At 33.5% G+C, this 72,089-nt stretch overlaps 1 protein-coding gene across 1 annotated transcript; it reads left to right on the top strand.

The window, feature by feature from the left end:
• The first annotated feature begins 13,621 nt into the window (after window positions 1-13,621).
• On the top strand, window positions 13,622-69,210 carry LOC129224640 (BMP and activin membrane-bound inhibitor homolog). Its single transcript, XM_054859123.1, has 3 exons — window positions 13,622-13,861; window positions 63,997-64,311; window positions 68,480-69,210. Exons 1-3 carry the CDS (start codon window positions 13,750-13,752, stop codon window positions 68,938-68,940), a joined length of 888 nt encoding a protein of 295 aa, XP_054715098.1. The 5' UTR covers window positions 13,622-13,749; the 3' UTR covers window positions 68,941-69,210.
• The last annotated feature ends 2,879 nt before the right edge of the window (window positions 69,211-72,089 follow it).

The raw sequence follows: 72,089 nt of genomic DNA, 5'->3' as shown, positions 1-72,089 counted from the left end.
CGTATACGAAATCTGCACACATATATGGCCTTATCATTAAATATTTAACCGAAATTTTCGACTATTCTTGAATCCCTTTAATTCACCAATATGAATAACACAACACTTGAATTGACTTTACAATATTAACTAATCCAGATTCAGTCCACCGATATCTTGTTCCCGAAATCCCTTTTGTATTTGGCTACATTTTGGGTTCACTCAACCACTCTGAATCTTCTACAATGGCTCTCCTGAGTCTAATGGTACTTTATGTTGGTCCAGTTGAACAATATAATTTAAGTGAACGCCACTGGATTAAAATCAATACTTTATGTGATACAAATTGTATGGTGCTACTATAAATAAAATTAAGATAAATAATGCCAGTTCCTTAGCTTCATTATTTCACATTAAAAAAAAATTATATTTAATTGGAGGTGCTGAGAACAGTTTAGTTGATTTATGCATTACAAAATTGAATTTAATTGATAATTCAAAGAGCTGCGGTAAAATTTCGATTGGGATAAAGTTCTACAATTAGAGGTTTTCTACAATTTAAGTGCAATGAATTGAAGTTCATTGAAAATTGGAGAATTCAACCTTGTATTTTATCTTTTACATTAACCTTACAGTAATTCAGATTGACTTTGAGCTTTGGGGTAAACTTCGCGCAATTTAACAGCTGTTAGTGCTTTCGACTTTTAGGAAAAACTAGACTTTAGTTTGAAAAAAAAAGTTGGCAACACTATCCTACTAATCTTTTAAAGTAAATGACGTTATACTCATTTATCAGGCATTTTGTTTTCTATATTATTCTACTATAAGTGGACTTCTTAGTACCTATGACTATTTATTTAATAATATTTAGTGGAATATCAAAATAATGTCAAAAAATAAGACATTATTCTTTTTTTACTCTACGTTTCAGTGTAACTTATTTACTTAAATATGAGCTAACTTCAAATTTTTAAATGAAACAAAGCACACGTATTTATTATTATAAAGACTTTTCGACGAACTGCTACGAAATAAAAACATCAAATCAAGTTTAAACTTAACGAAATACAACCAATGATAAATTTTCATATATGCTAAGATAGAAAATCAACTGATGATATACGATATTGAGCAAAAAATAGCACGGAACGCTGAATCTACTATATCCCACAATTTAGAACATAATTTGTACTGAGAGAAAAATTAATGTTTTATTGATAGAAAAATTAATGTTTTATGAGCATGCTGTCAGGGAAAAGAAGTAATAGCTTAAGTGAAACCAATTATGACTTTGGCAAGATATTTGCATATAAAAATAAATTCCAGTCGCTGCATCATTTTGTTATAAAAATAATTCACATACGTATTACTTTTACATAAAAATTTTCAATAGGAACATTTTGTCCACCAGTTAGGCTTTGGATTATTACGCAGAGGGCTGATATAATCCGTAATTCATGGCTGCATTTTCAAATGACAGCTGATATATTACGTGTTCATTAAGGGGGTCTGGGACACAAAAATCGTCAAATTTTGCAATTATTTTTATGATTTAAAAAACTTCTGCGGTTTTTTTTCTGCTTCAAAGGTCGTTTGAATCTTTTTTCTATCTTAATTAGAACGAAAGATATAATTATTTTTGTTGCTTTCATTTAACTAATATTATATTTAACTTTAAAACTTTAAGAGCGTTTGTCTCCATGGTGCAATTTTTCCCGATTTTTTGGCTTTTAAACTCTTATAAGTCAAGAACTAATAAAAATAAAGTAATGGAATTTTGGAGCATTCTTTTTCAAACAGTTTACTCGAATTTTTATTCGGCAAATTTAAAAAAAAAAAGTTTACTGCAAAAAATTTGATTTTTTTTAAAAGTATTTTTGAATTTTTCGAAATGTTTCTTCAAGCATTTTCTATTTTTTATTGAATTAATATTTTTAAAATCGCCGAATAAAAATTAAAGCTTATATATTTGTGTGTAATTTTTTGAAAAAAATTTGAATTTTCTCGCCAATTAGCTTGTGCCCATGCTACGGTTCCACGTTATGATAATTTCGCAATTTACTCGTCCATCTTATGATAATTTTGTTCTTAAAATTGGAATAGAAAAAGAACCACATTGAATTTTTGAAATATCGCTTCGAGGTGCACACCCCCATGCTTAGAATCTAACTTTGTGCCAAATTTCATAAAAATCGGCCGAACGGTCTAGGCGCTATGCGCGTCGCAGAGATCCTGACAGACAGAGATCCGGACAGAGAGACTTTCAGCTTTATTATGAGTAAAGATAAAGATAAAAGCTCAGCACGTCGAAAATGAAGAAAAAAATCAATTGGAGTTTTAAAATATTAAATTGGAATGTTTTTCTTTTTTTCTTTTTTTTTCAAGTTCAAAATCAAACATTCTAAAGTTAAAAAAATCAAATTAGACCTAATTTTTCTTTCTCTATCATCTTTGATATCATTAATCCTCGGAAAATTCTTTTGTTCATGGAATTTATCACTGTTACGGTATTTACTGTTTTCCTATGTTTCATATGTCTGTAAAAATTGTCAAGGAATATTTTCACTCCTAGAAAAAAAAACTCTAGCAATATCTCTGAGTACTGTTGCTTCTATACTGAACAAGATAAGGGCACATGACCTTATCTCGTTTCCCATCGGGGGCCCCTGTCGTCACTTGAAGATATTACCTCCCACTTATTTTATAAATAATTTCGTCAATTTAGTCTCAGTCCGATTAAATTTTTAATGTACTGCACAAAAAAAAAAAAAACTTATAAAGACAGGTTTGAGTGTATTGAAGTACAACTGAGCGAACCACTTAGGGGCTGTCAACAAATGATGTCACACTTTGAGAGGAGGAAGGCATTCGTAAAATTATGAAAGTTAGTTACGAGTGTGATATCATATTTTTTTAAACAATATGCTTATCAAAAACAGCGTGACAGTGACAAAGAGAGAGGAGGGGGTAAGGTGAAGTGTGACACTTCGTAACAAAGGCAGGAGGGGTCAAATTTGTTGAAAAAAAAGTACGACGTAAATTATATAGATAGCCCCTTAGTGAAAATTTTGAATGCAAAACTATTCCTGAAATACTTTAATGGCGTTTTAAACCTTTTTTCTTTTCAAAACATTACTTGTAGATACCAAACCTATTCTTAACACGTTCTTTACCAATATTTATGGTTGAAAAAAAAAAGAAAAGATCTCTTCCTGTGATCTATTTGAACAGCTTTCGCAAATATAGATTAATATCTTCTAGAAAATTTATATCTCCGAGGATTACTTCAGATTTACCAGGGGCACCTATTTTCCAATTTTTGTCTCTTTGGACACAAGGTCGTCTGCCATAATGACGACGGCAAATACATCGCTAGCACTTAGAAACTCATTTCCGCGAAGACTATTGACGAAGTGAAGTGAAGTGGTGCAAACTGGAAGCGGGAGAAACTCAGAAAGGCGTAGTCAATTAAGGGGACACATCCTATACTTGAAAGGATCGGGCTGAATTATTCTGGGATTTTAGGTATGGTTAAGATTCTTTTTCAACTTCGATAGCTTGCTGTGGTAGGGCTTTTTTCTCTCTTCTTTTTAGATGCTTGACTTATTTGGTTTCATTACTCTTCCTAATTACATTAGTTCATTGGCTCAGTGTTCATGTTTTAGGATAAAAGAATGTAAGATCTATATTTCAGACTTGTTTTGGAATGAAACATTTACTGACCATAACATGTGTTCTGCTCATCTCATTTCAAGAATTTCGATCAGTTTTTGCCTATTTTCTTAGTTTTAAACTTATGCAAATTCGAAAAAAGTTTAGAGGAGGTATATTAATTTACACTGTAAACTCGATTTTAACTTAAAATAAACGGATAATCAACTAAAACTTTTTAATGGATCTTCGTCACAAGCGTTGGTACTAGAGAAGGGTGATCGTCTCTTCCTTGACAGACTCCTCGCGGCAATTTTTCGATATTGAAATTCAAAAAACGCAATTTTATCTATCTTCGATGATCTTGAGAGAAGGGGAAGGGGAACTTATCTCAGGAAATGTTTCGAAGATGAAAACTAAACGAGCTTATGTGTGCATCACATGACTTCCTTTTACTCCAATTTAATGTCATTTTCTCATTATTGGCAGTTTTAATATGATTCAATAATTTACTCTCTAAATATCACCAACAGTGATATTTAGAGAAACAAACTGGAACCAGATTTTAAAAAAAATAATAATAATAATAAAAATCGCCAAATCTGTCGCCAAGTTGACGACAAAACTTGGCGACCAAAAGACTTACGATGTATCGCCAAGTGTCCGCCAAATTATAACACCTCTTGAGTTTACATCAAAATTAACAATGATTTCCCCCGAAAATGGAGCAAAAGACCCCCTTTGGAGCATACTAATGCAACCAAAAAAGGAGCACAACTAGACCCCACTAGGAGTCTACGTACCAAATTTCAACTTTCTAGGACATTCCGTTCTTGAGTTATACGACATACATACACACATACGCACATACGTACATACAGACGTCAGGAGAAAACTCGTTGTAATTAACTCGAGGATCGTCAAAATGGATGTTTCGGGTGTCTGTACGTTTCTTGGCACATATCCACGTGTGGTCGGGTTGGAAAAAAAAAAACTCAACATTCATTTGAGGGTGAGTAAAATGGAAATTAAGGCCGATTTTTGGGTGAAAATTTTTTCGCGAATACAATACTTCTTTTTTTGTAAAAGGAAGTAAAAATACAAAGTAGACAATGTTTGATAAGATTAGGGGACAAAATGGGAATCGGAACTTTTTCAAAATTAAAATTTAAGTTCCAAAAACGCAATTTTAGACTATGTTTTGATATTTTAGTGTGGGAGAGGTTCGGCGGTTTTCCTACGGATATGTTTAAAAATTGAAATCTTAAAAACGCGATAGCAGATTATCTTTGGTAATGTGAAGTGAAGGGATGGACTTCATCGAGTTTCCTATTTTTTTCAAACTGAAGACCTCTTCCTCTAAACAGAATTTCAGGCAATATTTGATGATCTGCTCCGGAAATATTTAAAGATTGAAGTCCGAAACACTTGTGACCTTTATGTGTAAACCAGGATACGTAGTAAAAGGCAAAAAAAAAAAAAAAATAATAATAATAATAAATAAATAAATAAATAAAATAAAAATGTATCACCCTTGAAAACTTCCTGAATCCGCCCTTGTCTCGTCAGAAATTGGTTTTAATGTTTAGCTGAATTTTGTCTTGAGTCTCGATCGAACCCATAAAGAAAGTCTACAATGATAAAACAGACTAACAAACTGGTTTTTAGATTTATGCACCATTTTTATACTGCGACATCTTGAGGCCCAATGAAAGTATTAGACTTGTAGAGAAATACATGCACGGTATACAAAGTTGCGTAATGGGGGACTTAACCTTCTGTAAATAAGACAGAGCGAGAAACAATACGCTTAAAAAGCCGAAACAGCTGGGTGAGGAAATATCAGTATTGATTTCTATAAGAGAAATTTAAAATTTAACATGATCAGATAACATCTTTTCCCGCAAAGGTGTCTGTGAAAGCTCAAAATTTCGGAGAAAAGCGTCTTCCCGAAGTCATTATTCCCGAAAAACATGAAAGTCAATGGGCCGAAAGAGCTTGGGGCTAAAATATTGTGGTGATACAGCCTTTAAATTACATGGGGGTTGTCTATGAAGAACTATGGAGTTTTTAAGTAAACATTTTTAATACTATAATAAAATTAGGTTGATGTTAAAATATGTGCTTAGAGGTTAATTTATCAAGATCTAGTAGATTAGTGCGACCAGTTTGGGACGCGGTACACATCCAAAACTGCAATCAAGCTATCCCCATGAAAGTAATAACCTGACTAGCATACCTCGAAAGCAGGTCTGCGGAGTCGGAGTCGGGAGTCGAAGGTTTAACATTCCAAGAGGCGGAGTCAGTTGTTTTCCCTCAAAGTCCGTAACTCTGCCAGTGCTTGCGGAGACAGAGTTGTAGTCGGACTGATTTTAAGGTAAAGGAGTCGGTGTCGAAGGCTCTAAAGTTTCCGGAGAAGGAGTCCGAGCTGGAGTCGGTCATTTTCCTTCCGATTCCCCAGCCCTGCTGGAAAGTTGCTTGCCACACAAGTGATTATTCTTTGTGTGAGACGGTTTAAATCCTGAAATTTCTAATTATAAACATTATTCCAGAAGTTTACTCAGAAAAAACATTCCATAGAGCTTAATAAGAGTTTCATTGGAGATTAAGAAATCGGCCCTAACCTGCTGATATACTCGTTGCCGAATCTAATATCCAATACAGGAGATAGGGACCTAGGGAGGAGGTACCTATTGCTGAAAATTCAAATTGAAAGTGGTGTGGACAAAATTTTATGAGCCGCCTTTTTCTTCACAATTTACAGGCCTGACCTAACTCATACATCGAGTTGATATGATTTTTCCAAGCCCCATAATTCCTTTGTAGACACTCTGTAAATTTATCCCTGAGTTTTTACTTCCAGAATCATCTTTTGGCAAAGCCAGAAAGCATCATTAATAATTCACTTAACCTCAGCTGTAAGTGCACGGAGACATATTCTTGGAACAACTCCTCTGAAGCGGAAGATTCTGTTTAAAATAAAAGAAACTAATTAAGCAATTCATCATTTGGTGTGAGTGGCATGACGAATGATCGTCACGACGACATTAGTCTGCTATATTCATCAAATTCTGACCTAATGTCTTTCGTTCTTCCCGTCGTCTCGAGTTTGTTAGTACTATTTGTCTTCTTGAGTTGGCAACAGGTATCAATGAAGGATTATCTATTGAGGTTTATTCTTTCAAACATTCATACATATGCTTTATTAAACAGTTGTTTTTTTAATGTGTTTTTTGAGTGAAATGCTTGGATAGGGAGTGCATATTTACGCGCAGGCACACTTGGCAGTTGCATGCGGCGATAACTTTAGGAGAGCGAAAAATTTGAGTTGTGAAATTAGTCTCTTTTTTTCTAACCAAGTTTTAATTACTTAATCCAATTCCATTACGGCACATTATAATTAAATTACGTCCTTTGTGAAAAGAAATATGTTAAAAAGCATTGTTCCCATGAGAAAATATAACAATTGTATTGTTATCTGTTGCGGAAAAAAAAAGAAAATCTGTCTTCGAAACAAAGGAAATATCGCAATAAATTGCGCTTGGGTTATTCATTGTAAAATACAACTTTACATTTATCTAAGGAAAAACAACAGAAAATTAGCTGACTGCTTATAACGTAATAAACGCACAGGTTTACAAGAAATCGTAAACACGGATTTCTGGGAATCGGGAAACTCCTTTTTCAATGCAGAAAAGTGAGCTTGTGAATGTAAAGTCCGACAACAGCAACTAAATAGAACAATAGACAGCGGAAAAAAAAACAGCAAATTAACGAAACAAAAAGTACAAAATGAAACTTTGAGTCGAAATTTATTACATGATTTTCATTAAAAAAATTTTAAAAAAAAGATCGTTAGGCAAAAATTTTCTCAAAAAAATACCGTTAAAATAAATTTCGCATGTTATCAATGAAACCACTGAATAATTAATTAGAAAAATAATACATGACTGTGATATTGTGTTCACATTTATAGGTGGTTAGAGTTTGTAAAGTTCAAGGGAACAGAAAAAAGTAAAAAAGATTCATATCTAAGTAAGGGAAAAAAAGCGTTAAAAAGCAAAAAAGAAAAAAAGTTATGAATGAAAAAAAATCTAATACAGTCAAGTGCCTACATTTGGGACAGTTCCTTTAAGCATATTAATCATAACTTTTCATTTTGAACAAAGTTTTCTATTTTAAGGAATAGCTTTAGTACTTTATCTCAGGATAAGTTTTAGATGTAAGGATACGTTCTTTCAAAAGTAAAACAAACAAATATTCATTGTCCCAAGTTAGGGATCTTCCTCCCTAACTCGAGACACTTAATATTTGGATTTTTCTCTTACGTATGCAGCAATAGATAATAACTTGGGAAACCTATTATTATTTTGAACAAGTATTTAATCTAAATAGAAAAAAAAAATAGCGTTCGGTGGAAATAATACATTTTTGTACACTTTCACAGATTTCAGAATGTATGCTTTCTCTTGCAAATATTGATTTTCTCTCCTCCGATTTCTTTATTCTTTCAAATACTAGAAAATCGCCCGTCAAGGTATGATAGGTGAAAATTGCTTCTAAATTTGAATTAAGCAATTGCCTGTTTGGTTATATTTTCTTAGTTTAAATTGTAACCCTAACTCCAGTGGCTTAACCCTAAACTCCAGTAGATAGCGTTCATTGTTGACCCAATTTTTCGTTTCTTGCATTCTCCTAAAATGACAGTCTTACCAGTAAAACAGTTAAGTTACCGGAGGGAAGTTGCAACCTATTAAATGTTCATAATTTGGCTATTGGATATTGTTAATTGACCCTCAAAACTAAAAAATTCACCATCGCCGAATTTTAAAACATCGTGGTTGATTTTTAATGAATTTTCAAAAATCCACGCGCAAAAGTGCGCGCTTCTGAAACGTCACTAGCCTACGTCACAGGGCGCGAATGGGCAGCCTTCCGCCGAAGATCCCTTGTTTTCGCTAGGAACATTTTGAGCGTGCTGATATTTTTATTTTTTAGAAATTTAATAATCCTTTTGAACACACTAGGGAGACTGGATTCGTTAAAGCACAATCTAAATAATCTTCCTCATGTAACATCAATGAGGATATTCGAATATTTCCGAGAGGATGAGAGGTTTAATGTTCCAGAAACGCGAGGAGTTAAATGCGAGGAGATAAGCCTTTTACGTTTCGTCTTCGAAGTCGAATGCGTGACCTTCGACTTCTCCCCTACCGGAAAGCGCATGTCGTCACTTCCTATGCCATCTGACGTCACAGGCGCTTGAACTTTAAAAATTAATTTAAAAAAAACTACTTATCGTATCGCAAAAATTTTTTCACCTATGATGTTTATACATGTTACTCTATCATGTAAAAATAAAATTGAAAAATTGAAAACTTCCCTATTCAGTTCTGTCAAAACAAAGCATTTCCCTGCGTGTCAAACATTACAAAATAAAATATCAAATTATTATGCCGTGTTACAAGTTTCATTGTTGATGGTGTCAACGTTACTCTATCAGTGATTTCGCTACATTTCCGACTTAGGAAAGTTTTCAAGCATTTGGTGAGCCCGAATACTTCCTCATGCAACTGATTCTTAACTGTCTATGCTCCTCATTTTACATCTTTTCATATTCATTTTCACTGTTTCATTGTACGTGAAATTCACAAAAAAAAAAAAAAGAAGAAGAAGAAAAACGGTCTGATTTATGCTTTAAGATTTATTTTTATTTGTAGCATTAACAGAAGAAAAACTGGCAGAACGTCTTTTGTTCCTCGACAGGTTCCGGTTTTTTACCAACAATACATTTTTGGATCAGCAACTAGTTAAAATAGTTATCATTTAAAAAAAAGAAAAAAAAACCTTTTTATTTTTTTCAATACAATTATACAGTAAATTTATTTAAAACTCCTCGTTCACAGTTTTTCTGTCCTTGCACTCAAAATTGGAATAGTTTCTCAAGTTTGGAGCGTATTTGCAATTTCAAAAATTTTTGAATAAATTAGTTAAACTGAATTAGTTCAGCGGAAATTACTGAAAAAATAAAGCACAAGTACATAGCCGAGAAGAGGTATGACGAAAATTCAAACTATAATGCTTCTCAGCTAACAACCTTAACCAAAGTTAATTCGACACTTAAAAATACCATAGGGCAATTCCATGAAACTAGAGACATCACAGTAAAAAAAAAACTTTATTGTATCAGTATTTTTTTTCTTTCATATGAGGAGAAAAATACTGTATTTTTATAACACAATGCAAAAAAAGTTATAAACGCATTTTTTGTAAGTTTTATAGGCAAATTGGAACAACACTACTCGTGCCCATGTGTCGTTGTATAAGAGGCTCTAAAAGTTAATCCTTTTTTTTACTTAGGAAATTAATTGTTATGTCTACAATCTTATTTTTTATTGAAATTTAGTTTACACAGGAAGAGATTAGACAACAAAGAAACTTTAAACTGTTATAATTGTGAAATACACCGCCAGCTCAGTCACTTTCCTATGCCGGGCTGATGAGTGCTAATAAGCACGAAACTGCAGTCCTCAGCTGGAAATGACTGAGCTGGCGGTGTATTTCACGTATTTCTGCCTTAGCCCTGGCTTAGGGCGGTAACTTACTGAATGTTATAATTGTGTTTTAACATTTTTTTTTAAACTAGGCCTCATACTAATGTAACATCAGTCACAAAATTGTATAAAAGTTTGCATTGCTTAAACAAAAACAAACCCAAATTAATAAAAAGTCATATTCTCTTCCTTTATGATGATATCTTCAATATTAATTCCTTAAATACTTAGAAATACTTGAATTTAATTATTTAAAACTTATTTAAAATATGTAACATCAGTCACAGTAACATCAGTCACATTTCTCTTTTTGGTAATAAACCTCAAACAAATTGCACAAATGTCATTGATTGCTGCAGAAAGGCAAAAAATGAGGCGAGATAATTAAGAAATAAAGAAAAACATGAAAATTACAAAAAGTAAAACAAAGTAGATGCTAAAAAGAGCGGACGATAAAAACAAGTACAATAATTTTAAAAAACTTAGCATAATTACCAAAGTTAGTTCAGAATGGAACTAAAAAGAGAAATTAGATGTTGAAATAGAACAAGAGTAGAACAAATTTAAAGTATTGAAATCCCAGGTTTTAATTATCAACTGCATTACCCCTCTTCAAAGTAATGAAACCTTGGTAAAATATGTTAGTTATTAAAAGCGCTCTTTGTTATATCTTCACAAAAGAAAACCGCAGCCGTAAAAAAATTTCCGACATGAAATTTGACAAACATATACAACTAATTCTGAACGTAATACATTTGAAAAAAGTGCTATATCATAGAGACATAGATACAGAAATATTTCTAAATGTCACAGTTTCATAAAAATTTCAGAGCTATCACCATCCGACTTACAGACATGTTATAAAGAGTTATATTTGAGTAATGTTTTTTTTTTAATTTATAAGCTGCAACAGGTGCTTAGCAACAACACTTTCTTTGCAGTAAAGGAAGGAATCACTTCCAGCAGAACATGTTCCAAAATTGTTGACTGCTACTGGAGAACGGGTTCTTGGAGAATATCACTAACAATTGTATCACGAGAAGTTAGATGCATTGATATTAAAAACTAAGAGTATTTAGTGACTGTCAAGATTCAAGCAGAAAGACATTGGAAATAGCTTGTCAATGTGAATGAAATCTATTATTCACATGAGAAAGGAATGAAATATTTAGCACACTAGATGTAATAAATTCAAGAGGACTTTTTATTTTATGAAATATATCAAAAATATATCTTTTAAAACCTTATAATAGCACTTTTCTTGTTATTTAAATACAATTTTAAACAAAACATGTGCTAATTTCATTTTTAAGGAGAAATAATTTATAATTGCAGCAATTTATTGTAAATGTAACAGCAGTCACAAAATCTTTGTATCATCAGTCACGGGTGTTAAATAATTTTTTTACTCTCCGTTTTTAAGTTTTTGCAATAAAACAAAGTGTTTTTATCAAGTCTAAAATTTGTACTTTAAGGGGAAAAAATCTGTTTAGATTTTCCGTTATTAGTTTGAAGAGAATTTCAAATTGTATACAAGTCAATTTTCTGAATGTCTCTCCTGCGTAACATCAGTCACGTTTTTTTATTCCCTTCAATTTCACACAAAAAAATTTCCTCAAGTCTGAAGACACGTGTGGGGGCAGTGATGTACCGTATCATGATATTTTCGATCAATTTCAGAAGAAACAAAATTTAATTTCAAGACAGCGCTGAATTTGTAAGTTAAAAATAGAGTCAAATTGTAACGTCAATCACCGTGGACAGACCCCATATTATATTTTGAAATGTTCAAAATAATTTAACTGACCTATAAATCTGACAAGCGTTAAAGTTTAACTCACATATCCTCAAAAGATAACTACGAGTATTTCCTTATCCTGTAGCACTATTTCTTACTTGTAGAACACTGACAGGTGTACAAGCTCTAAAACAAAATTCGACAAAATGTCCCACGTTAAGTTATGTTCCAAGTATGGACACTTGACTGTGCATTTATCACTCAAGAAATTATAATACAGCAACAACAAAACTATAAAATTATGGACAGGTTAGTTTAAATACAGAAATTGTGGCGCAACGTTTCCTTCAATCACATATTTATTAACTACTATGAGATTTAAAAAGAGAAAAATTGTATCATCGAAACATAAGACAACAATAGTCATTGTCGTTTAAATTATTTTTAATTTTAAAATGTTACTTCACGACACAACTGTAATACTGTGATCACTGTCTTTAAGACTTTGGAGAACGTGGTCTCACATTTAACAGAAAGATGTTTTTAAAATTAACACACACACAAAAAAAAGTTTGCTCAACTAATCATAAGCACAAAAAGAACCTTGCATGAATAAGCGAAAAGGAAAAACTAATGCTGAACTAAACATCAGCACAAAAAGAAACTTGCATAAATAAGCAAAAATGAAAAAAAAACTTACATAAATGAGCAAAAGAGAAATGATTAACTAAACATAAGCACAAAAGAAACTTGCATAAATAAGTGAAAAATAAAAATAAATTCTTAACTAAACACGCGCACCAAAGAAACTTCCATAAATAAGCAGAAAGAAAAAGAAATGCTTAACTAAAAGAAACTTACATAAGTATGTAAAATAGAAAAATTAATGCTTAACTAAACATAAGCACAAAAGAAACTTGCGTAAATAAGCAAAAAAAAGAAAGAAAGCTTAACTAAACAGGCTCAAAAAGAAACTTTCATAATACACAAAAAAGAAAAAGAAGTTCTTAACTAAACATTAGCACAAAACGAAACTCGCATAAGTAAGCGAAAAAGAAGACGAATAAACTAAACGTTAACACAAAAAGAAACTTGCATAAAAAAGGAAAAAAAGAAATGCTTAACTAAACATAAACACAAAAAGAAACTTTTATAAATAAACAAAAAAGAAAAATAAATGCTGAACTAAACAAAAGCACAAATGAAAAAAAAAAAAAAGCTTAACTAAACATAACCACAAAAGAAACTTGCGAACATAAGCAAAAAAGAAAAAGAAAGCTTAACAAAACAGGTGTAATAAGAAACTTCCATAATAAGCAAAAAAGGAAAAGAAGTTCTTAGCTAAACATAGCACAAAAAGAAACTAGCATAAATAAGCAAGAAAAAAAACTAAATGCTTAACTAAACATAAGCAAAATAATGAAACTTGCATAAATAAGCAAAAAAGAAAATGAAATGGACATTCAAAAAAAAAAAAAAAAACTAATATTTCTTATTCTAAGGCATTTCATCATTCCATCTTCCGCCTCAAGAATCTTCTCCAGTTTCTCGCGCCAAATCTCCCATCACTTGGCGACTACGAGATTCTTCATCCGGTAACCCAACAGCCATTTCCCAAACGCGCGAACTTCATCCGGAATCTTCAGTTCGTTTACGACAGTGACGTTCCAAACATGTGACGCCGGCTCGGAGTCGAACTTCTACGACGATGTGATTTGCTAAATTTCGGAATGGAAGGCTAAAGAATCTTTTTCCTCTTCGAAGGAAATTACAGATGGTGCGAAGGTTTTTCATACTTCTTGTCGTTTTTTTCGGCGTGAGTTATCGATGATGTTTTCCAGTCCGCACGGAATTCAAACCACGAGGTTCCTGTCGGCTTGTTTACAGACTGCTTTGCTGTTGATGTCCGTATTCCATACAGGAATTTCAAGCGTAAAAGGTAAGAATTTTGGTGAGAAAATATTAATTACTGATCAGGAATTAATTTGTCACGAGGCCGGGCCTCTGGGTCCCAAAAATTATGGACCATGTTGAAAGTTATAACAAAATATGATGCTTTTTATTTTGTTTTGATGTTAAAAATCAAGAGAGAATTTTGAGAGAGAGAGCAAAGTTTTAAACCTGAACGAAATGAAACAAGTTTCTTCGAACACTACAAAAGTAAAATAACATGTCTTCAAAGTTTACTCCTTCGTAGGCTTTTTAGACGTCCCCGCTTTGACTGGACAGTCATCACCGGGATTTTGTCAGAAAATCCCGGTGTCCCGACCGGTTTACTTCAAGTTAAATTTGATTACAGGTGACCAAAAAAGTCTAAGAATAACAAAGTATAAAAATAATAATAAAACTGTGAAGGATTATTTAAAATAATAACTATCATTTCTGTACCTCCAGAGGCAGGCTAGCGTTAGTCCAAAAATTGCGAATTTGAGTTTATTGCTGCATTGTATGTAGAATCCTAGTCCACATCGAGCCATGCAAACGTATTTCTAAATAAAAAAAAAAGAGAAAATCCTCTGTAATTATTTACCCGTGTTAGAAGAGCGTGCGTCTTATCCTTTGCATGAGCCGACAAATGTTTTTCCTATGTCCTGTAAAGTAACGATTACATGTGACTCACGTTAATTTGGCTTTGAGGGACATTGTAAGTCACGAGTCAATGTGGAGGTAACATTGGCTCGTGAAATTCATGTCGGATTTGCTTATGAGGATTTTTACTACAAGATTAAAAACAAAGAAGGCTTTCTAAAAAAGTTTTAGCCAATGAAATGAGCACGTGAATATTGCTCAAATTTTTAAAAATCAATCAAAGTTTTTCTTCTTACAAAGTAACTTAAAAATATTAACAAGGAGGAAATAAAATGAATCTGCTTGCGTCATGTTTTATTTATTTCCCACTCCTACACCTGGTTTAGGCTCATAATTAGTAACCATTTATTCATAGCATTAAGAATGAACTTCCCTCTACACCCCTCTAAAACCAACCATGGCATGTATCCTTTTGAATACTAGCTATGCGGGACGGGAGGAGGGGGGAGCATTCCGGTGTCCCGGTTGAACATTTCAGAAATCTGGCAAGCTTACTCTTTAGCCACACTATCTGGTGGGGGGGGGAGGAACTAGGTATTCCGCCTCCAGTTCAGTCACTTCCTATGCCGAGCTGATGACTGCTAATAAGCACGAAACTGCAGTCCTCGGTTGGAATGACTGAGCTGGCGGTGTCTCTTTTATTTTGATAAAATGTACAACTTCTGCAACGACCGTACAAAGAATATTAATTGTATCTCACAAACATGAAGTGTTTTTAAGCAAAACGATCCAATGTAATTTTGTTACAAAGCATTACTTTTTGTTGTAATGAAGATAAATCTGCTTATTCAAAAATTTGTTTTACTTATTTACCCTTATTACTTCTCTTATCCTGATTGCCTTTGATTTCAGTTAGTCCGGATAAACAAGATTGCACTGTACAGTCGAACTTGCTTATAACGAGCGCAAACGGACTGCGATCTCGTTATAACGCAAGTAAAAAGCGAGTTTATAAAAAAAACTAGTGGCACCCGCACGGCTTTGCCCGTAGTAGAAAATTAAAAGGTCTTTTGGTTCGCCTGTATATTTACAAATAACGTATGCTGAATTTCTCGCCAATTGGCTTGTACCCATGTTACGGTTCCACGTTATAATTACTTAGTAATTTACTCGACCTTTTTATGATAATTTTGCTCGGGAAAATGTTCTTAAAATTGGAATAAAAAAAGAACAAAATCGAATTTTCGAAAAATCGCTTCGAGGTGCACACCCCCATGCTACAAACTAATTCCGTGCCAAATTTCTTGAAATTCGGCCGAACGGTCTAAGCGCTATGCGCGTCACAGAGATCCTGACAGACAGGCAGACAGAGATCCGGACAGAGAGATATCCAGACAGAGAAAGATGATAAAAATTCATCATAATTGTTTTTTTTTTTTTTTTTGAGCAATCACGATTGCTCTTTGTTCTCACTTGACTATTTTTGACGTTCCTTTGATTTTTCACACCGCCACCCTCCGCACCATCACCGTCGACGGGCTACTCACGATGCTGCACCTCTAGCGAAAGCCGTCTCCATGTCCTACACACACGAGCATACATACATAATTACACCTACACACACACGCACACACACACAAACACACACACACACACACAAACACATACACACACATACACCTACACACATACACAAACACATACACACATACAAACACTTATACACACGCATACATACAGACACCCACACATACACAACTACCCACACATTCATGCCTGCGCACAGACACAAACACATATACCTACACACATGCACATACCCCCCCCCCAGACACAAACACACATGCCTACACACACATACACATAACCCGTACACACAAACACATACCCCCACACACAAACACACACGCCTACATACACACACTCGTGATTGTCAAAGTGTCAAAATTCAAATTAATTTTTTCTTTTTAATCACTGTTCAGTACCAAATAAGTTGATTATTTCACTTTGAACTGTCTAAAACTGAATGTGTCCTCGCAACGGCTCACACGGGAGTTTCTTGTGTCATTGTTCTTGAGGAATACACATCTATACGCATATATACTTTTTAAATGTTTCTTTACACCACAAATTTAAAAAAGTGCTGTCATCGCTTGTTCTCAAGATTCATAATTTATCAAACTTTGTTGACTTTGGAATGTTAAAGAAAATTTACCAAAAAAGGATAAGCTGAAATGGCAGTTAATAGAAATTTTCCGAACCACAAAAGTATTGCTCGCTTTTTTTCGATTTTTGCTCTTTAAAATCAAGTTATGCTCGTACAGACTTAACATTATACCGGCCAAGTATTTCCGATATCCTCGCTAAATCCGGGTTCTCGTTAAATTAGGGCTCGTTGTAAGTGAGTTCGACTGTACTTGCATATTTGAAGATCTTTTGAATTCTTGAACTGATTTGAAATGTTTTATAAGCAAGTACGCGGTGGAAAAAGCTCTTGGAAATCTTTTTAAGCTGATGACTTAGAGTAGAGTGAATATTCAAAAATCTGCATTTTTCGAAAAACTTAGAGCTTCAAAACTGCAAATCCTCAGCCTTGAAATGAACTTTATGAACAACTAATTTTACAATTACTATTATTCATTTTTGTTTTTGGCAACGATTAAAAAGCGTATACGACAAAGCAACTATAATAAAAGTTAATAAAAGACTTCCTAACTCTGGAACGAGCTGAAAGCAACTAACTGATAAAGAACATTATACGCTGATAAAGAACAGACAGAACTAATTGCACTGATAAAGATCGTTACGTTGAAAACGATTTTTTTTCTGGATGGTTGAATTATATTTACTTACATATTTGAGAGGATCTTTGAATTTTGAAATGATTTTAGATGACAAATAAAAAAAAAAAGACTTTGCAGCGCTTGAAGCAATTGAAACACTAATATCGAACATTATGCACTGATAAAGGAAAAACATTGCGCTTTAAAAACTATTTTCTCCCCTTCAGTGTCTGATTCTATGATTCTATTCACTTGCATATTTGAGGATATTTGCGTTCTCGAATGATTTGAAATGATAGGTAAAAAATGTCCCCCTCCCCCCAGCGCTTGAAAAAATTGAAGGATAGAGAGAGAGATTCCCGTTCCAAATCGTTAAGTATGAATCTTTCGCTGTCTTTCATCACCAAAACCTATTCTGATGACACCGACAGCCGCCCTCCTTTCATTTCCGAATTGATTTCTTCTTCCATTCTATGTCATCCTCAATTTGTCATGTTCAGTTGCTTGCTGGTCCTACGAGTCATTTCTCCTTCTCTCTTTTTTAAAACTTTCAATATTATTCGAGTTCATTGAACTGATATTTATTTATTTCCATGATATTTACTTATTTCCACCCTCACCCTACAACGGGTGATATCATTTGTTCGACCGCCGCTTAATGGAGCCTTTATTTCGAAAATGTATGAAATTTATCAATTCGATATAAATATTTCTTTTCTTTAATGAATGTGATTTCGTTATCTTCCAGAATAGGCCACTTTTTTCTTTCATGATCTTAAGTTATGCTGAAACTTCATTCCATATATTTTTAACGTTACATCAAATTACTCAACTTTTTTACGTCTGCAATTTTTACGTAATTATTGCCACAAAAGTCAAGAAGTCATTTCTGTTCTGTTCGTCTCTCTACATTTCTCTATAAGTGCTGATTAATTTTTACTAAACTTGATGCTAAAGTATTTTCGTATAATGGCAAACTTCATTCGAAGAATTTTTCTAAAGATCTTTTTTTTTTCTTTTTTAAAATTTCGATAAAAGGCCTCATTTTAAAACATGGAAGGGAATTTTTCCTACCTCCCTTTTTTTAAACCTGTAAAAAATCATGCACAATGAAATTTTTTCGATGTTTGTGCAACAATTAAAACGTGTATAATATTTGTTTCTTTTAAATGTGTAATAATACTTGAAATTAAAAACATCCTAACAAAATGTAGTTAGTTCTCGAGTCGGTTTTAATATTACTTTATGTGTACTTTAGCAGGGATGCCCATCCTCCAAGAGTAAGGGCACCCTCTCCTAAATAACACAACCGCCCCCCCCCCCCAGAAAAAGGGAAAAAATGCCCCTCTAAACAACCCTAACTAAAAATTTTAGCGGAACAATCAGCGCCATATTCCCCTCCCCACCCCTTTAGGTAGGAAACTCTGCTTCATAAGAGAAATATTGTTCTGAACATTAAATTGTTGATTTATTAAAAATGTGTTCAAGTTTGCTATTTAATACACTACATATCAAATAAACCATCAATGATTATTTTACTCAAACTAAGAACGTACCAAATTATGTTCCGATCCCCGGAAAAGACTGAAGTTAAAACTTCTCTTTGAAAACCTAATCAAGTTGATTCAATTGGCTTACTTCGGTTGCAATGCATTGCTCTTGTTTTACGACCCTTCTAGTAATTTAAAGACAATTGTGGAAGTAGATTTCGTGTTCCTATTCGCCCTGGAAGTACAAATGTGAGCAAGACCAAGAAAAGTTCTAAGGAAAGAATTTTATTGCAGGAAATTTCGTTCAGAAGATGGATTTCTTTTGGAAGTGAGCACTTCATATAAAAGTCATAGAGTGTACTGTCGTTTAAGATAGCTTTGAGCCACATGGTTTTATTTTCATGTATTTATTTATTTATTATTTATTTTCGTATATTTCACTTCAAAAAAAAGTAGAACAAGAATGGCCAACCCACGGCGCGAGTGAGTGCCATAGTGTGGCCCGTCGGGGTTTTTAGTGACAGACGGAGACATGTTGAGGAGTTTTTAACAATGGGGTTGTTTCCTTCAGTCAAAAATATTACTTTTAGTCACTGAAATTGGTAGAATGAGTAAAAAAATAACATGGACCCAGAAAATATTTTCATTTTCCCAACAGTTATTTTTTAATTAATTTTTTTAAATGTTCCGATTTTGAAAATAAGGCGTGGTCTTTATGACTTCAGAAATGTTGCAATTTGGCGCATCTTCTACCACGTTTCCAAGTTATGATAATCAAGAAGCGAATTAAAATTGCTCTCTACGCTTGCTATCAACCATATCGTTGCCAATACACTTGAGTAAAGATGCGAATTAAATATTTTTTCCCGTGAATGGCAACACTGAATAGCATTTCATCATTTATGATGTCACACGACAGAAACGTAAACAATGAAAGCGCCCCGATTTAAGTAATTTTTTAAAAATATTAAATTTGTACAAATTACTTAAAAAATGGTCAGATCCTATATTTTTAAGCATGCTCTTTCAGAAAAAAAATACTTTTAAAATTTTGGAAACGATCCCATTAAAACAGTTATTAAAACAATTATATACCTCTGAGCCAAAAGTCACATTTTGATAATTTTACAGGAGAGGGGGGAAAACTTCTGGCTCATGCAAAGGATGGGACGCGTGCTCTTTTAACCCTGGTTTTAAAAAAAAAGGATTTTTTTTTAGAAAAGAATTACGTGCATATGGCTCGATGCGGATAGACTTCTACATAGAATGCACTTGAACGGAAAATCGCATTTTTTGGACTTTCGTCGCTCTGGCATTGAGGTACAGAATTGAGAAAAAAATGTAGTTTTCTGGAACTTTGGCAAACCCTGAAAACCATATTCGAAGAAAACCATCAAAATCCTGTTTGTGGTTAACTTATAAGAGTTGATAAATATCATGATTGATTTAATGATGCTGCAGAAATGGGGTTTTGAGATATGTGAAAAAATGCGTTTCGGGTTCAATATTAACTGCTGTTAGGAAAGTAACTGGGAATGTTGGAATTGAACTTTTTTTAGTGTTTTTTTTTTTCAGCGGAAGCCAAATAAGCAAGCTTGTACAGTCAGAGCCTGATTACCGCACAGGCCGCCTGGGCCGGGGGCCCCATCTTCCTAAGGGACCCCAAATTACTTAAATAATTATTCATAGCATTACAACTACACGAAAAATACATGCATTTTTAAAGTAATAATTTTAAAAAAAAAACGATCTTTTAGTTGAAAAAGAATTTACTTAAAGGATAATTTTTATTAATTCCACCAGTAGCGACTTTACCATATCACAAATTATGAGATGCCCCGAAGTGGATTCATGAATGCACATAATAAACGATTTTCATAATTCTTGACAAAGGGGCCCCCAAAAAATCAGTCTTCAAGGAGCCTCGAAATTATTATGGGCCTAGGTCCTCACTTTTAGTTAGTCGGGCCTTGTGTGCAGTAAAGCTAACGTACAATAGGCGACTAAAATGCATAAAGGAAAAGAAAAGGGATTCATTTGCAGTTACTGCCCTTTACCTGCCCACGGCAGTATAGTAGCTTTATCTGGAAATATCGTTAGGTGTAGATAACATAAGCCAGGAGATTAGGTGATACAAAATACATTGAATTTTGAAAATTTTTGTCATCAACAATTTTCCAAATTTTTACGATTTGGCCGTTTGATATTGTTATTGGTTCGTATCTACATAATATTTTTGTGAACAAATATTTCCTATTATGAATATGATAAAATGAAAATAAACGGTATTTTGATCGATCTTGAATGTTAAAATTAATCGCCTCGGCAATCGCCCTAGCTCACGGACTTTCGGCGATCGCAGACCACGCCAGTCTACCCATGGCAATCGATTTTTAAAAAACTATCTAAATATGTCATATGTGTTAAGTCCAAAATCACTTCCTTTAACGGGTGCGTTAAACTGAGGTTTACAATGTCGCAAATTAACTCCATCTGCGCTCTGTTTAGTAACAGATGTCATATCAACGTCCTGAACTTGGTAACTGATACCTACAGGTTCCTGAAACGTGTCCAGTGGATTATGACAGTGCGGTTCTATTTCCGTCTAATTACCATGTTGAATCACGTACTGCGATTTGTTTAAACGTACATCAGTGGAGTGGGAATAAATTCATATTTCAACCAAGAAAATTCTTCCAGAACTAAACAATCTTCCTTTTTACCATCATCAATTTTCTTCTCAATATAAAATTATTTCAAATGGTCTGAACAGTAAATGAATATTTAGACATAATTTCATTTTTGGAAATTCATAATGTCTTTCAAAACTGAGCCTTTGCTACAGGACTAAGAGGTCGCCCGCAAATGACGTCAAGCTTTTGAGGTGTGGGGGGTCTGTGAAAATGTCGCTTTTTATGACGGGGCGGAAGGGGTAACAAGAAGTGTGATGTCACACTTTTTTTTACTTCAATTGGCTTATGCAGAACAGAGGGGGAGGAAAACAAAGGGTTTCCAAAGGGAAAGGAGGGGGTCAAAAACGTTGGGGAAAAAAGTGTGACACCATTTATGGACAGCCCCTAAAATACCATACATCCCATTTAGAACGGGACAATTTCTTTTCAAGTAGCCTGTCCGAACATTTCCTTAAATTTTTTTGCGCAGAAATTTCCCGTTTTCTCAATTTTAGATACAAAATTCTGAAAGCCAAATAAAAATTGTATTTCTAACTGTTGTCTAAAATGTTTTTTCCTTTGTGTGTGTGTGGAGGGGAGGGGGGAGCAGGCCAATTGAGAGTCCACCAGAGATGATTATCTCTGGTGGACTCTCTATCTCATAGCTAAAGTGATTGCTTATTTTTTCCCGCAAAACGAGACATTTAAATTTCTTAACAGTTTATATCATTTCGCGTTTTCTAAATTAATTTCTCGACAATAATTTGTGTATTTAAATAATAAATAAAAATAAATAAATTAATGCTTCTTTATAATTGAAATATTTTGGAATTATCACATGAAAATACAGAATTTTTTGTTATGCTTTTCTGAAAAGCTGAATTGGATATTGGACTGATTTCGCGGTAAAAAAGTCGGAGTGGAAGGTTCTAAAATTTCCGGAGTCACAGTCGGAGTCGGAGTCGATCATTTACCTTCCGACTCTGTAGTCCTGTCCACAACCCTACAGAAGCGTTCCCAATTTAAATTTCTGGGAAGGCGGCTATTAACAAAATCTGTTGGATCAAAGCCAGCAACGTCTTAAATGGTAAAACCAACGCTATAAACGTACTGATTTGCAAAAACATTAAGTTCACGCTCCTTCATAGTTACAGTAAATCCCTTTTTCGAAGCAGAAAAAGATTTATGCTTTCCGCGCTAAGCATGTAAATTTGCGCTTTCATTATTATTCTAAACTGTGTTTTGTTTTCTGCACAAAGGTAAACGTTTTAATTGAGCAACATTTTGCCTAAATTTCTGACCCGAAATATTACACGATTTGCAGAAAGTTCCTACTATGAATAATAAAAATTTTCATATTGCTTCTTCCTTTTTTGATCAATCAAGATAATTTATTGTTATCACTTTAGCTAAAGCCTGATGTTTTTCAAAACCTTCGTGATTGGTAGCGCAGAGTGGTGAATGAAATGTATTCTCTGGAGTTCAATTCATCGTCTGCCTTTTTCGCATACATAAATTTTTATTGGTTCTCTTCAAGATTTATTAATTATTATTTTTCTTTTTCGCAGCAGATAAATCTCATCTTTTTTTCTTTTGAATTGATCGCTTTGTTTTCTTCGCATTTTCTTTTAGATTAGACACTAATACAGTCAACATTCGATATATCGAAGCCTTATAACTCGAGTGTTGCTTTATCTCAACATTTTTATTGAGTCTCAACTTCTTAAGAAGGCTGTAAGAACTCCTCCTAACTCGAATTGACAAAAGCATTTTAGCCGTATCCTTGGGGCTTCGAGTTATTGAGAGTTGACTGCGCTTTATTATTGTTGTTATTTATTTATTAATTAATTTTTTTTTAATTTTTACCATCATGTTCATGTAATCTATCGGAACTTTTGACAAGATAAAATTTCCTAACAAGAAATGATTTTCGAGACAGTGGATGTCTGTTTAAAAAATTAATTTCGTATGAAACGGTTTTAGGATTGCAATCTATAATGATAAAACTGAAACTTCAAGTTTGTTTTTCTACAAATGGGTAAATTACGACAGTCAGGGGCGCCCTGATGGGAGGTCACCGCGACCTCCAAACAATTTTCTTTTATCTGATGACTCGGCAAAAATATCATCATTCGGCGAAATTATCTTTATTCGATGAAATTTGGAGTTTCTTTCGGCAAAATTATCATTGTGCAAAATTTGGATCTCAATGGGGCTAAATTATCATCATTGTGCAAAATTTGGATCTCAATGGGGCTAAATTATCATCATTGTGCAAAATTTGTTCAATTTGGCAAAATTATCATCATTCTGCAAAATTTGGAGTTAATTCGGCAAATTAGAAATTTCTGCCTTCTCAAAAATTTTTGAGTTCGTGCGCCCCTGACGACAGTTGTCTTAGACAGGAATTATTTTCCAATATCCTGCAACCAAAAACACAAAGCTTCTTTATTAAGCAATGCTTTAAGAAAACAGCGTAAAGCACACAGGGTTAAACCCATACAAGAACTTCACTTTTCTTTTTTACCCCCCTCCCCTCGCAAACATGCGGTGCAATATTCAAGCTTTCGGTGCACGCTTTGCTGAACTAGGGAATTACCATAAGCAAAAAGAAGGCTCCCTCAATCTATCTCCAAAGACACGACCCCCTTCCCCAACCCTGAGGGCGGGACTCAAGGGATCAAGGTGCATTTTACAAGGGATGAATTATGTAGAAAGACGGGATCCCCGCAGCAAACGAAGCGGGGAAGAGAATGCGGCAGAAGGCTCGTTTCGAACAGCGTTTCTTGCTAGAAAGATTCGAAGATAGTCGTTCCAAAAACGCTTCCTGTGGGTTTAAGGAAAATGGTTTTTCGTGGCATCTTTCCGCCGCAATACAATCATGGTCTATCTCTATATTTTTTCGGTTATTATGTAGATATTCATGCATTTTTTATTTATATTATTGATCAGTGAAGTGAGCTTATTTTTGTGGGAGAATATTCGCGAAGAAGGGTTGTAGAAATGAGGTACTCTTGAGAAAATTATCTGTTGAGTAAAGAATGCGGATTTTTATCATATTTGTTGAGTAGCAGCAGTTAATGCTCAAGCCAAGGCATGATTATTGAAAAAATTCGGAAAACTTGAGCTTCCCCTCAAAATGTTCAGGGGGGGGGGCAAAGTTCACTAAAAAAGCGATTAAAATTTGGTCTAAATAAATTTTTAAAGCTTTTAAATTTTTACTTTTCCAAAAAGGGAAGTATTGTATTCGCGAAAAAATTTTCACTCAAAATTCGGCCTTAAATTCCATGTTGTTTTTCTTTTCAACCCGACAACACGCGGATAAGTGCCTAAGAACGTAAACACCCGAAATATCCATTTTGACATTACCCGAGTTAAGTACAACAACTTTTCTCGTGACGTACGTATGTGCGTATGCGCGGATGTATGTCGCATAACTCAAGTACGGTATGTCCTAGAAAATTGAAATTTGGTACGTAGACTCTTAGTGGGGTCTAGTTGTGCACCTCTCCTTTTGGTTGCATTCGGGTGTTTCTAAAGGGGTCTTTTGCCCCTTTTTTGGGGGAAATCATAGTTAATTTCGATGTAAACTCAAGTGGTGGTATAATTTGGCGGACACTTGGTGATATATCGCCAGTCTTTTGGTCGGCGAGTTTTGTCGCCAACTTGGCGACAACTTTGGCGATTTTTTTTAAAAATCTGGCTTTAATTTGGCCATTGTTGGTGATATTTAGAGAGTAAACTATTGAATCACATTAAAATTGCCAATTATGGGGAAATGACATTGAATTGGAGTAAAAGGAAGTCATGTGATGCACACATCAGCTCGTTTTTTACTGGAAAGCGGGTCATTACTAAAGGAAATACACTAGTTTCGCGACTTTCTGTTATCAAAAAGAAACCGCTTGAATATTTAAACTTGCATCTTGAGACAGGGGCACCCCGATGGGAGGTTACTGTGATCTCACGAAAATTTCCTTATTCGGTAAATTTTATCTGAGGATTCGGCAAAAATATCATCATCTTCAAAAGTTGGAGTTCTGTTCGGCAAAATTATCCTTTGGCGAAATTTGGAGTTCCATTCGGCAAATTGAGAATTTCCACGCTCCCAAAAATTGACGTTCGGGACGCCTGGATGATAAGTCTCATTCGTCAGCATAACTGTGGAATTGTAATGCAACCATACATAATGTAGAAAATTTCTGTGCGTCATTGTATAGAGGGGGAGGGAGATAAAGGATGCTTGAACCTGAATTTTAAAAGGTCTTTCTAAGAATTTTTATGCAAGTGATCTTTTGTTTCAATGTGTGTAAAATTTAAAAAAAAAAAAGAAATTACCAAACAAAAAGAAAATGGACCCAAATGAGACTGAGGTTAATTTTGCATCGCAAGATTTGTTGCAGATCTCCTTTGAGTATTTTCTAAGAAAAAATGTGTACTGAAATATTCCCGAAGTACAATGTCCCGGATAATCATTATCATACGTTTTTTTTTTTTTTTTCATCTTCACATACTTGATTGGGTATATCAACAGTTTTGTGGGAGAAATATTGAGCATGTAAAACTCTCTGCATGTTAAAAAAAAAAAGAAAAACCCTTTTTAGGCAGATGCATTCATTGTAGTGGAAAAAAAAAATGCTGCACTCTAGTCCTATTCGAAAGAAGTTTGTGTTTCAAGCAGGAAGATTTTTATAGTTCAAATTGTGGGGAATTTTGAGTTATCTTTTCAAAATATTATATGTATCTGTATAGTTAGCTAAATGTTTAGATGGATGTGGCTAAATTATTTAGATGAACATTTTCTACTAACAGTGCTAAAATTATGATCTATTAAAAAGACATTCACATGTAACCAAAATATTTAACACTATCATTCCCCGAGCAAATTACTTACTGTTCATCAAACTAGATTGAAAAGATGAGTAAAAGTTATGTGTTGTACAAATATTTAGTTCTTGTAAAAAATTCGTTAGTTGAATGTGAAAACAAAAAAGTTGCATCAATTTATTTGAGGAAAAAAAACGGTTTTACAGGTAGGCAGCATATTACATTTAATGCTACTTGCAAATAGCTTGTGCATTCAAAGAAAATCAAGTTAAAATTATATTTTTGTATTGGCAACTGCTTTTATTGAGACTGGTTCAATTTGATTTTACCGATTTCTTTGACTCATATGGAAAAGTAATAGAAATCTTCTTTCATATCTTCTCCATTTCGAGAACTCTAGGTGCATTCTAGAATTATTAGTCCATTATTGTTAGCTTATTCAATCAATCAAGTCGTATTCCCGATTGAGCTAATCCACGCAATTTCACTGCACATCCTACGCAATCCGTTTAAGTCACGACGTCCTGCTAGCCGGCTACCTGGAATCAATATGGTGATTAGTCGCGAATGTACGCGGCTGTCATCTATTCCAGGACACGCTTCAGGTACTAGAATGCCAGTAACCCTGTCTAAGTGTTATTATTGCGGGGGATTCAAGCGTTTTGGATGTGGACGGCGATACTCTCTGGACGAACAACTGGGTGACAATTTGTCCGCCATCAAAGTAAACTTGTTAAACAAGATGAGAAGTGTGGTGATAATGATGCTAAAAGCATTCTGTTATGCGATCTAATACAATTCAGTGCTGGGATCAGCGTTTTGTAGATGTTTGCATATTCTCAAAAGCGTCAACTCGTCATTGAATGAACCTGAACGTATAATAGTAATGCTAGAAAATCACTTTTTATGACACAAACATGTAAAGAGCACATAACTTTCTTATCCTAATTTCAAACCATGGGTCGCATTCAAATTAAGACATCATAAGTTTTCTAAAAACATTTCATGATAAAGTTTGACTAAAGTGCTTTTTCTAGCTCACATAAACTTATTTTTCATTTGAGTGGAGCACATACAGATAATGTATAAATCAGGAGCGGATACAATTGAGGGTGATTGGGGTTATGGCCTCCCTAAACCGTGGACAATGTTATCCTTTGCCATAGTGTTTAAACACTTTATGAACAAAATGTAAGCGGTTTCAAGTGCCTTTTCAACTCATTTTTACTTCCTTTTACTAAAAAGGAAGTATTGTATTCGCAAAAAAAATTTTCACCCAAAAATCGGCCTTAATTTCCATTTTGCTCACCCCCCAAATGAATGTTGAGATTTTTCTTTTTTCGACCCGACCACACGTACATATGAACCTAAGAACGTATAGACGCCCAAAATATCCATTTTGAAGTTTCCCGAGTTAATTACGAGTTTTCTCGTGACTTCTGTATGTACGTGTGTATGTGTGTATGTATGTCGTATAACTCAAGAACGGTATGCCCTAGAAAGTTGAAATTTGGTACTTAGACTCTTAAAAAGTCTAGTTATGCACCTCCTTTTTTGGTTGCATTCGGATGTTTCTAAAGGAGTCTTTTGCACCTTTTTGGGGGAATTCATTGTTAATTTCGATGCAAACTCAAGTGGTGTTATAATTTGGTGGACACTTGGCGATATATTGCCAGTCTTTTGGTCGCCAACTTGACGACAAATTTGGCGATTTTTTTAAAATCTGGTTTCAATGTGGCCATTGTTGGTGATATTTAAAGAGTTAGAGAGAGAATCACATTAAAATTGCAATAATAGGGAAATAACATTAAATTGGTGTAAAAGGATGCACACATCAGCTTGTTTTTTTAAATTAGATACTTGAAATAGTACCTTTCAAAGCTCGTGAAAAAAATTAGCAACGTTTATGCTATATTAGACCTTATTCTTGGCCGATTTAGTGATTTTTTTTGACGCGCCAGGAAGTTTCAGAAATTTTTCGTGTCCAAAATCGTAGGCTTGTTTATGGTGGGCGGGTCAGTCATCAGCATGACACCTGTCCCCCTAACATGGTAGTATTTATCCACCTCTGGTATAAATAGTTTTGTAATTTTTATGCAGTTATTGTAACTTGACGGTATTGTAACTTAAAAATTATTTCCAATAAGTTTATGATGACTTTCATAACATCGAAACATTTCTTAATACAAAATGTATCTTGGGCTGTCAAATTTGGTTCCTAATTGCGTCTCTTTTTTTTTTTTTTTTGCTATTCATGAAGTATCTGCCCTGCCTCCCTACCTGCCAATCTGCCTCCTCGCCCCCTATTCCGAAAGCTCAACAGCAGGTGTGTTCGTGCGCACTCCCCTTTCAAAGGGCTGTGAAAAATATTTTTGGGGGATAGCATATGAAAGTAGATTGAAGCAAATGTTTTTGGAGACTTCTGAACTAATTTATTAAAATATTAATTCATAAATTTTTATAAAATAAATCTCGCTTGGCATGAAAATAAATAACAAAATAAATATCCTAAAATCAAATTTAAGAAAAAAAATGAATAAACAAAATCTATCCTACTAAAAAAGTAAATGGCGGAAATTCTGTGTCGACTGATCGTATCATTTATTCCTGGTTTTCTTTCCCCTCCTCTTTTAGCATCAGCATAAAAGAAATTTTACAGCGAGCGTTCACATATAAAAGTGCTAAAACGGATTCATAAAGTAAACTTAAAAAATAATCAAAAATACAGTATGTGGGTCAACGTTCCCACATTTAAGAGGATTAAATTCGACTGTAAGGTTTCCCATCAAATTTACATTGCTAAGCTATTTTTTGCTTGGTCAACTGCTTCCTTATTCTCTTTCTTTTTTCTTTTCTTTATATATATATATATATATATATATATATATATATATATATATATATATATATATATATATATATATATATATATATACCGGTGTGGTAACCGGTTGATCATAGAACGCTGCGGTTAGTAACCGGTTACTTACTGGTCGACCGGTGAGGTTCGTCGAACGCAAGGCTTATAATGCGTAATTTTCTTGGCAGTGAGGTTCGTCGAACGCAAGGCTTATAATGCGTAATTTTCTTGGCAATGCAATAAACGAAATCCCGTCACTTATTCGTCGTTTATTGCATTGCCAAGAAAATTACGCATTATAAGCCTTGCGTTCGACGAACCTCACCGGTCAACCAGTAAATAACCGGTTACTAACCGCAGCGTTCTATGATCAACCGGTTACCGCACCGGTTACCATTCCAAGCTGTTGATTGGTTGATTGGAGCACATGATCATTAGCTGTCACGAGATTAACTAACCGGTCGTGATCGTCGAACGTAAGCAAAGAGCAACGTAACAAAATATTTTAATCATGTATACATTCTACAAATTCGCGCATATGCTTTTGAAAGAATCCAAGTTGTAGTTCAAAAAACTCGCAATAACGCCTGTATCTGTATTGTAACATATATGAAAGAATGAATAAAAACAATGCATAAATAACTTTTTTTTTTTTTTGAAAAAAAAATGATCAACTGAATTGACAAGAAGTTTTAATTTTAGTGAATTATTTTCACCAAAAAAATATTTTAAAGCTTTACCTTACAAAGAAGGTTTTCTTTATCTGTGGTTGCACCATCAAAATTGCCTCTACTGTTGCAAAACCTCATGAACCACACATTAAAATTTCACTGAACACATCTTCAGGTACGAAATGCAAATTCAAAGAGATGAATTTTAGTTGAACATACATAAATTCACTTTATAACTTGCAATAACTTATGTTTAAATTTTAGAACATAATTAGCAAGTTTGCTTACGTAATACACTTCTTCATTAAGAAATCTGCATTCCGTCAATGACGCTGGAATCATCTCGCTTCAACTCTACGCTAACTTAAAGTTATTTACTTAAAGATTAGTTAGACCTAACTCCACTCTGCTGCCGAGAATTCTCGTAAAACCCTTTGCAAGGAACGATTTGAAACAACTTCATTAGACTTAACCAGAACACAGGGTGTGTTTGACATAGGTTGATTACAAATAGAAACATTTACTTAGCTGTTTAAAAAAGTTTGAGAATTGCTTTAATACTCGTAGATTTTAAATATGACTACGCCGTTGGTTGATGAGAGTTAGCCAATTGCATTCCGCTGTAATGTTGAAGGAAAGCAAACTAATGGAAATGCATGAACTGAAAGGAGGTCTAATAGATGAATGTCAAAATGGGGTTGAGCTTAATGGATATGTTATAATGATTTCGATGGTAATACCCACTGAAGCATAATCCCAAGTTTGCTAGTAAACGTGTTTGATGTTTACAACGTTATATAATTCAAATTTCAATGTGAAAAACAAAAGAAAATTGAATACATTAATCTTTAAGTTTCTTGTCTTTTACACAGTGAAATATAAATATGTTTACAAATATAATACATTCCTAAACATAATACGTATTTGCTACACAAAGGGACAAAACCCACTGTGACGAAATGATAATAGATAAAATGTCGAATTTTATTTTCACCATTGTACAAGGTTCGCCGATACATATCATGTGATACATATCACGACATATGTCTGATATTTATTTGGAAACATCATGATATTGATATTTTCGATTGTTATTTAAAAAGAACGACATTTGCAATATAAAAAGCAAACTTATTAATCATATTAATAATGCTCGTTTATTGTGAAAAATAACCAAATGTAATGTACTGTAACTGCATAGCATTTTAATATATTGTAAATAATATCACTTTCCTTCGTTGTTTTGTATTCATAAAATTATTAGTAGCGTAACAATTTTATTTAAAACTAGCATTCCCGTACCCGGCATTGCTCGCGTAATGGAATTAGCAGGGGTTAACAGTGCTTGGTGCACCTAGTTTCGAAAATCTTCTATAATAATTACTTATTACCTATAACTTTTTCTAATTTGGGGAGGATCCCGGGGACCCTAGACTCCTTATATATATATGCCCTTGTCCTTAACCGATCTTTAACTGTTATTAACGATCCTTTTAAAGTATTGATTATATTTGCAAACCCAGGTCATCCACATTTTATTGTTATAACTATGTTTAAGCTAGAACTTCTTTGTATACAACATTTTTAGTTTTTTTTCTGTTGCTAAAATTATTAAACTGCTTGATGAACTGGCTTTGGAGCAAGCTACATAACATTGGTCGTGTGAAAAAAAGTCTTCTCTTAAATCGATCCCTGCTACTTTTAATGTCTGTCCTTGTGACTTATTAATGGTTATTGCAAAGCAAACTTTAACAGGAAACTGCACTCTTCTAAATTCAAAAGGATAGTCCGCCTGTGATGATGTTCTTAAAAACTTCGTTTCTAGTTTTGAAAAAATAAAAGCAAAAGACAGAAACATTAAGATTTGACTTGAGAAAAGCCTCGAAGAATCACGTGAGAAACAAAAACAATATCAAATTTATAGTTCGCTATCGACCAAAAGTTGAGATGAAGTACTGAATAATGATTTGAATGTAGGAAAGCCTTCGAAAATAAGGGATTTGAATTTCAATGACAGGTTTTTAATTTCGCAGAAATTAAGGGGTTTTAATTAATTTCTCCCGAAGTAATTGAGATTTCGAAAAATCCTTTCTTAGTGGTTACTTTTGTAATCATGCGGACATGCCTTCCAAATTTCAAGTCTGAAGCTTCAGTGGTTTCGGCTGTGCGTTGATATATATATATATGTATATATATATGTTATCTCAGGACATTGATTTTTATATATTAAGATTTTATTTAAAATAGATTAAAAATGTCTTTTTTTTTTTTTTTGGAACCCTTTCTTAATACTTTATAAATCTACAAAAGTAACGCATCATTTTATTTTATTTTTCATCGCCATCTGCAAAAAATAAACAAACAATTCACATTGTTACTGTTTTTCGAAAAATTACGGTTAAAAAAAAAATCTGATTTTTAAATTACCATTATCAAGCGCGTATACTTCACACGGATCAACTAGTTATTTTTATTTTTTCGTAAAAATCGTTTTTTAAGTTTAAAGAAAAGTATTTTTTTTTTGGTGAGTCATGAAGATTTTATGAAATTAATGATTCATTAAATAACGAAGAATAAAATCCTGTAATTTCATTTCCTCATAAGTAGAGCTTTCTATAGGGGAAATAGCATTTGAAATCTATAACCTGTATCTGAAAAAAATACCACGCGTAAATGACCTAGGAGTAAATAAAAAATCAAAGAAGCAAGTTTCTGTGAGATTAAACATGATTAATTATAAATAACCTAGAATCAAATCTTGTAAATTAATTTCCTCATATTTATAGCTGTGTACGATAAATAAAAGTAAAATCAAAATAATGCATTTTTAAGCATAGAAAGTAGTTTGCAGTATCTACAAATGAATCACAAGTCTGATGTATATTACACAAATTTTAAGATCAAAAGATCAACATATAATTTGTTTTAACATGAAAAAAAAATTATAGTTTATGTATTAATTTCACCTAATCTATCAGTGAGTTATACAAATAGCGCAAATATGCTTTAAGAAAATTGTTTTTTACTGTAGACATTTCTCCTGGTTTAAGGTATTTAGGTATACAATTTAATTATTTAAGAGAAATTTAGTTAAAAGCTTCTAATAAAAAGACAAGTTTTGAAGGCTTTTTCTAATCGTAATGTATTTCTTATGTTTGACAGTAGAAATCGAAATATTGAAAATATTCTTGTAACACATTTCAATAAATAAAAGCTTTGTCATAAAAACTAATGTTTATTGATACTTCTACAATTAGGACTGGGGACTTTTATTTATTATATTGGAATCAAAAAGGTTCTTTGAAAGCTGAAACTTGGCATTAAGATTTATTATAAGAGCTCAAAGTTACACGGATATTTTCAGTTGTCAAAATTTCATGATTTTTTTTCTTGCTCTTACTGCATAGTCTATCAAGGATGCCAAAAAATGGGCAAGAATTAGTCATTTTATGCCTACTCTAAGTGCTCTTCCACTGTTTAAACTTTTTTTGGCTTTTAAATAGTCTACTTACATTACGGATTGTTTCGATGATACATGAGTTATCTCTATAAATTTTAATTTATCTAGAAAATTAGGTAGCAAAATGAAGTTTTGGCTGATATCTGCTTTTTGGGCAATTTTGAACTGCCAAAAAGAAATGAAAGAAAAATAAATAAATAAATATCGCAATAATAAAGTACCTAAATTTTTTTCTATGTAATTTTTAATAAGTTTAATTAGTCTGTATACTGTATACTAATGTATCTAATATGATTGAAAAAAAAATAATAGATTTTCTTTCTAAGTAAACTTAAATTACATTGAAAAAGAAAAAATTGCAAATTTCTTAATTGGTAATTTATCTCTAAACCTTTGCTGGTTACTTTGCATTAATTAAATATAAAATTTCAGAAAAAAATTATAAAATTCACGGAAACGTTCAGGGGGAAACGATTCTGTTTTTCAAAAAAAAAACTTTTTCAAGAAAACCACATGTTTTTTTTTTTTTTTAATTCACTTGGTTAAAACAGTGGTTTTAAACAACTCTGAGAAGTGCAATTTAGTTTTATAAGTGGTAGTTTGATTTTCCCCTGCAATTTTGTTTATACTGTGTTTGTGCATGTATCCTTAATTTTTCAAAAACAATTTTTTTACTCATCAATTTGAAACTGCTGCAAGGCAGATTTCCTCCTTTAAATTTGCTCTAACCCTTACGAAGTGGTAATTAAATAAATATTAGAAAATTTCAAAAAAACTTTAAACTTTTTCACAAATTTAAAGCGAGGTATGGTTTAGATCGAATTTACGCTACTCCTATGTTTAAAAATAAAACATTAACTCTTCATTACGGTTTAACCCAACATAACTTTCTACTACATGTTAGTTATAGAAGAAAGTTAAAAGGAGTAGTGGAAGTAACATAAAAAAAATCAATGATGATATTGTCATAAAAAAAGCATATAAAGAAGTGAAAGGTTATCTGAAACAATTTATCTGTGTCGAATCAGCGTGCAAACTCGTTTACTTCATAGTTTGTTATTATGGGCTTGCCTGCCCTTGTTAAAGGATTTCTTCCTGTAGGGGACTCGCCCCTAGACCCTATTGTCCATCCATCAGAGTCCCTACCTGACCTCCTAAACACCGGCTGACCCCAGCACAAAGGCCCTGCAGCTGTACCTATTGGTGGAGGGGATGCCTAGTTGACAAATACTTACAAGCTCTGCAGGGTTTGTGGAGGGATACAATGAATTCATGGACTAAAAATGAAGATGTCTGTGTACCTTTTTGTGAAGTACAGGAGTTTGAAGTGCTCTGTATTTCTTGTCTAGCATTTCAAGCTCTCTTTATGGAGTTAAGCCCATAAGAGCATAACACTCGAGTTTGTACTAAACATAAGGCAGAACTTATTTCTTCGTCGTTAGAGAATGGAGAAATATGTAACATTTTAAAGTTGAATTATTCTGACGTTTTGTAAATTATGCATAAGTTATTTTAGAGTATCTGTTTAGTTTTCCATTTCTAAAATAATTAAATGAAAATTTTATGTAAGATTTTGTTCACCCAAAAAATGATTCCAGTTCTCCTTATTGCCAGGTCACCACATGATAGTGTAATAATGAAAAAATATGCACATAATTAGCAATCGAAAGAGCATTGTAAAGCATGTTTCTAGACGCATAAATTATTTGCCCTCGTGTCCCCGATACCAAAAATATGTCTTAAAATTTGTCAAATTTTTAAGAAAAGTCGTGAAATTTAGCGAGTGTAAGTGATTTTTAATTCTGTTCTGTTACTGTATCGAGTATTTGGTTGACTACCCCGTAGTCTCGTGGTTAGCCACGTTCTAAAAAAAAGACTTTTCTAATGCTCGTCAAATAATAAGTAATTTTATATCGAACAGTATTGAGATGAAATGACAATTTGACTGTGTTCAGTACAAATTTCGTTTCCAACTTTTATTTCTTTCAAAGAAAAGTTTAAATTTTTTACCTGAACTTTTTTATTGAAAGGAATGAGTTTGAATATTCATTCTTTCTAAAACGTTGATTTTAATTCAGGAATTTCTAAAACAAGTTTCACTAATTCAGTCAGCCAATGTGTCAATAGTTTATGTTTCAATATTGACTTTTCAAGAAAAAACTTTCAAAGCTGACAACCGTAGTTTAATCGTTGTTCTTAACAAATCTTGTATCAAGAAGCGAATAATTTGATTTTTTTATGGTCCATGTTCGGAAATTAGTCAACATTTCAGAGGTAAAGAATTAAGAAATATTCCTTCTACAATTACCTTAGATAAAATTATTCCAATGAGTATCACACTTGTGATTATTCTTTCTATTACTCATTATGCTCAATTTTTATGCTTTACCAATGGTTCAAGGGGCCGATATTTTATTAGATAAATTTAATTTAAAGTATTGGTACTACATTTTGTACTACCTCTAACCAAATATTTAATTCGTTTGTGCTATTAAGTGGTAAGATAAAAGTTATGAAGATTTCAAGTCTGCAGAATTCTTTTTTAAACACTGCAGTAAATATTTTTGTGAGTGTTGTGATGGTGGATACAAGTGTATGGTCTTTATTCTCTATGCTAAAATTTAACATTTACTTATTGATAGACAACATACCTTCTGTAACCTCACAAAATAATTACACAGATAAAATTACAGTATTCAATCACGAACAATTCATTGAAGAGTTGAGAAATTTTTATTCATGTTAGCCGAGAATTTTCACTTTACTTGTGCGTATTATGCGTGAATTTTTTAATGAGATTAAACAGCAAACTACAGTGCTGGCCAAATTATTAGACTAAGACTGTTTTAAAAGCAAATTCTTTATTGATTACATAACTATAGGCACATTAACGAACAGTGAACTAATTATCTAATGTTTAGTATGCATTCCCTTGTTCTTGGTGAGCATTTTAAGTCTTTTTGGCATACTTTTCACAAGATTTACACCATTTCTTGACTTTTTAAAAAAGGAGGTAAAAAATTGTTTATACTCACTATTATATATACTCACAATACACATACTCACTAATTACCTAAAACTAACTTTAAATATAACAGAACACACTAATAAAAAGAACTAGTGAACTGTTTAAGCTGATTGAGGTTATGTTCCTGGTAAGTGGATAAACAAAGAACATAAACAAAGCAGACAGTGATGCCGCCTGCAAACATTAAATTATGCTAAAATAACGTAATAATCAGTGTGCAGTATGTACTGTACTTTAATAGAAAAATAAATAAATATTTTAGAACAAATAGTGTACAAAAAAAAAATTCTTTAGTCTAATAATTTGGCCAGCACTGTAACCTTAACGAACAAAATGCTCGTTTTAACTGTGATTTCGTATTAAACATGGTCGTATTCAGAAAATTCAACTCGCAACTATGTTTAAATTCTGAGTGAAATTAAAAATGGTAGCGACTAACATGTGTGTGTAGGTTTTTATTTTTTTACATCGTAGAAATTTAATGTATTGAAAAATAAATAACTAAATAAATAAAAATTGAATGAAATGGAATCAGAAATTCCTCCTTAATCAAAATTTTCACTTGCTTCGGAACAAAGCTGTTTGAAAATATGGTTTATGTTTATCTAAAGACGCGACCGCATGTAAGAAAAGCTTCGTTAAATTTCTTTCCAAAATGATCGTCAAGTTTCATCTTCCTTTTGGCGAATTTGGCGACCATGTCATGAATGGAAATAAGTGTCCCATCGTTTCTGTCAGCCCACACATGTGACCCCCTGGCGATAACCATCGAGCAGACGACGTTCTTAAATTTCTCTTGGAAGATTGAATTTCTCATCCTCTGCAAAATGCTGCGCGTCAGAAGCTGAACGATAGTCTATGAAAGAAAACTTTACACTGGTGGGTAACCGCCGGATTTTTTCCTCACTGTTGGAATGGCACTGGAGTTATTTATTCCGCCTGCCAAAAGACTGCGGGACCCCTGAGTTGGGGTCAAGACTATCTTGAGGAGTTGTACTTTCTAGAGCTTAGAAGAAAATAGTTTTGTTTTTCTTCCCCTAGCTTTTTTTCTCCCCCTTTTTTCCTCATCTGAAAACGCGGTGTAAAGCTTCCTTTCGTTTTTCTGAAAAAAATTTGCAGTGTAAAAAAAATCTTGCAGTGAAAATTTTCTTTCAATGCGGCTAAAATTTGCAGTGAAAATTTTCTTAAAATGCTGCTCAAGTTTTTGATGATTTCGTAGTTTGCAGAGCAATTTTAGTGTTAAACTGAGAACTAACTTCCCGGCTTTCAAAATTGACTTTCTTTAACCGTTAAATGAAAAATTAATATCAGATTTATGCTGTTTTTCACTTGATTTTTTTCTATTATTAAAGCCATCTTGAAGAGCTTGGCAAAAAGAGGGGAAGACTTTCTAAAGCTTATTAGAAAATGGTTTTGTTTCTTCCCTTCGTTTTATTTTCTCCCCCTTTTTCGTCATCTGAAAGTGCAGTAAATAGCTTCCTTTTTATTTTTCTTGCAAACACAATTTGCAGTGCAAAAAATTAGTGAACATTTTCTTCAAACGCGGCTCAAATTGTTGATGATTTGGTAATTCGCAGCGAAATTGTAGTGTAGAACTTAGAATTAATTGCGCGGTCTTCAAAATGACCTTTTTTTTCATTAGATAAAAAATTAATATCCGAATTATGTTGATTTTTACTTGTTTTTTTTTTCTGTTTGGAAAGCAATCTTGAAGAGTTTGAAAGAGGGGGAAGACTTTAAAACATAGAAGGAAATAGTTTTGTTTATTCTTTTAACATTTTTTTCTCATCCCTTTTCCTCATCTGATAATAAAGAGCAAAGCATTTTTTTTTTCTAAATTGAATTTACTGTGCGAAATATTTGTAAAAAAATTTCTTTATCAGCGGCTCAGTTAAATTTTTAATGATTACGATATTCACAACTCATTCATAGTCTGGAATTGAGGCAGTGAAGAGCAAAGGGATGTAAGTAGACTCTTTTAAGTTTTGGGTAAATCGCCTACAAAGTTTGCCTATCAAATGTAGGACATGGTTTTTTACATCCAATTTAAACTTTTCAACTATAGCAAAATATCCTTCAGATCTGTTTCTGCAAAAATGCTTTAAATAAATACTTTGCTCCCCTACTAATATTTTTTTATTTTTAATTTCTAAAAAAAAGTAATGGGCAGAAAATAAAAAAAAATGTAAAAAACTATATTTTACTTCAAAATCATCTTTTAAGCAATAAATTAAAGTTTTTTTTTGGTAAAATGGTTTAGTTTTTTTTTTCTTGTTTTGAAATAAAGCTTATAAATAATTAGAGCTGTCATGTGCACGACAAAATGCCCTCCTTTTCCTTAGAATGGCCATATTTAACTACAAGTATAATGATATTTTTGATCATAGTACCTTCAATTTCCCATTCTATGGAACTTAATATTACAGCTTTAATTAAATTTTCTATTCCTCACTTAATAGTTAAAAAAAAAAGTGTAAGATGCCCTCTCCGCCCCCTCCCTAAGAAAAACTTTTTCTAAAATAATACAGAGACCTTATACAACCCTACGATTCTATGTAAACAAACCTTGAAGAAGAGCTGGATAATCATTGAAATTCTTCTTCGGCTTCTAAAGATTAGTTTGAAAATTTACGCCCGGGACCTGATGATGTGGCTGAATATTAAGTAGCTATTCAATATTCTTCTAAATACTTTGTTTGTATTTCGGAGATTTTTATTTTATCTAATATGTGAACTCTTCTCTCTTATCCAGTAACCATGGGTTGCACGGGGCTTGTTATGCTAATCTTAATGAAATGCAGTCACCTGAAATTTGTAAAATTGGTTCGATCTCGACGCTGATCAGTTTTGTCAGTAAAAGTTATTACACTGAACATGCGATGTCGCAATATTGGTTATTTATTCAAAGTTATGGTTCTGGTAAAAAGTATTTTAACTGAAAAGCTGCGAATTCTTGAATAAAGGAAATAAATTAACGAGTACATGACGGAGTATCGTTAAACTAAAGTTTTTGTTTAAAACTTGAATGGCTAAATGGTTGTAGTTTGAATATATTTACGCATTTATGTAGTTTTATAAAAATTGTGGCGTCCTAATAATATGCGTGTACACGCATACATACAACCTAAACCTGATATGCGCATGCGCAGTTCTGCCAATGCGATTTTTCTCAAAACCTAAAACTGAGTTATTTATTTTTTAAATTACTTCAGTCCTTACTTTTGCACTTGATGCAAAAGTAAGGACTGAATGTGGCCGAATGTGGACTGCGGACCACAGTCCACATTCGGCCCGGATGTGAAACGACCCAAATGAAAATATCATGATAAGGGAACATCCGAGTTGGAAGCCTTCGAGTTGTCACGTGTTGACTGTATGTTGGCGAAATTTTATCTCCTTCGGACTAATAGTACGGATTCTATTGAGACCTCTGACTTCGTACTTAGCCTCATATCATGTGTGCTATTGGTAATGTGTATTATTAGCAGTGCTTAATTTCTAACAAAGGAAGTGCGGAAGCCCTATAGTCTTCAGAACTTTTTGCAATGCATATTTAGACCTGGATTTTGTTTAAAATGTGAAAATTCACATAACATTGAAAGAAGTACAGGAGCTCTGGTGCTGAGAGCTCCAGTGCGAATTGCGCGCTGATTATTAACAATGTAAAGAATCACTTCATCAAGCAGTAATAAAATTTCAAAGAATTTCCACATTTCTACACACAAGCGATTTATTCCTACAAACGAAAACTGAAGAAGGAAAAAAAACATAATTAATACTACATAATCTTCTTTAATTAGCTCTTATTTCTAATGTGTTTATGAGTTCATTCAACATCTACAGCCCTAATCGAATACCTTCATCAATAAATAGTACTCTTGCATTTTATTTGCTTGTTATTTTCTTGATCCGACAGATCAAGTAAACTGCAAACAAGTTTTCTCAGCATGAACATCATACGGATGTCTTGTGGAAAAAGTAAAAATAAATAATGCTGACATTATTAGCTTCTTATAAGGTTTTTCTCGCTTAAGATCTTTTTGATGAGGACTTCTGGTGTAAGCTATTAATTTCAGAGGCTTAAACGACGAGAAAGTTTCCGTAAGGCAATTACTTCCAGCGTAACAGTGCTTTTGAATGGTATGAAGATAAACCACCAGAGATATGGATACGTTTTTTTTTTTTTTTTTTTTTTTTTTTTTTTCAAGATGTGAATATGCTTTTGGAAGCGGAAATTGCACGAAAGCAGTCAAAGCCATAATACTGGTTAATTCCAGAAAAACGAAACTTTCTAAGGATGAGATGAAAGATGGAGGAGAAAGAACAGATGAGTTCTTTTTTTTTTTAACTTTTTATTACCATTAAGCAGTGGCGGACGTAGCATAGGTGTCTCTCGGGGCGGTAATTTGGGGTGTCACCTCCCCCCCCCCCCCATTTACGAACGCAAAAGGGAAAAAAAAGTTTTATGTAAACACGGAAACATAAAATTCATGCAATTTTCAGAAACAACTACATTTGTGTTTTAATGAAATTTTAAGTGGAATAGTGTACAAAAGACAAATTAAAGTGATGATCTGATGGTTTTCCCTCCCAGAAAATTTTCAAATTTGTAGTCTTAAAAATGCATTTTAGCTTCATGTTTTGCAAAAACTTGCTATTCCACTGTGAGTGTCACCCCCCAGGCGGGTGACACCCGGGGCGGACTGCCCTCCCTCCCCCCTCCCCATAGCGATGCCACAGAATTAAGATTGACCATTTTTAATTTAAAAACAAAGAGAGAGAGATTCAAATGTAATGCTTCTTTTTCTTCAATGACATGTCAGCCCATAGAATGGACCATTGTCTTCCACGTCATCGACTTCCAGGTTGCCCTCTTCTTGGATGGACTCTTCCAGTTTTTAATTTTAAATCTGCAGGTCTGTTTTAAGACAGTCGATAAACCGGATCCTTGGGTCTTCCCCTTTTCGAGGTTTGATGAAATGTAATGCACATGTTTTAAAATATCCGGGTTTTTTTCTACCATAATAAAAAGTTTTATTTAAAAATCAAAACGTAAAAATAATGTCGAGTAAATTTTTGGGGCGTGTTTCTGATTTTCAGTGCGTGAAATACATTTGTAGAGGCCTTGAAAATATTTCTGTACACCACCGATAATGAATTATCCATCTGTTTTATTGAGAGTAGTGGCGCAGCTCTAGATAAGAACATGAGAGTTACGTTTCATAAATCAAAACGAGAGGAAATGTGAATATTTTGAACAAACGGATCTTTCAAACGATACTTTTTCCTTGTTTACTAAAATTGAAATATCTTAAATTGCATGTTGCCACATTAAAGAAAAATACAGTGAAATTCCATTACAACTAACTTCAAAAGACAACAAATTTTGTTCGCTGCAACGGGAATTCGTTGCAATGGATTTCAAGCCAAGTAACAGCAATCACATTGGGACTAAAAAAATATTTTGTTGAAACGGAAATTTCGTTGTATTAGTATTTGTTCTAACGGGATTTCAATGTGTTAACTAACTGTTGCTTTATTGAATAAGTCGCTTTATTGAATCAAAACTGTTTGAAACAAACTTGATCCTTTTTAACGGCAGTCACTGTACTATTATTATTTTGTACTAATAGTTCGTGTTGGCTAAAACTGTTCTCTTTTAAAAAACATAAATTTCAAAAACCCACCGATTTTTTTTTTTTTTTTTTTTTTTGAAAAATCTTGAGTTTTTTAAAACTCTGATCAGAAATCAACTTATCAGAGTCATATAATCGGTAATATTAGTTTACTTCATGGTACGAACAAACAATACAGCCTGTTTTAAACTTACTAACGTGGAAGAATCATTAAGCTGGGAAGTAAAACGAAACCAGGGAATAGGATAACTTAAATTCCTAAATTCTTCCCTAAAACTACTCAATTTGCTTCAACGGGAACTACCAACTGAATTTCAAGCTAACACTTGAACTCAAGTCGCGTGTTAAATCAACTGGAATTACCTATCTTTTTTCCGATTCTCTTGTTACTTCTGCTCCAATAATTGGTCAGCTTTTCCCCAGCTACGTTCTCCCTTGTAACAAAACTCTCTGCAGTTTTCAGTCATTCTTTTCCAACAGATCAAAGAGTGGTTTCTAAATGGTTTTTCGTCGTTTTATTTGTTTTCTTTGCTTTCGACGATTGGTGTAGTTGGACCGAATCACTGAAGTTGTAAAATAAAATGTTTAAAAAAAATCTGATTTTTAAAAGCTTTTATTATGTTTGATCTGTCTTCAGTTGGTAGGATCGGCTTTTTAATTGTTGTCAAAAACCAAAAAATGAAAAGTAGTAATTATTAAAATCATCTTTATAAAGTTAACAAATTAATTTGAAGGCTGAACTTAAGCACACACAGAATTTAGGCTTTTGAAACTTTTCAAATAATTCGCAACTCCAATAAACTATAGGGGACACTGCAGCTACCGTCTAATGGCGGATGAAAAAGGTAAAACAAACGCATGCCGTAACGTAGAAAAAGCTAATAAGCCCAGTAATTTTTGTTTGTATGCATGACTTTTTTGTTTTATTCTTTTTAAATTAATTTTTAAAGTCTTGTGGATGTTCTGGCCCGCGTAGAAAGAAATGAGAACTCAAGAAGCATTACTAAACGTTAGAAATTAATGCCAATTTCATAGTTCGTAGTTGGTAAGCAGCCATTTCCACAATGTTGAATTCGATATTTATCAATTCTTGGTGGAACTACATTTTCATTGTAGCCATAAGAAAACTATAAATATTTCATGTAACAAACCTTTGTTTACCAGTGTTATCAAAAGAAGGAGATGATACTTATTTGTCTTTTTTGACTAGCGCTAATTGTTTTACATTTGTAGCTGAGTTATTTCTCAAATTGCCGAATCGGTTAATTTTAATTTTTTCTGTTTCGTATGTTTCTAATTTCTGAATTATGATTTAATTCTGTCATGCGTCATCAATAAAATTCTCACAGATACATGGTGGTAGTTTTCTTTTTAATTGATCTTTCATTGTTTCTTTAAACTTATCGAATTCTGTAATCTTTTTACCATTTTAATCCACACATGATAAAAGATAAAAATGGTTTATAACTGATATGCGAAATCTCGCTAAGGGTTCTCAGCTCGCACAATACTAAAACTGTAACCCTAAACAATTTTTTTGTGAAACTCTCCAGCTGATAATGTAAGTAGTAAAGTAAAATTGACACACTATTTTGGCGATGAAAGTTCTCAGCGTTTAACATTTTTCATTTCGTTCTACGATAGTATATTCAAGAAAATATTTTGCATACTGTCCATTCCAACTAAATGCTGCAGTAAAATAAGGTTCGTTAAATGAATTATTTTTAAACTAGGCGGAGATGAAAGCCCTAATTCTTCTGCTAATGTTATCAAATCCTTCTTTAGAGCTTAAGATTTAGAAAAAAAAAATCATATTCTTACAAATTCACACAAAACATAAAAAAAAAAACCCCTGGTATAACGTTATCCTCTTTCAAAAAAAAAAAAAAAAACCGCATCGAGCAGACGAGCATATTTGTTGGTAATTTCAGCATATTCGTTGATAATTTCATGCAAGTGCAATGTTTGTTAATCCAGAATTTTCTTGTGTTTACGCTTTCGCCATTTACGACAATCAACTAACTTTTTAGAGGGAAATAATGAAAACTAACATTATTTTGAGAAGCTTGAGAACACCATTGAGGGACGAAACAATTTCTGTTGCTGAAAGCAATCTAAGATACATCGAATGCGTTAATAAATACTCATAATAAATTGTCTATGTTTACCAACAGTCACACGTGGAACGCAATGCTCTACCTTTTCCTTTAATTTTTTAAATCACCACAAGGTAGCGTATTCGAGCGTTGGAGTTGCGAATAGGGGTTTTGAAGCACTCTTTGATTGATGTCATCAGTTAAAAACAATTTTAAAAGCTTTTCTTTTTCACCTTGTTATGCTTACTCAGTTCTGGTTTCAATTTGGTTAGGTAAAATTTAAGCAAAATGTAGCATTAAGAAACACAGTAATAGAACATAGACGTTTCAAAAGAAAAGAAAGAAGAATGTTAATAATAATAATAGTAATAATAAACTTTTCAAACCTGACTGCTATTCTTGATTACAAAAATTATGTAGGATATAAATTTTTTTTCTCTCTCTTTTCTTTTCTTTTTTTTCTTTTATTTATTTTTATTTCTTATTTTTTCCTACAACTTAATATTTATAACTATCGAATATGCAAAAACAAAACGGGGGAGGGGAGGAAACTATTTCAATAAAAATGAATAATGTAGCTTTGGTTCAATAGGCTGCTTTTGGTGAAAATTCTTAAACCTTTTTACTCTTGTCACTCAAAAGAGGCAATTTTTATTTTAATTTAGTGAACAATATATTTACTTCTACTATAGAAACTTCAGAATATGTTGTTATCATCGAAACGTTTATCAGTTATGAGTTTTTGAGACATATTTAAGTGTCAATGAATAAAACGCATGTAATTCATAGTTTGCGCGTATACGGATCTTCAAGCCCTCCTTCTTTCAGAGCTTTATATTTCTCCTTGGACTTTTGAAAGAAGAATTCCCCGCGGTGCCAAATCCATTGACACTAAAATCGGTTTACTGGATCAGAAGTTTCCATAGAAACGCTTGACGAAGACAAGGACTTGATCTAGATCTGCGAAAAAGTGTCTCTGTTCAGGGAGAAATTTATTTCTTGCCCAGTTGAATATGCCGTCGAAGAAAAGATTTGGTATTTCCTAAAATTCTAAAACTTGACAACTTGCGCAGTTATCAGTTAAAGACTGTTTAAAAATTTTATTCGCTAACTGTTTTTGACATTAGGAAATTTCGCAGCATTTTGAACTGGTAAAAAATTCGGCGCAATAATTTCAAAGGAGGGTCCTCTTTTAAAAATGGCTAATTCTTGTCTTAGTAAATCGACGATAAAATAATCTCGTTCATTAAAGGCATATAATGCTTGTAAAATGCTATTTAATTATTATCATGTTACCACCATGTTTTTATTGACTAGGTTTGGTTCTTGCCTGTTCGGATGGAATCTTGCAACTCAATTTTCACGCACTTCCTGTGATCGAATTCTTATGAAATTTTGTATGTAACCTCAGACCCGATGACAATGCAATATTCTATAATCAAATTAATTGATCATTAATTATTTTGTTCCAATTTCATTACATTCTTGTCTGTTCGGGTGGAACTTTGCAACGCTATTTTCACTCACTTCCTGCGATCGAATTCTTTTAAAATTTTGTAAGTAACCTCAGACCCAATGACAATGCAATATTTTATAATCAAATTAATTAATTAACCATTACTTATTAGTTTATTCCAATTTTAATCTACATTTTTGCATAAATCCTCTAATATGAGGCCGAAAAAATGCTCGCACAAAATAAAATTAAATATCCATTAAAACTCCTGATTTTTCTGCATCAGATAAAAATTTTCCAACATTCCAAGGTAATTAGAACGTGAATTATAATTGTTTTTAACTAATTTCATGCTAAAATGTACATATATTATTTAGTTTAAAATTGCCACAACTTAACAGTGAACCACAAAGCTCCTATAACGGTAGATTTCTTGCTTTCTTTCCATATCTTTGCTGAATGGCTACATTTAGAAAGCCACGCCTCCATCATGCTTTGTGTTGGATGCCTTAACTTACTTTAAGCCTAGATTTCACATACTTGCGGGCATCTGTCTTCTCCTTCAAGTTTTTAATCATGTAAAAATTGAAATTAATAAACAAAGTAATATATATATATATATATATATATATATATATATATATATATATATATATATAGTACAGTGAAGCACCGTTTATGCTTTTCTCTTTTATTCGTTTTTTTTTTCTTTTGGTCATTTTACACGTTTTTTAAATTGGTCCCTGCAAAGTTCAATACATATTAACGTATTCGTATTACACATTTTTACATTTCGTTCTTTTTTTTCTTTCAGTTTCTTCAAAAACGTACAAGCGGTGCTTGGGTGTATATAAAAATTTTTGAGTTCTCAAATATCACTAAAAGAGCGATCCATCGCCAAATCTGTATGCCCAAGAAAGGTATAGCATTTCATTCGCTCTTAAAAAATGGGGAAATCTTTTCCCTGATTTTCTTGTTAAACGGATGGCTTTGCTAAGGCTTGATTAATGATATTTATGCCCTAACGTTAACCTCTAACAGCAGGAAGAAGGGAAAAAAAATACGTTTTTCGTCGTGAATCCATAGATGTAAACTTTAAATCTACAGGAGGTTTGTGGAAAGTTTCCCCAGCCCCCCCCCCCCCCCCCCCCCCCCCCCCCCAGTGTAGTCACGAATTATTTTATTTTAACTCTTGTCATCACTTAGACTGACTTATTCACTTCAAGAGTAAATACCGCATTTGCAGCAAATAAGGTTTATTACAGATGTGTGGAAAATGCATTCGAAACATAATTTTTTATAATGTCTAAAACTGAGATCTAAATACAAAGTAACAGATTTTTTTTTTTTTTTTTTCATGTAGCTTGGAAAGATCTCGTTCCATGAGGCAATATCTTTTGAAAGTTAACATTTGTAGCAAAATAATTAACTATTATCAAAAGCTGCTGTTATATATATATATTCAATTTAATATTTTAGGTCTTCCAAAAATCGGCTTTTTTTTTGTTTTACACAAGCAATTGTTTAAAATTTGCTAAGTTATTATTGGAAATCGTCTGTTTGGTTGTCATTAAACGTCTGATGTATAGTGGTACTTCTAATGCCCATTGGTTTTTGAATTTAGGCAGCTAATAGCGCAGGCAGAACTTACCTTCTGGGAGAGGAGGAGGGGTCATAATAATATTTACATGTATAAAAATTTCCTTATTAGGATTGGCAATAGTGTTAAAACCAGGGGTTCTGGGAAGTTAATCTCTCCCTCCTCTTTCGCTGCACCCTTGTTGGAAGTATTTCATTTATTTCAAATTGTTCTGCTTTATAGCCAGGAAATTTTGTTACGTTTAAATTCTATTAGTGCTGTAGCATAAAGTTTGGACAATCAATCATATCTCTTTTTCTTTCTTTCCCCCCAATAGTTGTGAATTCTGTTGATATGCATATAGTTAGTGAATTTCTACTGCATAGTGTTTAATGACAATTTGCAGTTTATTAGTGATTGAAACTCTACTGCTTAAAAGTTTGTAAAACACAAAAAAAAAAAATCCTTAAAAATTCAATGAATTTTTTGCGATTACTACTAACCAAATGTAGTTCCTATTTGTTCATGGTATACAAGTTGCCTTTCTAACACTTACAGGTTGTTGAAAATGCACTGCCATACCTTTCAAAGCACAAAAAGCCAAAGAAATCTAAACATTGGATTATTCCTTATTTGTTAAAGTGATTTGCTCGCATTAGATTCCCTTTCCACTAATCTCTCGCTGAAACGGAAAGATTACTCACAATATGCTGACTCGGCTTTTCTCACACAAATCAGTTTGACAAACAGTCCACCGCCAATCCACCTACCGATTGTTTGTACTGTCCAAAATATTCCGAAAACTACGAAATTCTGCCATCGAATAGACGAAAATTCCAATTTTCAAATACGCTATTCGTGTCAATAGTTATGGATGTTTGAACAATACATTAGTGCCAAGTTTCTCTCCTTCTTACCAAAAATTTAAATCGTTTGAAATTCTTTAGGGTTCAATGAAATGATTTAATAGGACTAAGCTTTTTTTAAAAATAATAACCGAAAAGAAAATAAGTTAAATCTTGATATATTATTCTGAAAAATCTTTATCTAATTTGAAAATTTTCGCCTTTTTTTGCTGAGAATTTTATGATTGAGTTATTGACATTTTTCTGTTACCATATTGAATTACTTTATCGCCATGTTTATTTTACATACTGTTACAAATTCTATAAATAGTAATTATTGTAGTAACGTAACCTGTAAATAGTTTCCCGTAATGAATATACAACCCCTATACATTCGGCTAAAGTATAAGACTCCCCTATTTCTTTTTTGTTCATTGATAAAATTTGATAACGGTCTACTATTTTCGAGAAGCGTTTGGAATCTTGTGGAATATTTGAGAGATTTCTTTCGATGTTTATAAAAGCGTCCCGCGTGATAAAAAGTTTAGTTTCGATTGAGAATTTGTACTGAGAGTGTATTAGCTCTGTTTATTGCGAGGCATTTCGCTGTGTCGTTTTCGTATTTGGAAGTAAATACGTGTGTAACCGTTGAGTTTACGGTGTTAAATGATATTTGCTTAATTGCTGATGATTAATTTAGCAGTTGTTAACGATATCTCCTGTACATAGTGTAAATAAAGCTCCTGTGTTTTTATCAAGAACTGTGTCGTCCTTTCAAGAAAATTGGAAGTCGCACCGGATCCGTTACAATACTTTCATTTTACAATCTTAATAATTATGAATGCCTATATTTATTTGCCGGATTATATTCCATTTTAATGAAACTTTAAATGTCGCTTAATTTAGTTGGCGGGTTAGATGACATTTTAATGAAACCTGCAGTTTTTTTTTTTTTTTTTTTTTGTTGTTTTTCTTTTCAATGTGATGACTCGCGCTTCAATGGAAAGCATGGATGTGGATACAAGGGGACGGGGGTCATGACCATGGGCATGCTCGGGAGGGGGGGGGGCAGATGGGACACCTATTGGCCCGGGCCCGAGCCTGAAGGAGGCTCAATATTTTTTTAACTAGGCGTGAAATATAGGAATAAACAATAAGGAGGGAGCCCGGTGACGGGCCTCAAAATTTCTGTGCACTTTCCTGGTCATGACTCCTCCCCCCAAGGCTGCTCATATAGAGGGGCAAAGGGGGGCTCAAGCCCCTCCCCCTTAGAAATTAGAACTTTATTGCTTTTAGTACTTTTTCTTTGCAAAAATGTAAACATTTTTTCTACAGCCCTTAATGACAAAGTTATTTTAAAAAATCAGATTTTACTAACTCCAATCTGTACTAAAATCAGTTTCTATGAAGAAAATATCTGAGCCCTCCCCACCCACCCCCGTTAAAATTTTGCATATGGGCGCCCTTGCCCCCTCCCCTCCCCTTTAAACCTTCGACATTGTTATCCGGCTACACTTTATGAATGAAATCTAAACGGTTTCAGAAATCTTTTCAATTTATTATTTTTAAAAGTAAATATTTAAAATATTATTTCTTTTTCATTGCTTATGAAATTAATTAGCTGCATTTATGCTCTACTAAGTGCCTTATTCCTGGCTGATTTGGTACTTTTCATTGAATCAATGCCAGAACTTTTTCGTACCCGAAACCGTGGGATCATTCATGCAAGGGGGGTGGGGACATTCTTCATCTTGACCCCCTCATCCCCCCACTGAAATGGTAGTCTGTATCCGCCTTTGATGGAAAGAAAGCTTTAAATTGTCCATCAATCACTTTAGACAATATACTTGATGGTAATAAAAATTGATGTACAATTCATACTGTAGTTTTCCTCATAAAATTTACATATTTTCAAATAATTTCCCATTCTTTTAGTTTTAAACGAATTTAAAGAAAGCCTTATAAGTTAACTAGTAAATTATGGCCACAGCAAGATGTAATTGCTGCTATTATGCCTCCTAAGATCTTCAGAAACGAGAATTCGCAAAAATTAATGCCCACGCAGCGAACTATTGATTAATAGCACTGTTCGTTAAATGTCAAAATTTTAATCTATGGCTGAATTACACTATTTGAGAAATATTTTGCAGGATGATACTGGCTGGATACGTGATTTAGGATCATAGAATTTCGGCTTCGTTTGACAATTTATTATGAACGTTAATTCTCAAGACTGACTTAGCGTTATTTGATTTTAAATTACGCAGCTCGGTTCAATTCGTTCATTTTGAAATATTGATGCGTAAATTAGCACCAATTAATATTAATTTTCGGAAATCCATCGAAGGTTTGTTATACTGGTATATTTTTGAGTGCAAGTTCCTGAAGAATGTCCCAGAGAAATGCTTAATAAACTTGTGCGTTGTTTTGGTATAAAGGAAATGCAGAAAATACATATTACATACAATTTGAGTTAGATATGCAGAATTGAAGGGGGAAAAAGCTGATATCGTTGACCTGTTGGAAAAAAAACTTTCGGTGAGTTATAAGTTTGTTGAATTAAGTGTAATTTTTTAGTCATTTGATGGTGTACATAAAACCTATTTCAAAAAGCAAGAAACATTGCAATAGTAAATAAATAAATAAACAAAATTTAGGCGCAGTTTGAGAAATCACTGATATTTTTAAATTAAAAAAAAAATCTATGTTACATTTGTTGGAATTGTCCTGCTTCTTTTTTAATTTTTTTAATATGTATTTTTTACAGCAATACCCATTTCTGTAAAATAAAGTAATTAATTGAATAAAATTTAGTTGCATGGATACTTTTCTTTTACTAAATTAAATAGATTCCCCCCCCCCCTGCATTTGAGTATTTCTTTGAATTTTATGACTATATATCGATAATATCTGCTGATTAAAATAATGATTAAAATATATCTCATGGCCTAAAATTTTTGTGGGAATAACTATTAAACAGAAGAAAATAAATAAATAAACAACTACTATGTATAAAACTTAATGTCAAAAAATCGAAACTTTGCATTTTTTTTTTTTTTAGGAGTTATATAGTCTTGGATGGTTTTTATGTTGAAAAGATATTATAGAGGAAGTTTACCATTTTCCTACAATAGCGTGGTATAAAGTTATGTATTGTTTTTTTCTTATCAATCTTAAATGATATGAATTAGTAATCTGGAAATTTTGTACTTAGCTGAAGTTATGCTGTTTCAGTTTATCTAAGTATAGCTGTTTTTTCCCGAAAAAACGGTAGTTTTGCACAAAAAAGAAACATTTTTTTAACGTAAAGTCTGCTTAAATTAATCCCCGAGAAAAATATGAATAAAATCAAATCTCAGACGATTTGTAACTATGACGACCGAAACTTCGTTCTCTAAACAAATATTAAAACAACCGCCGCTATGGTAATCTGAAAACTCAGAGCAACGACGTCAGCTTTGGTCGAGGAGGATAATAAACAACTCGTAAGTGCGCAAAAAAAAAAAAAAAAAAAAAAAAAAAGAAATAAATGAAAAAAAAAAAATCAAAAAAGAAATTGTAATCATTACCACTGATACAAAAATAAATCAACAGATTATGACAGCGAATTCTTTGATGGACTGATGAATCAGTTCAATTATACGTTCGAAAAATATATGCTTAAGTGCTTTAAAAAAAAATAAATAAAAGAAAACCTACCTCATATATAGACTTAGATGCACACGGAGTATATAAGTATTCCTTTTAATACTTTCTTCGACAAATCAGATTTCGAAGCAAATATTTTCTTCCACGAAAAGAAAAGTTCCAGAGATTCGACACCAAACAAAATTCCTTTCTTTAAAAAGAAATCTAAAACTTTGTTTTATTGGAATCCGATAAACCAATCACAGGAAGCACTCAAGTGCCCTTGGGAATTTACTATAACAATGTATTCCTTTAACAATAGAACCCGAATTCATGTATTCATGCTTTCATAAATCTATATAAACTCATATGGCCAGCGCCATTTTCGTATTCCGATCATTATTCGCATTATTATTGTTAGTGTGCTTCAGGCTAAAGCTGGACCCTGGGGACTGTTGAGTTGAGTTGTAATTGTATGAGTTCTCCTTGTTTATTGGGCCCCTTTTCATCAACATCGCAAAAATTTGTTTCTTTGATTTTAATCTTATCTGTAGGGAAAGTTTGGTTGCTTCGGATTACTGTTTTGTTTCTTTTCAGAGATTTTTTGTATTATTAATCGTATCAAATGCATGCGCCGATCTTTTGTTTCAATATTCTTTTCGAAAAATGAAAATTCTAGAAAACGTATCAATAGGAGTGGTAAAAATTTTCCCCATGTATAATGAGGGAAAAAAATTCTTATTTTGCTTAAAATCTTTTTTGTATGCCAAGTTCTCGAATTAACGTTTCGGAGAATTTTATCCGCTGCAAATACATTCACGCCTGAATCAATTACTGCGCAGCATTTTTGTCATTTAACGTTTTATGTATAAGTTGCTTAACTTTACTATTTATAAAATTATCCAAAGAAAACCTAAACAGCTAAAAAATAATAAGTTAAATGTTTAAAACTCAACTTTTGCTTCGTTCAGTAAAAAAAAAAAAGGAAATTAAAAGAAAACTGGTTTTGTATAAATTATTTAAATTCATTGCTATCTCAGCTTTATATGCGATCGAATAGTACTTACTTTTACTTTTGTGAGCCCTGCAGCGAATCTTTTTTGTGGAAATAATTACATTTGGCTTTCCCTTTATGAAGATATACTTTTTGTTAAGCCTTACCATTTAGAGTAACTATGAGCCACTTCAGAAATGGGGTGTAAAATAAATTATTTCAATAAAAGTACATAGCGATCCGAAAGTGGACTGTACCCCCCCCCCTCCTCCTCCTTTATTTTCCGAATTATGTTAGGTACGGTTGAATGCTTGATATACAGTTACTTTGAAGTGTTACGAGCCATAAACATCGACAGAATACCATCTATAACGTAAAACAGCTGAATTATGCGCCTTGTTCTTCCAGATGTTTTTCCGGTAAAACATGTCCAAACCCCGCCAGTAGAGCAGCCAGAAATCATCTTCTGAATGTCGGTTTTTGGTCATAACCACCTTTATATGCATTTAAACTACCTTATAAGGATTGGCAATATGCGTTAAAACCAAGAGTTCAGAGAGGGGGGTTTCAACCGCAAAACCTCCCCCCTGGCTGCGCCACTGAACTCCACAAAGCATCTACGAGACCATGGCGCAGAATTCAGTTTTATAACAACATGGAGGGTGTTCTGTCTATGTTTATGACTCATACGCCTACAAAATAACTGTGTATAACAAAGTTCAATCATAACTAATATAATGTTGAAAATAAAGGAGGAGGTGGGTGGGAACCACTTTGTAGTGCAACTTTGATCCGGCAAAATAAAATTTCCAAATGTTTAAAGACTTTCCCTTTGTGCTTCACAAAATCACGCGATTTCTATCAAATATAAGATTAAGCAAGATATTGCCATGTAGGAACAGTTCTTTCCAAACTGCTTCCGATAGCAATTTTGGAATTATTTGTATGATGCTATGCGCTGTGTGCATTGCCAGTTTTTATTATTATTATTATTATTTTGTAGTAGAAAACTCTTGTTTCATAACCTTGAAAGGTGAGTGCGATTCTGGGTCTTCAAGTTTTTGTTTTATTTTTTTAAAGTCAAATATAATAAAAAAAATTGATGTGACGCAATTTTAACCTCAATGCTTCATCTTGAACAATTGGAATTAAAATACTTAAGTATTTAAATGTTTCTTTCTAAAAATAATCATTTCCTGTTCTTCAGTAGCTTCACAGAATAAAACCCAAGAATGAACTCTTATGGACTACTTGTTTGTGTTTAAAAAATGCCTCCTGTAATTTACCTTGCTGCCTTTTTAGCGTTAGAAGTTTTTTTTTTTTTTTTTTTTTTTTTTTAAACATCGTGACTTCAAACTCTTTCATTGTAACCACCCAACCAAATCCTTATCTTTCTCTCTAAAATAATCCCATTAAATTAATGGTTTTAACCAGACCATTGGGTGATTTCGCTGTGCCGACCAAAATAGGTTCAAATTGCTCAAGAAAAAGAAGTTTTAAAGTAGAAACTTGCGTAGGAATGGTTCAAAACTTTTAACTGCCATTATTTATTGTTTCGATTGAGTTGTTTCCCATTTTTAAAAATATTTTTTTCTGAACGAGTACGGTGGAAAACATATGGTGAATTTCATTTTTTTTCTTTATTTTGACTCATTTTCCCTCTTAAAAAATAATCTTAAAATACATTCAGTAGCTGTTTTCATTTTCGTTGCCGACGCAACTAGTGAACAAGTAGCAGGGGTAACCAGAACAAAGTTTCAGGCCCATACCTAACTTCACCAAATTATTTTATTAAACTAACAATATTCGATCAACGAATAATTGCACACGGAGAAAAATCACCAAAAGACGATTTCTTGCCAGAAAAGACAACCACGCAGTCCGATCCAAGATGGCTGTCTTCACTTGTGATGTGACACGTTGAAACTTCTTGTTTCAGAAATCTGACATTTTGAAAAAGTGATTAAAAATAAAATGGAGGGTCACGGGAAAGAATGATCGTAGTCCACCGTACACAATTTTTCCTCAGTGCGTTTTTAAGCCTGAAACCTCGAATCTTTTCCGAGTTAGCCTCGTTCTTCCCAGTTAAAACTCGCTCACTATGATGATTCTTGCCTGAATAATATTTCTCTTAAATACAATTACAAATTTAGTTACAAATTCTGTAAATAGTAATTATTGTAGTTACGTAACCTGTAAATAGTTTCCCGTAATGAATATACAACCCCTTTTCATTCCGCTAAAGTATACGACCCCTATTTCCTTTTCTTTTCATTGATAAAATTGGATAACGGTCTACGCATTTCTGGAAGCAGAAAGAATGTTGTGGAAAATTCTTCGATGTTTATAAAAGCGTCCTGCGTGATAAACAGTTGAGTTTCGATTGAGGATTTCGAACTGAGAGTGTGTATTTGCTCTGTTTATAGCGAGGCATTTCGCTGTGTTGTTTTCGTATTTGGAAGTAAATACGTGTGTAAACGTTGAGTTTACGGTGTTGAGTGATACTGGTTTAATTGCTGATGATTAATTTAGCAGTTGTTGACGCTCTTTCCTGTACATAGTGTAAATAAATTTCCTGTATTTTTAATCAAGAACTGTGTCATCCTTTCGAGAAAGTTGGAAGCCGCACCGAATCCGTTACAATACTGTCTGTAATAATCTACGTGTTCCCATTGGTTAACCAGAGGTTTTTAGAAAAATGGACTTTGATCATTCTTCCCCGTAGCCCTTCAAATATTAGGGAAAATAAAAGTATTTCCCGACTCCATGTTATTTATTTATTTATTATTACATGTTATTATTATTTTATTTATTTATTATTTTTTTGCTCATTCTATCAATTTTAGTGATTAAAAGTAGTACTTTTGACTGACGAAAACACACTATTCTTGAATGATACGAACACGATAAGATTGAAACTAAAATTTCACCAAAGCTATGTGCAATGGCGGATTTACAAGTTTGGGGGCCCTTCGCAGTGCATTTTTGGGACTGAGCAATTTCATATGATAAATCCATCTGTGATGCCAGTTTTTTTATGCTGTTTGAATTTTAGTTCAACATTTTTCTTTTCACCTGGTCCATTTCGTGCTGGCCCAGTATATGTTTGCGTTAACTTTTCCAGACTCCAACATTTCTAGTTTCTCGAAAACAAGATATTAATGGGACGATTTTCTTCCTGTTGGGGAAAAAGACAAAGAAGGTAAATTTTCGGAAATGTACTGTTGAAAGTCTCAGAAATGACTTCAAATGAATGAGTTGAACATTTTTGAGCACTAATAGAAGAGTTGAGCCTGAGAGAAAAATATCGCGGCCACACTGCAAATTATAAGCTTTTGAATAATTAAAGATGGCTTGTCATTCTGAAAAAACATAGTGTTGCCTGGAGGCTTGTTAATTCGCATTTGAACATAACTGTTTTTTTTTTTTTTTTACATAAAATACAGTATAACCCTGATTTCACGATTGTCAAGGGATTGGAAAAAGTTATCGTTAAACCAAGGATATCGTTAAATTGAGGAATGTAGACATTCAATGCAGTCAAATCCAGACCAGTGAAATGTGTAAATCGGAGTCATATTGTACTGTATTTTAAAGCGGGTTGCGTGACTTTTGGTTCATCCTGTATTAGAAGAGAACAATTTTTGAAAACTAAAAACAAAACAAAAAAAAAGATAAATTAATTTGAATTATGGCATTTTGAATTCAATTTGTTTTTTGCAATCACGAGTGTGTGTGTGCATGTAGGCGTGTGTGTTTATGTCGTGGCATGAGTGTGAGGGTAGTGTGTGTGTGTATATACAGGTATGTGTGTGTATGTGTTTGTGTCTGTATGCAGGCATGAGTGTGTGTATGTGTGTGCGCTTATCTGTGTGCAGGCACGAGTGTGTGTGCAGGTGTGTATGTATGCGTGTGTGTGTAGGATATGGACGCAACCTGGGGACGGTTTTCACTATAGGAGCAGCATCGTGAGGCCGGTCGGCGGTGGTGCTGCAGAGGGAGGCGAGGGGGGGGGGAGGAATAAAATCATAGGAACATCACACAAAACAGTCAAATGAGAACAATAAGCAATGTGATTGCTCAAAAAACAATTAACTAAAAAACTTCCGAGCTACCATAAACGCACTTTTAAGCTGCGCTAAAAAAAAAAAATAATAAATAAAACAATTACAAATGGACAAAAAATCTACGCAACGAATTTTTAATTTCCTCCTTTTTGAACTCACTTAAAAAATAGTAGAAATGACTCAACAAGCAAAACTTTTTAATCCGACAAGACGTTTCTTGAAAATTGAGGAAAACTCAAGTGCATATAAAAATACATTTTTTTCCCCCTTTTCAATTATTCAGGAAGTGAAATTAGAAGTAAAGTAATGACACAAAAATTACAATTTTTCCCCCGAGTCGAAGTTTTGGAGAAAAATGGAGGTGGAATTGAAGGAGCTCTTTGTTCACGAGTTCAGTTATTTAGTGAATTCGTTAATTAGATTCCTCCCACTCATCGTTTTCATGAATTACGCCGGAATTTTCATAAAGTTGTAGAATTTGTGTTCCTCGTGGCATGCGGGCAAACTATGACGTTATCTCCATTTAAATTACATGGGGAAGATAATTTTCATCATTACGAAATTCTTTATCAAATTATCACGTAAACAATATTGTGAATGTGAATTATAACGAATTTTTTTTAATGAAAATTCATTGTTTTCATCAACTTTCATCACCAAGTAATGATTAAGATTGGGAAGCTTTTCCTTTCGCAGGAGGCGAGTATTAGCAAATTTATTAGCGTATTCTTTTTTTTTTTTTAAATAAAAAAGTAACTATAAACAGGAAATTAGATATTAAATTTCTACTAAAATATAAAAAAAATGTCAGTGTTATATAAAGATTAATATAAATAATTAATGGCATTAATAATGATCGATAAAAGTGAGGTTGAGGAATCTAGCGACCGGGTAATGAAGCACACTAATATTTGTTGAAGCTCCTTTTTTTTTTTTTTTTTTTTCACGCATACCGGCAAGCGGCGATTGCTAATTTTAATCTTTATTATCAAGCCGATTAGGGTAATTATTATTATTTTTTTTAATCAAAATCGTTCATTACGACAACCGCTATAGTAATTTTTGTAAGGAAAGGATTGTGTTTTTGATATTGAATGTGAATCAAGCTACCTTTTTAAAGTTAATAAAACTAGAAACAGGGTGACAACAAAAAGTTATTGTGTATTTACTTTACGTGTAAATTCTTAATCAAATTGTCAATTTTTCATCAGCAAATTACATCATCAAGTCAATGTGATTATTTTCTCTTATATTAAAAAAAAGGAATGCTTAAGAAATTGAAATTATGTCTGTAGCGGGCCTTTGTCCAGGAGACCCCATAGCACCCAACTTACACTACGTATGGTGGGACGCTGTTCCACGAAATTGTTTCCTAGTTCTCACGACTCTTTGAGTTGATTAAGTTTGAGTTCAATTCCTTAATTACAAATACTGTCTCAAACTGTGAGAGCAAAATGTTTCCTCAAAAAAAATCGGTGCTTGTTGACAGCACTACTCATAACACAATATTTGTTATTTTAGTAACAACTCAGTAAAAACATAACTTGAAAAACAGATACAGAAGTTTTAAAAAAAAAGTTTTTTTCTTTCACAAAAATGAATAGAACCAATAAAATTAACAGGACTTCATTTTTCAACTCGATGTTTATGTATTTAAATTTCGAAGCTCAATTTTGAAGAATAGGAATTCAAAACAAAACGGAAGCTTTATTTTAAAAGCTGAAAGGTGTCTTTGTAGTCACTTCACTGGAAAGTATTTTCATCCAAACACTTAACTTTTTTCTTTACAAAATCTCAAACTTGAAAGCATATTGTTTTCCAAGTTCGTTTGTTATTGTTCAAACAAGTAATTCATTTACCTTGCGGAAACACGAAAAAAAAAAAATTGACATCATTCCAAATAAATCAAGTCATTTGTTTCTCAAGTCGTAAATCGCATGTTACAGTGAGGAGTTAACAATGCTGAATTGAGGGAACAGCCATCAAGATTCGCGGACAGAAGATGAATGAAAGAACGCTGTTCTGATTGGATGAGAAAGGCAAACGATTTATTTCTGGCTCGTACATAGGATGGCTCTGAAATCAAACGTTAATTGCTATTTCTGGTACTTGAATTGGAGTTAGAAGTTCAAAATACAATTGCGGTATCAAATCAAATTAATTTTTCACCTTGTTACTAATTTTGTTGCTAATAATTTCTTGTGTGGTTCCTGAAATTTTTTTTGACATAAGTAATTGCTGTTATGTCATTAGTAGTTATGTTGTTAATTGCTATTTCTGGTGCTTGAATCGGAGTTAAAGTCCAGAATACAATGAGGTTGTTTCCTTCAGTCAAAAGTACTACTTTTAGTCACTGAAATTGATAGAATAGCAAAAAAAAAAAAAAAAAACACGGACCCAGAAAATACTTTCATTTTTCCAACAGTTATTTTTTAATTAATTTTTTAAAATGTCCGATTTTTCAAACAAGACTTGTCTTTATGACGTCACAAATAATGCGTTTTGGCGTATCTTTCAGCCGCGATTCCACGTTATGATAATCAAGAAGCGAATGAAATATTGCGCTCTACGCTTGCTATCAACCATATCGTTGCCAGTACACGTGAGTAAATAAGTGAATTAAATATTACGTTCTGAGAAAAGCAACACTGAATGGCATTTCATCATTTGTGATGTCATCGGCAGAAGCATAAACAATGAAAGCGCGCCGATTAAAGCAAATTCTTAAAAATAGTAAACTTAGTCAAATTATTTAAAAAATGGTCAGGTTCTATGTTTTTAAGCATGCCCTTTCAGAAAAAAATACTTTTAAAATTTTCGAAACGACTCCATTGCAGTATCAAACCAAATTAATTTTGCACTTTACTACTAATTTTATTGCTAATATTTTCTTGTTGCTGCTTAAAGATTTTTTATTTGACATAACATCAGTGCTGTAATGACATAAGAACTAGAAGTTATATTGTGAATAAATTAAAGGTTTACGCTGAAACTTTAGAAAAAGGCAATGGTTAACCTAGTTCAAAGTGTAAAAAATAGGTACGAAGGATTTTGTTTTTCTGAAGACCTATCCCTAGACTAAGGAGAAATGTATATTCTTCCATGAATTCGGATAAACTTATAATGCATAACAAAGTTTAAGTGATGAGAATTAAATTTAATAAAATAGGCATTTATCTCTATCAGATTTACATTATTTTCAAAAAAATTCCTGAAAATGAAGTGTCTCTTACCGGTTTTTCATTTCTGAAGTGAAAAAAAGTTTTGAACCGTAACTCTTCGCTTTTCGATCTAATCTTTATCTGCAATTAATCACCATTATCATACGAACTGCAAAATGAGCAATTCATCTTATTCTATTTAGACAACCCGAACAGAGCAAAACTGGCTCTCAAAATTCGTCCTAATCTTTATCTGCAATTAACCACCATTATCATACGCACTGTAAAATGAGTAATTTATTGTATTTTATTTAGGAAATCCGAACAGAGCAAAATTGGCTCTTAAAATAATTTTTTTTTTTATGCGGACTTTAGCATGTAGACAGTTTTAAGTATGAGCAGTTCTGTCATCAACCTACCGTTAAAACTTTTCGTGACCAGAATAATAGCAGCAAGTTAAAGTGTTATTTTGAAAAGAAAGTTTCAGGCTTTTTTTTTTATCCTGCTAAGATGAGTTTTGAATGTATTTAGTTAATGTTTTTTGAAGTCGGTAAATGTGCAAAGAATAACGCAAATTTAATCTTAACACTTTTTGAGGAAATGTTTCCTTCTTTTGTAAATGTTTAGAACTTTAAGCATTTAACTCGGAACTTAGCGGTACCCTCTACTTTGCCGTATTATTTACTTGAGATGATGCATGTTCCCAACCATAACCAAAACATTATGTTCTTTCGAAACATAACTTTAAACAAATTGTTTAATAATTCGCAGCTTTGCTAATGCTTAGCCAGATATACTCGTTTTAAATATTTTCAGCATATGTGGGAGGTGAAATGGTGTTTGTGTTACGTCTGTTTTATTGGTTGGAAAGGAATAGTCGAGTGCAATTATGGGAGCAATGTTTGTAAGCTTTGCAACGCATATACTTTGAGGCAAAAACTTATAAATCCAACATCCTTCCTTAAAGTGTGAGTATGTCTCTGTTTTTAAAAATTGAATTGATTTTTGTGATGTAGCTTGAGAGGAAAATCTTTTCAAACGTTGAAATGAAAAGCATTTTAAATAATGATTGATAAAATTACTCTGACCGTCATTTATGACCATAGTCTCTGACCTTTGATACAGCAAGAAGATGCAAAAAGAGAAGGAGAAAAAAATGACTCTGTTCCATTTCATGCTTTATTATTAATTTTTATGTGAATGTAACTACTGTAAAATCCGTGAAACTTTTCTTTATATAAAACTAAATTTTCTTCCTCCGTGTTTTCATTATTAATTTAATCTGCAAATTTCTGTAAATAGTAATGGCAACAGTTAAAAAATACTTTGACTTTGATTCGCACTCTAATTTGTTTTTGTTGTGTCGTGTTATTTTCATCATTCCAAGTGTGTTCTTGAGTTTGTGTGTTGAGTTTTTGCGCGAATTCTTATGAATTCAATTCTTACAGTCCATTATTAAATCGATTTTCTTGTGAACCATGAACGAAGTTGTATTTCTGTGAATTCTGCTTTATTCATTATATTTTTATGCATCATATTTATGGATCCTACTACGTATATAATAGTAACAATATTCTTTTATTTCATTACATAGTACGACCTCGTTCATCTGGGCTAACTGGGAAAAAAGGCAAACCGGATAAATGGAAATCCGTATAATCCGGAAAGAACGGATAATAAGCAAAACAAGTCCTTAAAAAAATAGACATATCGCCACATTGCGCCAAAAAAAAAAAAATATTTTGTTACATATGCTCGCAGGTCAAATTAGGTAGAATTGTCTACAATGCATTAAAAAAATAAAACAATTTTTTGCAGCATTTCTCAACACAGAATTGGTTTAATGTGTTCTGGTTCAATCCTTAGAGCAGGAATATAAATGGAGGGAACAAGTCCAAACCTTTGCTTAGCAAAAGCTGAGGCACAGATCCTAAGTCACGTGACTCAACAACGATAAATGGTTGACACTTTTTCCGTGAAACTAGCGAAAGGAACCTGATTTCTTCCAATGCTTTGCTTTAAAATCTTATCACGTGACATGGCATCTTTGCTTCACGAACGAAAGTCTTCACTCCCTCTATTTTATTTATTCTCAGTGGTTCAAACGCGGTCGAATAAAGCATGGAGATCTAAATAAACGAGGGCCGGATAAACAAGGTTTTACTGTATATATATGCAAAAAATTGTCGTCTAGTAAGCTATCTGTCACTTATCCGTTGCCAGGGGCGCCCTTATGGGAGGTCACTCTGACCTCCCAAAAATGTCCTTATTAATTTTTAGAGTTCCATTCAGCAAACAGAGAATTTCCGCCCGCCGAAAAATTTTAAGTTTGGGGCGATCCATCACCACCACGCAATCTCCAGTACCGAAGGTGTTTAACCAATTCGCGCCTACTTCCAAGGAGAGAAGAATTTTCTCTTAGTAATTTCCTGAAAGGGTATTTTTGCCAGCAATCTTAATATGAGTTTTAATGTGCGAATGTTGGCGACTCTCTCTGGATGCCAGACAGTCGCAAAAGCATGTTCCGCGTGATGCGTCAACAGCGCTGCCTCCGGAGATAAAGAAGAGAAGCTGTGGATGAAAGAAAGAACGAGGGAGGGAGGGCGGCATTCCTCTACAACAATGGCAGCGCAATTGGACATTGCGGGATCTTCTTTTTTTTTTTTTTAAGTGCCCGTCCGTCCTGTCGCCGTCTGTTATTATTATCCGGCGTTAAACCCTATGGCTGGATGCCAACGCTCTCTCTATCCCTCTGCGCGTATAAATAGAGCCGGATGACGGGATGGGATGCGGCGCCGGCTGATGCGGAGGACGCCTGCCTGACTGACTTGGGAGAAGCCGAGACGAGCTGCCGCTCTCGGATCGAAAGAGAAAAACAACCTGGAGTATGTAGTGCTGCCATCTCTTAATCGCGTTGCGAACGAATTAGCAAAATTATTAATTTACTTCACCGAAATTAGGCATTGTACGGATAAATTAATCTTTTGTCCCGCACGTGACAGCTCATCTATTTTCTTTAATAATAATAATAATAATAATAATAATAATAATAATAATTTGAATAAGTTGTTACTTGAAGTTTTGTTACTTAAGAAATTGAAAACGTCCGTGATTTTTTAGCAAAACATTTTGTTTATTGCCTTTTAAAATTGAGTACTTTTTTATTAACATATGAGCTATTGCAAGTTTACTGAAGTAATAAAAAAAATATCAGGTACTGAAATCTTTTGAAAGCTATCTGGATTGCTTTCAAAGCTTCAAAAGCCCTTGGTATTAAGCCTATATTGTTGCCATCCGGAGGAAAAAGAACTTGATTGATTTTTTTTCACACGCATTATTAAATTTAAAGTGAGAAAAACGGGAACCGATTTTACTATGCTTAAAATAATTATTAAGAAAATAACTTGATAATTACTATTATTATTGTTCTCGATAACGATTAAGAAGTTTGTGCTCAAACTGATACCAGGGCAGAGCAAGTTAATGCTCCGAATCCTTTTTCAAAGATTGACTGTATGATATGTGTATATAGACTGTGTGATATTTAACATAGTCTTTTTGTGTCTGTTTTTATTTTTGAAACCCACATATTTGTCACATACCTCAATACGAAGAAAACTTCTTAAACTCCGCCTGATATGTCCAGACCCCTCATTTAGGAGGATCAAAAGGGGGAAATTGACCCATTCCCCCCCCCCAGCCTTAAGAAATACATATGAGTGGGCTTGGTTCTGTTGTTTCTTGGTATAATATGCATTCAGTATGTGACCTTAGCCCTTTGCCGTCCCCGTGAAAAAAATTTGAAATGACGGGCCTGGACATGTTTGTATATTTGAAATACACCGCCAGTTCAGTCATTTCCGGCCGAGGACTGCAGTTTCGTGCTTATTAGCACTCATCAGCCCGGCATAGGAAAGTGACTGAGCTGGAGATGGAAAACCTCTTATGGAAGCCAAGAGTGCGAAACAAACTGGTAGCTAATATAGAATTAGCAGACCAGACGAGTGACCGAAGCAATGGTTCGGTTCAGCTCGAAGATTGAACGCGAAGCAAGGTATATTGTTCGAAGGGGTGGGGGGGGGGGGTCTCATACAGCTTATATTGCGAATAAAAAACAAAATATTAAAAGGGGGGAAAAAGCAAAAGGGAATAAATGAGTATTTACTTGAAGAACTTTAGAAAAATAAATTAAATCCAGTCAAAAAAGCCATCTATTTTTGTGAATGTCTTTAGTCTGATTTCTAAAATTCCTTTCTTTGCTTGAATTTTTAAAATACTATCTTCCTTCTACAGCTGACGTTCGCTGCTATTGCAATCTCCCAGTGTGTGTGACGTCTGGTTACATGTGCAAGTCCCCGCTCGGAGTCTGCATATCCGACCACTTCGGCTTCAGTGACGACCTCTGGCAGTCGCGCCACGCCTGCATCGAGCTCATCTCCGACGCGAGCCAACAGGTGGAGCCACTAAAATGTCCTAACACTCTGCAAGGGGTGGAGATTCAGACTTACCCCACTCGTCTCTGCTGCCGGGAAGATATGTGCAACTATTTCAGAAATAATTTAGATCCCCAAGATCCAGTTTATCGGCTAAACCATAGTTATATGACAGGTAATGTGTTTTCAGTGAATTTCTGAATTGAAAAAAATATTATAAAACTAGAAATAATAGTAAAACCCCTCCTAACGGACACCCCTCTATTGCGGACAAAAAAAAATGTGTCCCGTTAGTGTCCGCAGTTGAGGAGTTTTACTGTACACATTTCATGCTTGTCTCGTGCTGTACACATACGTTTTGCTGACTTAAATTTTAATGAATCGACGAGAGAGAACCCGAAACCGAGTATTTCTGTCCGAAGATTACACTATCCACCCTCTTCCTATTTGTGCTCTCTTACTTCAATAATGACGCCTTTCAAAATTAGAAACCGGATCCGCCCTTGGGCAGCCTGTCTTTCCGAATTTTTCCTGAAGGGAAGGGTATATACTCAAAGCAATTTTTTTCGGAAAAGGAAAAAAAAAAAAAAAACACGCCCACTAATATGTTAAAATATTTATTTTTCAAAGTCAGGGTGGTATTTGAGAAGGCTTGCCAGATTTCTGAAATGTTCAGCCGGTACACACCAGACCTCCCACAGCCTCGGGAGTATTCAGAAGGGTACATGGCTGTTTTTTAGGACGTTTTATAGGGCAGTTCATTCTTCATGCTATGAATAAATGGTTACTAATTATGAACCTAAAACATTGGTACTTAGAAATGATAAAAGCAGATAAATGTTTTACATGTTAATATTTGCAAGTTATATCAGTAAGAAGATACACTTAAAAAGTCGAACAATATTTACACACACTTTTTATTCTTATATCTTTTATAGTTTTAATCTTGTTCTAAAAATCCTTACAAGCAAGTCCGATAATAATTTTACACATCAATGTTCAAATGCGAAAGTAATTATCATAAATATTCTTTCACAGTTAATTATTGTAAGAATTTTTCGGTCATCTATAATAAAATTTATTTTTTACCGGGACACAAAGTAAACCGGCCGGGACATTTTGTCTGAACCGGGGGATTTTGTCTGAAAATCAGGACTTTTCCGGTCAAACCGGGACGTCTGACAAACCTGTATTTGAGCCATATTCCTACAATCCTTTTAAATGTGAGGCATGTCCCTGGTTCTCTTTTCATTTTAAGTGAATTTTGCATTTTTGACAATTTATGATGGAAATACCGGACAAAAAATACACTTCCGGGTTTTTTTTTTTTTTTTTTTTTTTTTTTTTTTTTAACCGTGATACCGGAGTAAATACCGAGATACCGAAATCTTGAAGGCCAGTTTTCTTTTTCCTCTTGTTTAATTTTCCTTTGCTTAATTTTTTGTGTGGGCACTTTTCAAAACATTAACTTACTTTTAGAGATTCAAAACATTCTATTTGCAATCAGCGTGTAATGCAAACTTGTCAGTTAATTTGCTGTTGATAGTATCTGCTGGACTAGACTTTTCTTATGCTGACCTTTCTTAAAGGCCGTGTAATCGAAGGGAACATGGTCAACTCCGACTCCTTTATCCTAAAATCAGTCTGACTCCGACTCTGTCCCCGCAGCCGTGGCAGAGTTGCGACGGATTCGGAGGAAAAATGACAGACTCCGAGTCTTGGAATTATAAACTCTTCTACTCCTGACGCCAACCTTGCAGCTCTGCTTTTCATATCCAACACTGGCACGCATAAATACGTTTGCCCACGAAGCTATTCGAATTCCTGTTAATTTACATCGCTGTTTTCGGAAGGTTTTTCAGCTTTTCTCAACCAGGACCATGTAGTATCAGTACGATTTCTTGTGTACAGTTTGACCACGAATTATATGTAATTCGGCAATCGTCCAAGTTAAGACGATTCCATCTGAATGAGTCTAGCATGTGAGAAAGCAAAATGGCGATGGGATTTTGATGCATGCTTTTTATAATGTTACCAGTGCCTAATTATGAGGGGCATTCAAATGAAACCCGGTCACTAGTGGAAAGCAACGGTAACGATTTTATTAACTCGAAAACAGTTTACAAAACTGTTGGCACATTTTTCTCTTTGCGACATTAGTCGGTCGATTCCATCTTTGGAGAAGCTAATAGGCTGCTGTTGGATCTAGACCTGGACCCAGTCACACACTTCGTCGTTCGTTGTGAATCGATGTCTGCGATCACTTTTCAGAATAGCTTGTTTCAGAGGTCCAAAAACATCTGACTTCTGAAACATCTGACCCATGAAAGTCATACGGTTAAAGGTCTGGACTGCATTGTGGAAGTTCCAGCGTTTCCCACCGAAACTACTGCAATGTCGTCTTTACCGCATTGGCCGTGTGTGGGCACCTTTGGACAACATGACAGGCCGTTTCGACTTAATGGCCCGTGTGAGATTCTGTAAAAGGGCTTGATAACACTAGTCATTGATGGTGATTCCCCAATCCCCATTCCAGTAACTCAACAAGGAGTGGGCCATTGAGGTCAAAAACCGTTGTGGACGATAGCTTGTGTGACCATCTTCACTTCGGTGTGAAACCATGCTGTCCCTGTGTGCAACACCAAACGTTGCGAATACATCAGTCTCTCTACCAATAGATGGTGCCTCCATACACGCAGTTGCGAGACACCCTCTAACGTCTAATGTGAAGTTAGACGCACTGACCGGGTTTCATTTGAATGAGCCTTACGATTTATGGCATTCTCTGAAATAAAATGAGGGATACAAAAAAAGTTTCCATGGAAACAACAAAAAGGAAATAAAATGCTTTCATTTTGTCCGGAAATGTAAAAGCAAAATGGTAAGATCAGAGTTATGTTGTTAAATTATAAATCAATTAATTTTTGTAGTGATAATATAGATCGAATGTAGTTTTGATTTTAAAAAATATCGTCGTGAACAAATTCTGATTTTTACAAAACTGCGTCCAAAAAATTATGAAGCAAAAGCGCATATATGTAACGAACAAACTACCACCCCTGTAAACGAATAGATGCGTTCAATTCTGCCTCGTCCAACGCCCTAACAGCATATTTTTGTTGTGATTGACAAAAACAAATTACAAGTGAAAGCGACTATAATCTCCTTGCGCTTTTTTGTAATCGTACTGGTTTTTATTATTATTATATTTATTTATTTTTCTGAAAAAATATATTTTTATTATTGTTTTAAAGAAGTCAGCATTTTGATATGTTTAAAGTATTTAAGAGATGGGTAATATCGTTATTTTTATATGATCCCCTTAATTTTTTAATTCGTACATTGAACTCACTCATTTGGATGACGTTGTTCATTTAAAAAAAGTTGCAGGTGTCCGTTGCAGTTACGTCCAATGATAAGTTTCATTACATGAGTAATATTTTTTTTACGGAAAAGCGAATATAAGTACCTGACAGTAAAAAAATATGCCAATAAGAACTTAATCAAAAAACTTTTATTTAGATGTATCAAGTTGTTTCTGATTTTCTTTTTCGGTGACCTGTGGCGGGGAGGTAAAACATGACACCTGTTTTCTGTTGCAAAAATTGCAGGTTTGGTTCCAACATGCTATAAAAGCGGATAAATAAATTTTGTTTGGTAAATAAAATTATTCAATTTGACGTGACGCTAATTGAATTTCTTTTTAAAAGGTCACCGAATACCGTCCCATAAAACATTTTCAATGTTAAAGAAAAATTAAAAAAAAAGCAATATTATGAACTTTTACGGTGAAATAGTCCATTATTTCCAAAAAGAAATAGTCCCATCCTAGTATGGTTACAAATGAAAAAAATAATAATAATAATTTGAATATGTATAAAATGAGACTTTTTCAAAAGACATACAAAAAAATGAATTAGGATTTTTTTATAAGCGACTAACAGAGAGAACTATAAAATAAATATTATCGTTCAAAAGAACGGGAACCCTTCATTTTATAAGAATTTTACTGCACCGTTCATTTTAGGGAGTTGGTCTTTTAGAGATCTATTCGGTCATGAGCGACATCCCGAAAGTATTTAATCGAATTTTAAACGGATTATGTACTGATATTTTCTCTTATTTATTTCTTTCTTTAAAAAAAATATTTAAAAAAAAACAGGTTTTTGTAATATGTATTTAATTTTAGAAAAGGCTGAATGATTGAAACGTTTTTCAGCACTTTTGACAGACGCACATTTTAATTAGCATTCTTAATTAGTATACACCATTTAACACTTGAATTTCAATAACTAAGTTCGTTTTAAAAGTACTCAAACTGCTATTCAATTTTTCCCCTTCAGGTTACCTTTCCAACGAGGACTACTTCTACAGGCATAGTGGCAACAACAACAATAATTCATCAAAGCAGCAGCAAGTATGGTTCAAAGCTGCTGTCATCGCTGTTCCTATAGCAGGTGGTTGTATACTGATCATGTTGATCATAATGGCTGCTCGCATGCTGAAGGCAGACCACAAAAGGTACAAAGAATGGACAGAACTCCGGCGAAGAAATCGAATGAACACTCACGTGGTATACACGGGAGAGAAACACATCAGCCACAGTTTGCTGATGCTTCCAAAGTCAATCAGCAGCGCCGTCCTGGGCAACCACAGTGCTGACACCCACTTGAACAGAAGCTACACGTCTATGGGCAGCATTGGCCAGCCTAGCAGTTTGTACAAAAACGTGTCCATAGCGTTGTCCAATGACACCGACTGCACGGATGGGTCGAAAGATAAATACTTTGTGTTCGATTTGTGATGCTAATGATCTCAAGCTAGTTTTTTGTTTGTTTGATTTAATTTTACAGTGGGACCTCTGAAGGCTGAACTGATTGGGGCTGAGCCGGATTCCGGAAAATTCGGTTTTTAGTTCTATATTATTAAAGTTTAATTCTGGTTATTAGTTCAATAGTGATTCAAAACTCTTTGTTTTTAGTAAATAATAAGGCGATTTTACCCCTGATGGAGTATGAGTGCAAAACACGACATCATCAACGTCATACTGCCGTAGGCAGGTAAATGGCAGTAACTGCAAATTTTTCTCTTTTTTTTTTTTTTTTTTTTTTAATCATCTATTGTACTTGAACTGTATTGTTCAAGCTTGCTTATTTGGTTTCCGCTGAAACAAAAATGCGAAAAAATGTCTAATCCCACCATTTCCCTCTTGTTAGTATTGAATCCGAAACGCGTTTTTTCAAATGTCTCAAAAACTCATTTCTGCAGCTACTGCCGTTTACCTACCCATGGCAGTATAGTCGCAGAAATATTGTTATAAGTATGTGCAGTATGAAGCGAGTCTGATGCAGCATCGTGTACCATAAAGTCGATTTAGTTCGTTACTTTCGAGATTACCGAATCCTTCCTGTACAGCCCTTTACATGCCCACGGCTGTACAATACATTGTACTTAAATGTTCGCTAAAAGTAGCTGCCATTTAAAAACTAATTTAGCTTTTGAGTCGAACTTATTGTTGTTTTCTTTTATTTTTTTTTAATCTAATTTTAGATCTTCAATTCACAAACTACGAATTATCCGGAATTCGAATCTCGGAATTTTGAGGTTCCACTGTATTTAATTTTTAAACCGAAAATCCTTCGTCCAGCCTTAAACTTTCTGTTCTTGCTAAGTTAATTTTGTTTTAATATTGAACTGAAAATTATTTTATCAGCCTCAAATTATCTGTTCCTGCAAAGATTTTTTTTCTTTCTGAAACCAACTACTATTTTATTAAACTTTAAGAAACCATTCATTTTCACTATTACGTTTTCAAAGAATAAACAACAGTAGAAAAGTTTAATATTTATCAATTCTGTTATAAATACTTGAGCCAACCGAAAAAAATAGATTTCAGTGCTAAAATTTCTGGTGATAAAATGCAAAATCTATAGGAAAACTAAAAAAATTCAAATTCACTAAATCAAGTAACAAATTATAAATCTTAATTCACTCATTTTTGTACATTTTTTATTAATAAAAGAACTTTTCTTTGTTAAAAGTGCTTTGTTAAAACAGCAAGTTTAATTTTCTTTTACGACGATTCTTTTGTAAAAACCGTTTAAACAGTTTGAAAATAGATTTTGGGGAAAAATTACTTCATGGATAACTGAGTAAGTTGCATAAAATTGATCAAAGATAGCTTAGGAACCTTATTTGAGGAGTCCCAATCAACTTTAACAAAGCAGAGAATTTTCGACAAAAGTAAAATTATAGCTAACAAAATGTTGAATTAAACAGTCGACATCACAATCCACTAATTCTTGTATCGTAATCGTCAAAATATTTAACAGAAGAAAACTTGTCAATTTACACACTAAAAAATAAATTTGAATTTAGCAACTAATCGCGTGAACAGCTCACTAGTCAAGTCACCTCAAAATTTCAGTTTTATCCATTTTTGGGGCTTTTTACGCTGTAATACAAATCGCCCCCCCCCCCTTTTTTTTCAAACTTCATTCATCGTAGAATTTAAAGTAGGGCTCTGCAACCTTTTTTACTCATAGCTCACATTGTAAAATTTTGCAGGCAAGGCGGCCAAACACTCCAATAATATTTCAGTGCATATAGTCTCATTAGTTCTTGCCAAACCCCCACCCCAGCATCAATTTATTTACTTATTTACTTTTTTTTTTAAATTAAGTACTCAGTGGTGGTTTTGGGGATTTTTTCAGCTTAGTTTTCTTTTAAAATGCTTAAAAGAAGATATACTATCAAATTTTTTTTAAAAATAATTTTCAGTATGTAAGCTTTCCGTGAGCCGCAAGTTAGAGACCCCTGGTTTAAAGTATATCAGATATTCATAATATACTTAATATAAAACTTATAGATGATATTGAGAAAAAGAGATTCCAAACTGAACATCTGCCTTACCCTAAATTCAACAGCTGTAAGTCTCAACAATATTTAACAACCAGTGACGAAAAATATAATTTGAATTTCAAAAGATACGAAGCATTGAAGAGAAAACAGAATTATGAAGAAGAATTGAACTTTGGACGTAACTGTGCGACTGTCTGCCAAACTTTTGTGGCAGAGACGCCACCTACTACGGTTTCTCCGCAGTTTCTAATCCGTTTTCGATCATTTTCCGATTTTCACTTTAGTCATTCACTAAAAAACGCTTCAAAACTAATTTCTTCATAAAGAATATGCATTAATAATGTTTCAATTTGAATAATATTTTTTTGCTCGTGCTTTAGAATTAAATTTCCACGCATTTGAAGGGGAAAAAATGTTACTTTGTTCCATCCATTTGCACAAATGAGTCATTTTATTCCCAGAGTTTTAGAATTTTGCTTTTAATTTTGATATATTAGAACATAAAGAGCCATTTTTGATCATAACATGAAGTAAACTTTCTAAAACGTTTTCTTGAATTTCAAACATAATGATTTGTACTTACGGTCTGTCCCACAACACGACAAACTCCTCCATTGAATTCTCGCTGCGTCATATGCTTCATTTGACAACGTGGTATTCGACGTATCCATATTTTTCCGCCATTTTCCTCTAACATCACTATGGAAGGAATTGTAATTGAAATTGCATGGTGTTTCAAAACTAAAATAACTATCGTTCTGAAAAGGTCAAATTTTCCCGAAAGATGTAGTATAACTAGATGCACAACTCCGTAGCGAAAGCCAATGGTTGCCGTTGAACGCGCGAAACTTGAAATAGATGGGCAAAATCGCAGCTTAGGGGGCATTCATTAATTACGTAAGTGCTCAGAGGGGAAGGGTATCTCTACATTCCCTTACTTGGGGGGGGGAGGGGGGTCAAACCCATTCTTACGTAATACTTTTCGAGTCGATATTTTATATAAAAAATCGCATGGTTAAGAGGTTTGGCAGTGATTTTTTTCATTTGCGCCAGGAAGGTAAAAAACGTATTAGGATGAGCTGTTTTTTGCTT

The sequence above is a fragment of the Uloborus diversus genome, chromosome 6 (genome assembly GCF_026930045.1).
Source record: "Uloborus diversus isolate 005 chromosome 6, Udiv.v.3.1, whole genome shotgun sequence".
NCBI classification, from domain to species: Eukaryota; Metazoa; Arthropoda; class Arachnida; order Araneae; family Uloboridae; genus Uloborus; species Uloborus diversus.
The sequence above is the reverse complement of the archived record's forward strand: the minus strand, read 5'-3'. Positions and strand labels throughout refer to the sequence as shown.

Coding starts and splice junctions, on each gene's coding strand:
- LOC129224640 (XM_054859123.1), top strand. CDS start 13,750: ATGATGTTTTCCAGTCCGCACGGAATTCAAACCACGAGGTTCCTGTCG. Junction 13,862..63,996: donor AGGAATTTCAAGCGTAAAAG/GTAAGAATTTTG, acceptor TTCCTTCTACAG/CTGACGTTCGCTGCTATTGC. Junction 64,312..68,479: donor AAACCATAGTTATATGACAG/GTAATGTGTTTT, acceptor TTTCCCCTTCAG/GTTACCTTTCCAACGAGGAC.